Below are 72,089 nucleotides of genomic sequence, written 5' to 3' on the forward strand. Positions count from 1 at the left end.
CACACATTGTTAGTTTCGTCACACTCCTCAGGGGGAGCCTGGCAGCACCTCTTCTCCAGAGAGTCAGAGTCCCGGCTCCCTGCACCCACGTATGTGAGCTGATAACAGCCCTAACGAAGCCATTTGCTGTCATATTTTCATTGTATCATTCCCAATTTTTGATTTGTCGGTCTTCCAGTAATTCTTCAAGCTATTTCTCATACTCAATTTCTCTGTTAACTTCTGGTTTCCCAACTGGATCTGACTGATCCAGGGTAACACTGCAAGCCTTGGAAAACACACCTTTGAATTCTGCCATCAAATAGGCTACGGTATCCTGCTGCTTTCTCGTTCTCGTCCGCGAGCTCAGTCTCCACCATTCTCCCTTTCTTTGTCCTTGTCATTTTTTCTGTGAAGCTTTTTCAGAGTTGATGAGTTAAGGCTAAGGAATTATTTTAGATGGTTATGAAGGAAGGGTATTAGGGTATTTCTTGTGCTTGATCAGCCTAGTAGATTGGCCAGAGGTAGGTAAAAATAAAGTCACTATTCTTTGAGATGTCTCGTGAGCATGTCCCTTACCAAGTTGTTTTGAGCTGCCTTCCAGATCTTAGCAAACTGATCTTGGCTGATCTTAATTTTTCTCCTCTGTGGATTATACAGTTGTATAATACAGGACTTTTTCTATTTTAAGTGACAAAAAATCCAACTTAGCCTCTGTTAATAAAAAGAGGGACTTAATAAACTGAGAAGTTCAGGGCATCTGGTTCAGGCATAGCTGGATCCAACTGCTCAAAATGATGTTCCAAGAGTCTGTCTCTCACGTACATGCCCTGCACTGAGCAGGAAGAAGAATACGCTCGTTGGCTGGACCTTGGCCACGTTATTGAGAGTATAGGAAGGACGGCACATCAGATGGCAGTCAGGCGGTGGTTCTAGAATAAGGAGAAATGAATTCTGGGCAGGCGGTTACAGCGAATGTCACCTACCACAGTCTTAATACCACTGTCCAAAATCCACGTGTCAACACTGAGGCGCGGGAGAGTCTCACCCTTGCTGGTCACAGCTCTGCACACAGCCTCGTGTCGAGGGCAAGCAGCCTCGAGCTGGGCACCAGATGCAAGTCTCTGAGACAGCTCACTTGCCGGTTCTTTGACCCTGTGAGGGACTTTCTTTCCCATTTCCTTCCTCCTTTTGGAAAACAATTTGGTGAACTGGCCGATAGCCTGGGACCTGAAGCTAAATAGCCTGGGTTTGACTCTTGGCACCATTCTTATTAATCCTGTGACATTGGGCAAGTTATTTAACCTCTTCGTGCATCTGGATAACAGGACCTTTCCTCACCCGCATTTTTTTTTTTCACCTACCTTTCTTCTTAGATACTACAATAGTGTCTTTCCCAGGAAGATTTAATGAAATAATAATTGTAAGGGCTCAAACAGTGCCAGACATATGGTAAGCGATCAATAGGTAGTAGTTATTATTATTCTCACCCTGTTGCAGAAACCCCTCCCAGGGAGCTGAACCACTGGTCGGCCAGACCGACTTCATCGATGCTTTGCCAGATCTGTCCTCTCTTCCTTGGCTTCCTCTAGACTTTCTCCCATTGGTCCTCCTTCCTGTTGGGAACAAGAGCATTTTGGTTAAGAGTGTAAGTTTGTGAATCAGGTACCCCCAGGAACAAACCCAGGCATTGCCGGAAGTAAGCCAGATATTAACTATTATGAATGTGGGCCCCAACCATGCGGTAGCCTCCTGGAGACCCTTTGATGTATCAGATGTTATCCTTTGACTTATCGCATCATCGGGAGGGCAAGATGTCCTGGTTTAGGAACCTAGATGGCGAGTCTGCTGGGTTACATGGAGGAAACACTCAGGGGCTTAGGGACAGCTGCTAGTTGTCAACTATGGAAGTATCTATCCCAGGATTCTAACCACCGGTGGGCTCCCTCTGAGCCTGGTAATAAACCTGACTGTACCACCTGTGCATCCTGTGGTCCTGGAGGACACTTACCCATTCCAAGCCTCAGTCTCACAGCATCTAGCATTATGCGGGTTACCAGATAGTAAGTGCCCAATAATAATATTATTACTAATAATATCTATTATTATTATATATTCTTATACCCCCTACCTGCATTTTGTTCCGGGTCAGATTTAAATCCTATGTTTCCATTGACATTTTGGTACGAGGTCTCCTGATCTTTTTGCCTTAAGTAGAGGAAATATTATTCACTAGTTGATGGCAATTGATTCTTTAGAAATAGAAGCTTATGCTCAGTTTATCAAATTTGGGTTCGATTCTTCCTCCAAGATTATGAGCATGCACTGGTATTCAGAGCCTTTATACCCTTCATGGTGCCCTGGCTGAGACTTTGCAAGGTTCAAATCAGGTCTGCTTCCCACTCTCAGATAAGTCTCTGGCTTTGTCACACTGTCGAGCTGCTGATAAAGAGAGCAGGCAAGCATCGTAGCAGGGCTTTCTTTGGCCAGAGAGCTCTAACAGTGTGTCAGGATTATATAATTCACCCTCCAAGAGGAACCAAAAGAGAGATAAATTGTTTGGTTGGGAGAAATTAACCGCAGATTGATCCTATCTGTTTTAATTTAGCGCAGGATGGTTTAGGCTCCTCCAAAGAGCAGATGGGCTATTGATCTGACAATAGGATAATCAGAGCATCAAAGCTTTGGGGGTGGGGGTTGCCGGGGTGGATTCTGGAGTGCTTGGGGCTTTGCCAGGGTCACCTTCTTGAAATGAAAACTATTTCTTAATTGAACAAGAGCCTTTGCCTGCTAACAGGTCTTATTAGAGCAAGTGTCCCCGAGGTCTGGACCTGGCATCAGCATGGAGTTGTCATGTAAAGAGGCCGCATCTTATGCCAGGTTTGCTGGCGGAGAGATGCAGCTTGGCAGTGGAAGGGGAATGAACCGTGGGGGAGGGGATGCGAGGTGTGGATACCGTGCTCTGGGAGGGCACTGGAGAGACATGGAGACAGAAACAGTACCATAGCTGGAATATGAGTCCCCGGTAGAACGTGCCCCTACAGGGTCTCTCTTTTTCTGTCTTCATTTTCTTTTAAAGATGTTTCTGGGCCCCTCCCCCCAGTCCGTCTCATTTCTGCCCTGTCTCTGGCTTGTTTCATTTCTGCCTTTCCTCCCTTCCAGCTGCAATAACCCTGTGATCGGCTTGTAGTGACGGTGGTTTGGGGGAGCCAGGACAAAGGTGTGTGTGCTGAAGCTGTGTGTCCAGCTGGGCCAGGGGCCCCTGCGTGAGTTAGGGTCACATCGCCCCCATTGTCCTGAAGCTCCGTTTGTGGGTGGTATTTCTCCTCTAGCCCACAGAGAATTCGAAGCCTGCCTCTCTGGAAAGCTCCCGGATGGGTCAGGCAGAGTTCTTGGGTTGCCAAAGGGACTGCTATGTCAGGACGCCCTGACACACGAGCCAGCAGAAGACCCAGCCAAAACCTGAGTATCAAAAGGCAGACAAAGACGGAAGGGCCCAGAGAAAGGGCGACGGTTCAGAAATGGACACTTGGAGTAGAGTTTTGCAGGCTCCCCGTGTCTGACTGATAAGACCTGGGGTTCCCTGACTCCAGGGGTCTCTTTCTGGAAGTGGGGATGGCAGCAGGCACTGAGGGCTGTGGTCAGCTCTGGGTGGCCGTCCATCCGACTTCCAGATTCTGGGGAACCAGCAGTGACTCACTGAGCTCATGAAACTTGCATCCCAGGTGGGCGAGAACAGCGACAAAAAAAAAATTTTTTTTTAAGGATTTTAATATATGAGATTTTTGATCTTCATGTGAATGTCAAAATTAATCTTTAAAATCAAGCAGAAGTCACTCACTCTAAGTAATTTATATCACTCTTATTTGGCTCAGTTGAATAGACAGTTTTCTAAATTTGTCTTTTCTGATTTTTAATTCGATTTTATAGGTGGGAAAACAGACAGGACTAAGCCTACATACTCGGTTTGGATTTTTCACATAGCAAAGCCTGCTTTTGCTTCCATTTTTTGTTCATTTGAGGAAAAACAGGATTTTTGATGCCAGAAATGGTAATGATTTCTTTTTTCCATCTAAGAGAAATATGACTAGAGGAACAGTTAGGCTCTTGCCATGGTGGAAAAATAATAAAGTATATTAATAGCTGAACAAATGGATCTTGCTGGGAAATATTTTAGACTTTCAATGGTCTCACGGACATAGAATATTCCTTGAACCTAAAAACTTTTTTTTTCTTTCGAATTTTTTAACAAAAAGCCTAACATGCCTTTCAATTAAAACTGCCGAATCATTTGAACTTAAGTGGCTCAAACCCCAGTGAAACCGAGGCCCTGAACGCATGGGACACTGAAGCCCACACATGGGGGTCCTGTTGCTAAGAACCCTGGTCTGACCTCCCTCTGCTGACTCTCTTTTCAACGATGCCGCACAAGCTGGGGCTCAGGACTCAATTTGTGGCCGTGAAAACTATACAAACGTGGCGAGTGGAAGAATGAAGACAGACTTTGTGTCTCATCCCTCTAAGATGACTTTATTGTGAAGGGAATTTCCTACCTGGCTGCCAACTTATTTAGCCTGAGGGAAAATGCAAATCAAACCCGTTAACTGCCACAGACCTTTGTATAAGGGTTTCCTGTGGGATGGAGCGATCTAGGGATGGATTGGTGCAGGAGAAACACAGATTTTGGATGCAACAAATCTGGTTTGAGTTCTGGCCCATAACCGTGTGCCTTTGAGCTGTCTGACCTTGGGCAGTGTGTTAGTCAGGGTTCTCTAGAGGAATAGAACCAGTAAGATGTATATCCTACTATCTGCCATCTGCAAGCTGGAGGTCCAGGAAGACTGAGTCTGAGGACCCAGCAACCAAGGGAGCCAAAGGTGTAAAACTCAGGGCGAGGGCAGGAGAAGACTAACGCCCCAGCTCTGTAGTCGGGGAGAAAGGGTCAAACTCGTCCTTCCGATGCCTTTTTGTTCTATCGAGACCCTCAGAGGATTGGATGATGCCCATCCAATTAGGGAGGGCAGTCCGCTTCCCTCCGTCTACTGATTTGAGTGCTGGTCTCATCCGGATGCACCTTCACAGACACACCCAAATAGAATGCTTAGCCAAATATCGGGGTGCCCTGTGATCCAGTCAGGGTGACACATGAAGTGAACCATTACAGACAGGCGGCCTAACCTTTCCTGTCTTCAGCTTTTTCATCTTTAATGAGGAAAGTAATAGTAACCTATCTCTTATGATTGTTAAGAAGATTAAGGAGTTCACATATTTAAAACACGTAACAGTGTCTAGCGCATAGTGAACATAAGCGACAGTTGTTGCTAACTTTGGATCTTAGTTTTGTGACTCATGGAAGGAGGTTAACAATGACACCTTATGCAACTCAGTTGTTTAAATGTCATGAAATAGTGCGGTGTTTTGTAAATAGCAGTATATTAAGCAAATGGAAACTATTTAACCTGTGCAATTTTTTTAAGTTTGAACTTTACTATTTAGAAAGTTTGATTTTTTCCCCACTGATTTAATCATTATTTAATTAATTAAAAGAAAAATGACCTCTAAATAAGCCTTGGTCTATTTTAACATTTATTACTGGGGGTTGGCATTGAGAGACTTCAGAAGGATTTTTATTAAAAATGTTGTGCAAAAATCAATACAATGCATTAAAAATTATGAAAATATGACAAATGAGCAAAACAACCCATTTTTTAGTAGCGGACTTGAGAGGTACAGGAGGCCCCTTTGGAACACTTGGAACTAGACTTTGGGAATAATTCAGCGCGATCTAATCTAATCCCATTGAATCATTCACTGAGCATCTACTAAGTATCTATCACGTGCTGCATTGGAACAGGAGGACTTAACATTTGAATTTCTGTGCCCTGGAGGAATTCTTAATTTAAGAAAGAGATGCGTAACTATAAGACAAGGCAGAATATGAGGTGGCCTAAGTTTTCCGTGATTTCAGAGAAGAAAGATGGTAGGGTTCTCCAGCGAAACAGAACCAACAGGGTGTGTGTGTGTTTGTGTGTGTTTCTATAGTTATATAGATATTAAATGGAAAAGCCAGGATTTGATTCTAGGACTTTCTTGCTCAGTTTAAGGTATAACGGGGCCACAAGAAAAATAGCTACTGGATCCAGGCAATTAACTGAAATGAGTGACACAGATGTGTGTAAATAAATGCACATGTACCTGTGTGACAGGTGGGGACTGCAGTGAATTGTAGAGCTCATGACTTACCCCCAAAAGCAGGTGCTACTTGGCCCTAGCCAAATGTTCCCCTTGGGAAAAATAGGCCCTGTGTCGTTAGACCTCCAGTTTTCAAGATAAACTGGAATTCTGTGTTTTTTTTCTTCCAAAATATCAATTCTCCTTAATTTTAAGTGCTGGCCCCAATACATAAAAACACCATGCAGGCCAAATAAAGCACATCTGTGGCTAGATGGTTCCCATCAGTCACCAGTTTTTGACTTTTGATCTGTACTATTATTCCTCCTAATATGTAAATATTTCTAACACATTAGCATCATAGCACCTCAGAGTGTTTAAATATGTAGTAATAATATTTGTGAAGCCAAATGTGGTCTCACATGGCTTGCATCACAGCCAGGCGAGGCAGACAGGGAAACGATCCTTATACCGCTATTGTCCTTGAAGAAACTCTGGCTAAAGGCAATCGGCAGGCACGTCCTGGGACACACACATGATGGAAAAAAGACTCAGCTCCTCCAGCCCGGCGTAGCCTCGTTATCCTACTAACTTTCTTCAACACTCGACAATGGGTATGAATGAAGTTTTAGTTACGTAAGAAGAAAAAGCGGTGGAGGTTGTGCCTGTAGTTCACAATACTGTATTGTGCACTTGAATTTCCAAGTAGGTAGGTCTCATGTTATGGTTCTTACCAGAATAAATTTTTTTTTTTTAAGAATTAAACTAATCAGGTATCTAGAGACAAAGAGAAAAACCTCAGTGGCTTTTCGCAGGCTGGTGTTTGAGATCAGAGAACTAGAAATGCAGAGTTGGTCACAAATCAGAACTAAGCTGGAAGTTGGGTCTTGGTTACTTTCTGAGTCCCTGGAAAGGCGTTGGATGTGGACCACCCAGACACTAGCCCAGAGCCAAAGTGGGCATCGGTCTAGGGGTCTGGGGCATCTCCCTGCTTACAGTGATATTGGAGTTGAAAGGAACCTTAAGGCTATCTGGTGATTCATTCATTGAATACACAATTACCAAGGACTCACCACGTTTCAAGTGGCATGTTCCTTTCCTTCTCTCTTTGCTTCTTCCGTCCCACCCCAGCGTGAGAGCTGTAAGCCACAGCCCTGAAATTTGGTAAGCTGCAGAATGATGGATTTACCTGAAAATACAAACCACTTTTGTTTCGTTTCTTCTAATCCTGCAAGTGGTATCCGTGGGATGGAGTGAGGAATTGGGTTCTGAAAATAATCTCCTCTTCCGCTTTAAGAGACTGTGGCACCTCTAGCAGATTTTACTGACTTCTTTAGGCTACATTAAGTAGATGATTATCCGAAAATCGAAATAATATGTGAAGGAAAAATAACTCAATTTGTAGCAACAATTGACATACACTCTCTTTTCTGCCTTCTGTAGAATATAATACGATATGATAACATATGATGTATTATGATATGATACGATACAGGTTTTGCCACACACACCACACTACACTACACTACGAATAGGACACCACATGACAGGACACTGCACTGCAATTCTGGAGCCTATCGAAGTGAGGGGTTTAGTCAACAAAGTTATCTTAGGTGTCTCCTACTTGGTGGCTACGGTAGTAAGTCTTAGAGATACAGAAAGAAGCAAGACTCCTTTCTGCCATCCGGTAGCCTAGTAGGGTGACAGATCTGTAAGTGGACTTTTCAACACTGCATAGTAAGTGCTAAGAGGGACACCTTGGACTCATGGGAGGGAGTCTGGAGGATCAGGGAAGACCCCTGGAAGAGAGAACTCTGGATCTTGGAAATGGCAGTCGCCATTATTTGAAGCCTTGGGGTAAAATGCAACCCGCGGAGTGCTTCAAGGTAACGTGGAGCCTGTGGACAGTGACACGTTGTGGAAACAGGGCAGGATGCTGGGCCAGGCCAAGGCGGGGCTGTGGAAGCAGGTGTGAAGTAGACAGAGGCGGACAAGAACCACAACCTGGATAACGGGGAGCTGGGTAGGGTGTGGCGTTCAGGTGCACTCAGGTGCTGTAGCTAAAGAACGGAAGATAAGAAAAAGATGTGAGGGCAAAGCAAAGGCTGCCGAGAAACTAGTCAGGGACCGGAGACCGTGAAAATAGAGAGAACGTGTGATGAGAACAGAGCCCAGAGCTGCCATCGAAGAATTCAACGGCTGATTCCAGTGTCGGCATCTCCAGGACTTGATTCTGAGGAAGTGTCCCTCGTAGTCATCTCTTGGCTAAGAGCACAGGAGGCCGGTCAGAACACCTGGCTGACAAGTTATCTAACATTTTGATGGGTGATTCTAGATGCCGTCATCTCAAATTCAAATGAACCTTTTAAAAAAATTCTTTGCCACATGGCATGAACTATTTTATGGACTACAATATTCAACTTCAGATTTACTCAAACATTTTTATGCATTAATGTCCACAAATGGCCTTTATTACTGTGGAAGTTGGTGTCCTGGGATGATGGTGGCTGGGATTTTTCTCTGGTTACAACATATATTTCCACGTTCGAAGCATACTAACGTTTTCTCCCCATGTCTCATTGCAGAGAAAAAAATATAGGAAATATACAGAGAAAATATTTAAAATATTAAAGGGATCCCTGTACGAAATGGCCAGAAGGAGCGGAGACTATGTATACATGCTGCCCTCTCTTCTCCACACGAATTGTAATTTTTCTGATATTCTCGGACATCTTTCTTTGTATTGGCAGTTGGGAGTCATTCAGTTGGGAAGTAATTAAAGCAGTTCCAGGTAGTTGCAAAGTCTCTCCTAGAAAAAAAATATAACTAAGTAACTAACATTAATAACCAGCCACAAGGCTAGTGTTATGTCCATGTTACAGATGGGGAAACTGAGGCTTACATAGGTTAGTAGAAGGTAGAGTACATGGTGGCCAAGTACGGGGGCTCTGACGTTCCATCTGGTTAAATCTCTGCTGTGCTACTCACCAACTGGACGACCTTGAGTAATTATACTCCTAACAGAGCTTCAATTTTCTTTCCTTGCGTCCACTGTCCTCCCTTCTCCCTCCACAAAATACCCTGTTACCTCTCTAGTACATTCTACCTGCATAAATGGAACCGCTAACCACCAGGTGATGGAGTCTGATCCTGGCCATCACTTTGCCTCTTCTTCAGAGCTTTCCATTCCTCACACCCCCGGTCAAGTCCGGTTGCTTATACAACAAATACTTTTCGAGTCTGTCTGCTTCTCTCTGTCCCCACCATTTCAATCCATGGTCTGTCCACCTTCTCACTTCTGGTCCTCGCATTGCCTTCTGCTCACCCTGCTTCAAACCCTTTCTCTATGTGCAGCCAGAGAGTACTTTTTAAATCCCAGATCAATTCCTGTAATTCTCCCATTTACAATCTTGATGGCTTTCTATGGCTCCAGAGATAAAATACAAAATTTTTCATATACTTACCAAAGAAAGCCTTGTACCCACTTCTCCAGTCCCATCTCCTGCCATGTTCCATCTTTTCCATGCTGCTGCAGCCATTCTAGACTTTTTTCTCAGTATCTCAGATGGGTCACATACTCTTTCCTATCACATAACCTTCATACTTTCTTTACCCTTCACCCAGAATGCTCTGCCCCTCCCTCACTCCATTTTTTTTTTTTTTTTTTTGCCTGGATAACTTCTACTCATCTCTTGGGTCTTTCCTGACTGTCAGACTGGCCTGGGTACTTCTATTTAATGGTGCCACAGAATTCTGGACTTGTCACCCCTGATACTTGTTGCAATTGTAATTTTTTGTTCAGTGTGTGTCTTCCAGAATGGACTATAAGTTCCAGGCTCAATGCTATAGGTTCAGCTTTTATAACATAGCAAGTTGCTCAGTAAATGTTTAATGAATGAATACGCACTTAAATGGGGGACATTATGAAATTGACTAGGGAAAGAGTAATATAGATCCTGGACATAGTAAACATTCCATAAAAGTAGCTCTTAGAAAACATACCTTGATCTCAGAGTTTATAATATTGAACTGAAAATGAAACCTTGGTCTCCCCAATTGAAAAGGCCACCCCCTATTATTATTATTTCTGAGAAAAACGACCTTTGTCTGTCTCATGACATAGTATTAGATCACATCTTCCAGAGTTGGTTTTACTCATTTAGAAAAAACAACATGTCCAATCCTGGACCCTGGCTTAAAAGTAAATTTACATCCTATAGTCCCAATATTGTCATCTTTAAATATTTCTGTGTTAACAGATACACCTACTTCATTTAATTCACTATGTAAATTAGTTCAAATAAAATGTAAATTGTGTTGTAATAAAAAAAAAAGACCATGCCCTTCCCCCACGTCATCTCATTTGCAATTCTAACTTAAGGTTCAGAGCTTGTTGTCTTAGTTTTCCAGTAGAGTGTAATCCTCTTCTTGTTGAAGGTTTTCCATGAATTAGACTTGTTTATTGAGAAAAACTAATGACCTACCTTTAAGTAAAATTCAATAAATTGCTTGGCTCAAGTCAAGTTGACCAGACTCTCTACCAGGCATGAGGAATTGCCCTATTGCCCCAAACTGTGGAAGTGAGGGCAATTAACCCAAGGAGGAGTTCAGCCCGTGGGGTTAGGGTCAAGTTCAACAGACAAAGAGTGGTGATACAATCTCTGAAATGGACACACGTATAATTGCACGTAGATACATGTGTCTGGCTCCCATTGCTTCTAGCAAAACATCTTTTCTGACCTGATTTATGATTGCTTAATTGCTCCATGAAGTCTGGTTTCTCTCATACTTGACAAATGTGAAACCCACAGACAAACAATGGATCAGTTAACCCAAACTCCACTAGTATTGTAAAGACTTGTATGTGTCTTAGGAACATGAGACATCTGAAATAAGAACAGTGGGTCAACGAAGTCTTACATTTGTCCAGCACCTTTCAGTTTATAAATATCCTGAACATTTATATATGTATAAATATCCAGCAAATTAGGATTGTATAGTCTAAGAGTGCTTAGTGGGTATTGCTGTACTCTGTACCGTGGGGTGGGGTTTATTCAGTTCCTAAAGGGGATAATGAATACATTTGCTGTTTGAGAAACAACAGTTAAAAAGGAGTCTGAAGGTCTGGCTTCCAGCCCCACTTTATTTTTTTTTAATCTGGGCAGGCCTCAAAGATCATTTCACTTCTCTGAACTCCAATTTTCTCATCTAAAGAGAAGATCATAATAGCTTTCCTGACTACCTGATACAGCTTTTGAGATTTAATTAGTTAATAAATGTGAAACATTTTATAGCTATAAAGTAATATTCTAAAACAAAAGATTGTTTTTGCTATTAATGTTACAGAGGAGATTGAATATAATGACAATTATTATTATTTAATATCTATGATAAGAAATAATATAATCATTAGTATCGACTAATATTATTTATCGATTATTATACAGGAGAGAGTGGAAAAAGCAAAAGCTGGCTTACCTACTCTCTGCTCCCAAGTAAGCGGCTTCTGTAGGCAGGTGGCCCAGGGGGAGCACAGCAGAATGCCTGATAGCTGGGAGCAGGTCATCCTGAAAGAGAGAAGTGAGAAGACTGGAGAATGAGGTCTGTCCGTGAGGCCCAGAGAGACCTTACACTGGGCTCCCTCCTCCCTCTTTCCCTCCCTCCTCCCTCCTTCCCTCCCTCCCTTCCTCCCTCTCTCCTTCCTACCCTCTCACCCTTTCTTCTCCTTCCTCCATCTCCTTCCTTCCTTCCTTCCTTCCTTCCTTCCCTTCCTTCCTTCCTTCCTTCCTTCCTTCCTTCCTTCCTTCCTTCTTCCCTAATTTCCATCTTTTATTTTCAAAGCACATTTTCTTTAGTTTGATCCTGGCAGAGTCCTCAGGAGAGAGACATAGTGGTTGATATCATCCACATTTTATAGGAGCAGAAAATGAGACACAGAGTTGACTGATTTGCCCCAGATCACGGAAAGTGGCCAGGCTGAGTCAGAACAGGAATATAAATCCTGACTCCTAGTCCAGGGCCTGTCCCAGCCATCATGTTATTCCTCAGACCTTAAGAGTGACAGCTCACTGGCAGTAAGACTCTAAGAAGAGCCCTCAGTGGGGAACTTGTGTTTGTGCAGAAAGACCTAGACCACGTGGTGGCTGCGCTGGAGGGTGCTGGACCCCAAGATCACAGTACAAGGGTCTGATTCCCACACACGGGGAGACGAGCTGGGGCTGAGAAAGGCTTAGGGAACCACCTGCCACTGTGAGGGCAAACACTCATGAGCACTTGCGACCTGCTCCAAACCCTTCCTGTGCACGATCTCATTGAACCTTTATAGCCATTATAAAACACATGCACTTGATTGTCTCCAAGATGTGAGAATTAAGGCAGAGGAGGTTAAATGATCTGTCACATGTCATGCAATTAGTTCTCAATGGGGCTGGGATCGGCATCCCAAAAATCCGAATTGGGGTCAATAAGCGTAACCCTATGTCATATGTATGTACACGCATGTTCGAATTGTTCTCTGATATGTTTGAGTTAAACGAATTAATTGTGTTTGTAATATAACTTTACTCTCAATCCTAGTATTCTCTGTTTCAGGCCCTAGGTTTTAGAATTTTTAATCTATCCAAAGATAATTTTTCAGTAACTATTATAGGGCAGAGGCAACCTCTTCTTTATTTTTGTAACCCGTTCCATCTCCCCAGCCCTGTGCCTGTCCCATAGTGTATGTGCATGAGGTATTTGCTGAATGAATTCATGACACTTTTTCTACTATCATTTTTCAATCTTTTCAGAATGCGCATGGATCTACCTCTTAGAAACCTTCTTTGGCTGGAAAAGGCTTGATTAGAACTAAACTTGTCTCTCTTGGAGCAGTTATTTTATTGATTTCTGAAATTATGGTTGGATGGGTATTACTCCATGCACCTGGGTGTTTAGGATTATGGAAGATGATTAATATCTCCAAGGAGAGTATTATTTGATAAATGTTTGATCACTTCACATTTCTTGGTCTCCATTTCTTTTCTTATCTGTGAAATAAGAAAGATTAGATGGCATTTAACTTACCGGCATTAAGATTTCATAATCTTAATCAGATCATTTAGAATATTTCCCCAATCCCTCATATGTGGCATTATAAATCTTAGCTATCTGGATATCAAGTTGACTTTATCAATTTTTATGTATATTATTAATAAAGTTGCTAAGGGGAGTGTACAGGGTGACTTCTGCCTGGATGCTTTTCCCTAGGAAACTAGTAGTCATCCCTCAGGACTGAGGTTTGAGAGCTTGTCTCCTGGAAAGCCTCTTCCAGCTCCCATCAACCCTTCCCAACTCTACCTGAATTCTCCGGGTTGAGTAAGTTCCTTATCACCTCAGTTGCCACTGTACCCTGAGCATGTCTCTGTTATTAGACCTACATCTTTGATTAGTCTCTGATCACCTGGCAAAAGTGTATTTCTTTCTCTTGAGGTTGCTAAGCTTACTGCTTTCACTTCCCAATAATGAAAACTATGCGGAATAACGCGGAGCCGAGAGAGGGCTCTCTCTATACACTAATAGCATCATTTGGACACCTGGATCCAGCTTTTAATGACTAGTCTTGAATTGATTCAAGGTAGGGAAGACAGGGAATTAATGGCTAATCTTATGCCTTCCCCCAGAGAACACTTTGGATGGTGTTTTGATATTATTAAGAGTTACTGCATTTCCCTGAGTCATTCTCACCATCTCCCAAAGATACGGTTTAGCAGAAAACGTCTCTTTTTAAGTTCCTTTATGCACATCTCTTGGAGTCTGTAATAAGATGGAAAAAGATGGGAATTAGATGGGACACTGTGGATAAAACTGTGGATAAAAAAATAAAGCAGGATGATATTACATTAAATTTATGATGTGACAGGGCAGGCTCATTTTTTGTGAATAATGGTTAATCACTGTTTGAATCAGAGATTATTTACTAGCTGCTTCTCATAAATCAGGGACAGGAAGTAGAAATATTTATCATGAGCTTAAGTCATGTGACTTTAACCTAGCCAAATATTTTAATAAGATTGAACATTCTTAGACACAAATGCTTTAAATGATGGCAGATCTCAAGGGACTAAGAGAGGAATCTATAGATATGTAAAGTCAAGCCCTGTCCTTTAAAAAATGAACTTTAATGTCTTTGCTCCCTCTCCAACCAGGTCCCTCCTGCCCCCTCCATCCCTGGCAGTTGAGATGTGGCCAGATTTATGGTACCTGGGTTATTTATTTATTTATTTTGACTACTTTTTCTATTTTATACAAGCTATTAAAATTTATAAGAGTAAGGAATACATTAAAAATGTGAACACTTTTACAACTATCAGGGTGGGTCAAATGAAGGAGGTTGCTTGATGCTGGGGGAAAAAGCATTGGCCGGTGAGGCTGGAGTCTTCAGATTTAATGTCATTCCTAAAATTTGCTGTATGACCTTGAGCAAGTCACTGCATATCTCTGGTCTTCGTGACTAGAATGAAGGGATTGGGCTTTCTAGCTCAGCCTCTGCTCCTGCCCAGACTAGTTCATCTCAAGGACATGACTTAGTGCCCATCACCTATGTACATACAAAATATACACACTTTTTTTTTTTTTTTTAAAGCTTGGTTTTGAAAGAGAAAAGTGATGAGTCCTTACTGAAAGGATACGTGGAGTTGGAATAAGTTTCTTAAAAGATGGGCTATATCAAGTATATTCAGATGCTGACGGGAAAGGATGTGGCTGAATGAGATTTTGTGTAGGGAGAAAGCAAATGTTGATGTTGTAAGATCTTCCAAGAGGAAGAGTGGGGCTGGGATCCCAAGCCTCAGAAGAGGGAGTGGTCTTGTGGAAAAGAAACTGCTTCCCTGGATAGCAGCGGGGAGTGTCGGAGAGAGCAGTGTACTGCTTCATGACTGTGCCGGAAAAAAGACTGTTGAAAGAACTATAAGAGGAAAGATGTCTTCAGAGGAGAGCTATGTTTCTGTTAAGGAAATAAGTTGAGCTAATGATCTGAGAAGAGGGACACGTCATGGAGTTTTCTGATTATGGGGCTGCATTTCCAGAGGGCGGAGCAGAAACACGTGGATGAGAGTAAGGAATAGATATCTGGGCCTGGGGGCAATGGCTAGGGTTGGAGTTCAAAGGCATCGCTTCAGCTTGTACCTTTTATGTATGAAAATTGATACAGGAGGCAAGACGATGTTACTTGTGAAGACGATGGAGTACTTGTGGAGAGTGGGCATTAGACATATCTATTGTGGGTGGAGGACCATTACTGTACTGCCTTCTCTTACAATGCTTGGTTTTTCTTTGCTTTTATTATATATATTGGCTTAGTTTTTTACTGTCTCACCCATCAGGATGTAAGTTCTAGAAAGGTAGGAACTTTGCTATACTTATTTTCTTATCCATAATGCCTGTGGGAGTCCTGAAGTACAGTAAATACTCAATGAATTTATATCGTTTACTGCTAAATCAATGAATGAACAAACTGGAGCTTTTTAATAAGGTATTGAGTTGCTTCCTATGTAGGTATTCAAGCCTTCACTTGATCATCTGTGGGAGGTTTGTCATGACCTTCGCATTGAGTGAGAGGTTCAGTGAGAACATCTCTTAATTTCCTTTCCACTCGAGTTTCCTTGATTATTATTATTTTTTTGTCTATTTATTAAGATTATTTCTTGGACAACCAGAAACAGTTGTATGAATTGAAAGGAATGCTTGAGAAATTGGTAATTTTTTTCTTAAAGAACCAAGAAAGGAAATTAAGAGATGTTCTCATTGAATCTCTTATCTAACACAGACGTCATGGTTTACTTTGGCCAATGGTGCACTATCAAATGCGAGGAGGCTCGTGAAGCGCTTGTGTCTTGTGGCCTCCCTGCTGCCGCTGGGAACACTGTGACTCCTGTCTTGGCCAGTAGTCAGCTCCCTGCTGGACCTGTGATGAGGCCCTCAACCACCAGCAGATCGCCAATGTATTCATGAGCCCAGTCAATACCATGTGAAGCAGAAATGTGCCATCCTAACTGAGCCCAGCTTAAATTCCTGAATCGTAGACTCATAGGCAAAAGATGGTTATTAAATCATTAAAAATTAGGCCACTTTGTTACGCAGCTGAAGCAAATTGATACAAGAATGAGTTATATTTTTCTTAAGAGCAGAGAAAACCCAAGGCAGAAAGGGAGCCCAAGAAAGGATGGGGCCTACAGACATCAACTGTAAACGGTTTGCAATAGAACTGCCCAGTCTTTAAATCAGCAAACTGGGAAACATGCTTTTTGTTTGTTTGCATGTTCTGTTTTAGTCTTTTTTTTTTTAATGAAAAACTCAAGCTACTGGATAGAATAAACTAAAACACTTGAAAATGAACTAGCAAGACTCTGGGTGACTTTGAACTTTGAAAATTACAGGGTCCATATTATAAATGACCACCAAGAGCAAATATAATATAGAAAGTTGTAGGATTATTTGTAAAGGAGAAGATAATTACCACTTATTAAATGCTACTCTGAACCTGCTCAGCAAAATGAGATAGTTTGCCCACGTGTAAACAACTTTTCAAGGTAACAAAACTAGAATTTTATGCCTAGGAATTCTTCCATGTGGATAGTGTTGGATTTTTCCTCCTCATGTTCTTCACTGTACACAAATTTATAATGAGGAAGAATTTCTTTCTCTGTGTCCCACTTTGCCTTTCCAACAGCTGGGCAGATAAATAGACATCTACCTGATTCTGAGTTTGACTTCATTACCTCTACCTGGGAAAGTTATGTAACCCCAGAAAGCCACATTTTATTCAGTTTCAGAACAAAGATTGATATCCATGTCAGAAGGTTTTTACCTGGCTTATATGAAAGGATGCTGTGTGTGTGAAACATACTTTGCAAACTGTGCCCTGAAGCCCAGCAGGCTGACAACTTGCTCAGCAGTTTCACCACAGGCTTCAGCTCCTACTTCCTCCATTACTTCCTCTGTGCCTCAGTTTCCTCATTTGCTAAATGAAGACAATACCATACTTACCTTGTATGGTGGTTGGTTGAGTAAATGAGATAAAGGATATAAAAAGACTATAACAATGCCTGGCATGACATGGGCCCTCAACATGTGTTGGCCTGTTGCTTTGATCATTACATATGGTCACTGTCACTTTAGATTAAAATGTATGTCGATGAGCATATATATTCACAGAATGTTTAAGCTTCATGGGACTTGAGAAATAATATAATAATATCTCTGAGGGAAAACCAAAAATTAACTTGCCTAAGGTCACACAACCGGTCTATGGCAAGCCCAATCTAGACTCTGAGGTTATGAATGCTATATTATATTTCAACCATATATATATCAACCATATATATATGAGATAATTATATATATGAGACTATATATATGATTAAAATTTTATATATGTGTGTGTGTATATATAATTCATATATATATATATATGTGTATATATATATGTATAAAATTCATTGGAAAGTCAGGTTTTGAAATATACTCAGCACATGAGATTTTGTTCATGACTGGTTGGCAGTGCAAATGACAAGTACCACAATGGTTACATGCCCCTGTTGAAACTAGAACATAGGCTACTAAGATTAGAAAGGCCACATGTCAACAACTTCCTATTTTTCTCCATTCCAAGATAAAGTTGTTCAAGTTATTCATCACCCTGGAAAGGCCATCTGTCTAAAATTGCTTAGGCTTAGGAAAGAGGTTTTAGGTCAGATGTGTACTCTTATTCCATTTGAACTTTATTTTTTCCCTCTCCTCTTGAGATCTGAAACTCAATGATCTTTGTCACAATTCATGATCCCAAGAAAATTTGGAAAATAGGATATAATAACCAAGAAGCAGAACTTCTAATTGAAGGATTTTTTTTTTTTTATATTTGTAGCTCTGGAAAATGTACAAAAGAGAGAGCTGAGTAATCCTCAGTAGAGATGGGGACAAAGAGGATGTTTTTGGGGGTGACCTTCTAGGCTTCCTTGCCCTGCTCTGAGAACTGCCCATCCCCCAGCCCCTATAAAAGGGTGTCCTGTGATGGCCCCTTATGAACTGTAAGGCCATTCTGGGAGCTAGCTAATTGGATCAATGATAGATGCTTGTCTTGGGATGGTCTGCCATGCTTTCTCCCTTGGGAACTTAAACTCCCTTGGGAATCGAAATGACAGTCAATTCATGCTGGCCATGAGACATAAGTTGCTGAGAGGCTGCCATTGTTTTCTTTGAGAACCGAGAAATAGAAAAAGGAGATGAGCAGACAGAGAAGAATAAGCATATTTAATGTTAAGTCACTATAATTCTGGGGTTGTTTCTTACTGCGCTTAGTATGTTCTTACTGATACAGAGAGAAGGAAAATGTACTGTCAAGCAAATTGAAGATATTTATACCTTGTAATCCAACAATTCTATTTCTAGATACATACCTAAGGGAAAACCTTATATACTTACAAAAGGAATATGAATGAGATAAAAGAATAAAACAATATTCATCAATGGAAGAATACATAAATTATGATACAAACAGATCACTAGGCAGTAATTAAAATAGATGAAATAGAGGTATACCTATCAACATGGATAAGTATCAAAAATATAATACTGAGTGAAACAAAGTCATAGAAGGATACACCTAAAATTTAAATCTATTTTAAAATGAGGAACAAATACTTCATAATGTTGAAACTAATAAAAATCAAAAGATGAGTCTATGGTGCCATTTGAAATATTTTACACCTTAAAAATAAACAAAATAAATTCATCCTGCTCATATATTCAGTATTTAAAGACACCTTTGCTAAGTTTGGGTCAATTCTTACCTACTCTTTTTCTTGTGTCATAGATTTAAACAGTTTTCAGTAGTGGAGAGAGTTTGGCTATAAAGTCGCACAGGCTTAGGCTCGCCCTTATAGTTTGTCTGGAGAATTTCTTATTTTCTGAGTTTTATTCCTTTATCACTTTCTCACAGACTGGATTGAAAATTACATATTTCTAGACATAAATACATAATTAAACATTATACATTTTCTATAAAATGGCATGGCTTGTATACATGTTCAATATAATATAAATATAATTTGTGTCAATTTTTCTCCTGCATTTGTAATAGAAGTAGTCTCTCATGTTATTAAAAACTCAGTAGTAATGTTTTAAAGACAGTGAGGTTTTATTAAATAAATACTACCCAATTTACTTAACTATTTTGAGCACTTTATTTTCAGACATTTTTGTATATAAATAACCCTCAGTAAAAAATTTTGTGCAAGTAATATTTCCCACAGTTTATATTATGTCTGTACAAAATAATTATTAAAATTAAAATTAATGGGTTAAATGACTCTTATAAAGCTTCTGACACATATTTTCAAATTGTTACATAATAGTGTTGAACATCTTACAAGTCATGTGACTCTAAGTAAATTATAGAATAGCCTCAGTCCTCAGATGTTTTTTTCCACCTTTATCTTAACATGAAGTTTAAAGTAGTAGCTATCTTACTGGATTTGCATCAGATTAAAATGAGAATGTATATGCAAAGCCCTTGTGACAGCTCCAAAATATAGTTAGTACTCAATAAGTATTAGCTACTTTATTAGAACTTTTCACTGAATACACGTATCTGTCTGCTATTAATACTTTACTCTTCATGGCAGTATGTGTTTACCTCCTAGCTAATTTAATAGACCAAAAAGTATCATCATCTCCTATTTTAACTTATAGCTCTCTGACAAGAGAATTTAAATGCTTTTCTCGCATTGTCATTTACATCGATCTATATTATGAGGGGCTATGATTGTCCTTATTATCAACTGGAATACATAGGCTAAGTATATTTCTAAGGTCACATAGGTAGCAAATGGGAGAATAGGATTCAGACTTTACTGAGCTAACTCTTGGGCCACCGTTTGCTTATCTACAATGTAAATATATGACAACTTACTGATCCAGGACTCAATTATTAGACATTTAGCTAGTTTACAATTATACACTACTACAAATGACTGAATAGTTTTGTGAAATGGGCTCACCTCTGCCTTGATCACTGTCCCTCTTCCACAATGCCTTCTTCACGTTTCTCAAACACATCAAGCTTGGTTCCTGTCTCAGGAGCTTTGCACTTAATATCCCTTATACTGGAACCGTCTGTCGCCATATAGGGCATAGTTTGTTCCCTCATTTCATTCATTTCCTTGTTAAATATCACTTCCTTTGAGAGACCTGCGCTGGTCTCCCCGCTTCATGGTTTATCTCTTTCCTCTAACTCATTTTCATTCCAGCTGTTATCAGTCATTAGTACTATTATACATTCAACTATGCATTTCCCACTAGAAATTAATTTCCATGAGCGCAGTCTGGTCTCCCTTGCTCAGCTCTGCTTCTCTAGGACTCTAGAATATTTTTGCTTCAATAAAAGATGCACAACTGATATTTGCCGAGTGAGTGGGTGATGGAAGTTTTCCCCACGATGATTAGATGTTGATGGGTGTGGACAACACAAGGTACACAGCACATTCTGCACAATTGCATTCCAAAAGAGTTTGTACTGGTTTAAAATTATACCAACAATATAGGAAACTGCCTTTTTCTCCATTCCTTTGATTGGATCAGACTCAACCCTGATAGTTGAGATTCTAATGTCCCGAATAAGGAAACCCAGCCGTGTACCTGTCCCCCAGAGCTCGGGCCTGAGGAGGCTCTCCATTTTGCTTTGTCAGAGGATGCTCTGAGTTACACCCACTGCTTTTTATTTACACTTTTCCTTCTCACTTCCTGCCTTCAGGAAGGAAATGCTGGCATTATAATCCATCTTGGAGAAAAGTTTGGAGTGAAATTGAGAACATAGAATAAACTGCACTGGTTTAAAGCAGGCACTTTGGAGTCAGGGGGTGGAGGGAGGAGGGCTGGGATTCAATCCTGTCCCTCCCTGCCTTGGGACTCTCTGGGCTTTGAGTTCTGCAAATAGGGGACCATAACCCAGTGTCCACTCTACAGAGTGCTGCGAGGAACAAACGCACCGATGTGTGTCATTTGCGGCGCAATGGCAGGTTCATGGCAAGCCTACCATTTACCTAAAAATAGGGAAGCAAACGTTCGCTCTGAAGAAGCTCCGAAATAATTTCTTTGGGCCCAGCCAGTTCTCTGACAGGAAGATGCCTTAGCCTTTCTCTTTTGCAAAGCTGGCAGGAAGGGCAAGAGGCCAGTCATGTAACTGTCCCGGTCAGTCTTTGTAATGGGGAAAAACCACTGGAACAGTGACAGATGAGAAACGAGAAGTCCGTGAGGCCTGACATCTAAAAAAAGGCCTCAAGAATGGACGGAGAGGGGAAATGGGGTGGCAGCAGTTGTGCTGACTAGGTTGTCTTTTAATAGAGCTGTATTCCAAGAAAGAGCTTCTGCAAGACAGAAAACCCTGAACCCCGCCCCAAAACACTTCAGCAGCCGCGTTTGAAAGCAGCTTTGTCTGGCTGGTTGGGACAGCTCATGTAGTATCTTTTTTGTCAGTTTTATAAGGCAGAATTTCCCCGAAAAACAACAGGTGGAGCATGGGGGTGTGAGATAAAATCCCTATTATCACAAGGACTGCTTCCCAGAGCACCCAACCTGCAACAGGTACAAATCTGAAAATAACATAATAATACTTATATAATCATAAAACTCTTTCCATATTAGGATATATAGATAAAAAATGTGTTGTGTGAAGCCACTTAGAATTCCACTGTGTCTGAGTATCGCAATTTATTTAAATAGTCCCTGTTGTTGAAAAAACGGTTTCTTTTTAGTCTCTTGTTACCACTAAGAATATTTCAGTCAACATCCTTGAAGAAAATTTCTTTGCGCATCACTTTTGGATATTTGCATAACAAATCAACCTTCCTTTTCTGTAAGAAATGGCCTCTGTTTGCTGTGGAGTAGTTTTCTCAAGGTTGCTCTGTTCCCATAGAAATTTCCAGACTTCTCTTTTCGTTTTGAACTATCTCTGTCTCATTCGGTCCAGGTGGAACAACTCCTTCATAAATGTGACTTTATTTTATTTTTTTAGACAAAGACCACACCCACTCATCTATCTCTGAGACAGGCCCTTTCTACCTTGGGTTCTGTGGGAAAATGATCTGATTCTTAAAGTCCCTTTCTCTTGCTAAGAGTGTCTATGAGGTACCCCTTTAAACCTTTGGTCCCATCGAAGCTTTTGAAATATAAATATTGACATTCCTTGTTGATTTATTTGTAATGTATCTAAATGAGATTCTCTTAGATTATATTTTGTAACTGGTGGTGTTTGTACATATGAAGCTTTTCCGTGATCTTACTGTGTTTTTCTGGTAATTCAGTTGATACTTTTGGGTTTTCCAGATACATAGTCATAATATATATGAATAATGGAAATCCTGCTTCTTTCTTTAACTTGAGCTTTTAATGTCCTCTTTCCCAGGTCAACCCTGTGCAGTGACATCGAGGCAGAGCAGAGCTGGCAGCAGTGGGGTTGAGTGGCAACAAATGTATCTAGCTGTGGGGAGAGGTGTGATGGCAGCTGGAATTCATGTAAAACTGGAGGACACGGGGTTTCCACCAAGATCCCAAAACCTGGAAATAAATCGTTACATGGTTTGGGGAAGGTGAGAAGCCTTGAAAATGTTCCTGTACACAGAAGGTGACTTTGGCAAGTCGCCGAGCCGGGGCTCTTTCATTTGTGGCCCCTGCGACACATTTTGCGTAATTCTATCAGCAGATTTCCACACTCTACCGCAATCATTTGTTCAGTCATTTATCTTTAGCAGTCATCGTCTGCTCAAATGTACAGTGAGATCTTCGAGGGTAGAAATTGTGTTTTCTGCCTCTCCATATCCCCAGTTGCTCACAGAATGCCCGGGAAAATGTAAGCTCTTGTAAATGCTTGCTAATGAATTACTAAATTGCTAAATGTGTGGATATACGTATAGACAAAGCCATGCATTTTCATTGGATGCTGAATGAATGAACAGACAGTCATGAGTCCACTGAGTTTCTCATGCCTCAAAATGAAAGGACTAAATAAGGCTGAAACCTTACTTCTCCTTCCCTGGGTTTAGAGTTGAGGCAGCCAGTGGGTCAGATGAGCTGGCTCACTTCCTCTGTTAGACTTCCTCTCTTTTTTCGGGATTGATGGTATGGTAGAGACATGATTTGGCAATGATGTCTCCTTTACATTTTGCTCAGGAACTATTATTATTCTGGAGGATAACCCTCCAGCCCCCCCCCTCTTTTTTTTTAAAGAACTATACAAGTTTTTTGCAGATCTTATTTACTGACAGGACTATCCAAAGCTGCTGGTCCTTTTTAGGGAATAATGTCAGCTTTTTCTAGAGGTGGAGCATCGGGGTGTGAGTGGTGAGCCTGCCATTTGCAAAGATCATCACATAATGAGTTTGCAATTACTTGACTATCTGTGGATAGTTTACATGCATGCGCGCGCGCGCGCACACACACACAGAGCTTAATGCTTAAATTTGGTTCTCATAAATTTCATCAAATGATAGGTTTACCTGATTCCATTCTATTTGTCATTTTTTTTTTCCCACCAGAGAGACCAAACCATTGAAATCCTTTAGTGCCTTGTAGATTTAGCCTCTAACTCTGTAATGGTGACTATAGATTCTATCTTGTTTGCCAAATGTGACTGATCCCTAATGGCTGTGTTATGCTGTGGATTGCTGTGTTTTGAAAGATAGGAGGTCATCTCTAGGCTTAATGCAAAAATGTTCTGCTGTGGTTCTGGGAAGAAGGAAGTATGGCTCATACACTTTGTATTTATTTATCTTTTATGTTCTAACACTGAGGACAGGAAGTGTTTCCCAGCTCAATATCACCTCCTTCCCAATCTTTTGACCAGCTCGGTCCATAGTGATGTTCTCAGAATGGCAGCATGTACTGTCTGATTCATCCGGGCACAGCTTCCTAAAGTTTCTTAGTGATCTGGTCAAACACGCATGTTTCACCTCCCCAAGTGGCTGGTGTCAGAAGTGCACTTCCAATGGAAGTCATGAATGGACTTCAAATGGCTCAGACAGAATCCTCCTCACTTTGCCAACTCATGCTGTATTCACTTGAGTGAGCCATTCTCTCTAAGGCCTCATTTCTTCCTCTGCAAAAATAACTCATATGACTGTGAGGATTAAATGAGATAATGCAAGTACTTAGTCCACAGTAGGATCTCCAAGAATGTTGTCACGGTCACCTTGAAATGTAATGACCTCCAGACTTGACAGACATGATTGAATTTGTTTAAATGACAATCGGAAACAAAGAGGAAATACTGCCCAGGAGAGAGCAGGTTAGCTAATAGTCTTCGATTGTTCTGGTTCTTTGTATGAAGCCGTGGGTAACGTGGCAAAGAATTTTTGTTGTGTCTTCTGGGTCACTGGTACAGCTGTGCTGATGGAGAGGAGACTATCAGGTTATCTTAACCAAGTTCCACCGAACATGCAGTACCTTAACTCTCACTGGGCTGTCTGCTGATTATGATTTCTGCTCTCATGTGAGGATAAAATAGTCTTATGTTGGGGACATGAATGTTCTGGTCACCGTGACAACTACTTGTCACTAATTTACTAAATCAGCAAAGGTAGAACAGGCTGGTCAGAAAAATGCGAATATTACAGTCTCTGTGATAATAACTTCTCATTATGAGTCAATTGTCATTCTGGCAGTTTCGTAAACTTTGAGTGATGGTGTCTTTTTTTTTTTTTTTTTAATAAACCTACAACGATGTGGACCAGCCCCTGAGCTGTGGTGAATGTACTCAGGTACTAAATGTGACAACATGAGGAATGGCGCAGGTGGACTGTCACTTTTCCCCCTAAATGAGCCAACATAGCCACTGGCAGAGGTTACTGAGACTCTTTTCTTGGAATGTCTGTACGTCAAAACTCAGTGAGCTTGTAGACAGGGAATTTGTTGTCTCTGTGCATTTATTTCCTTTCTCTGGACTTCATTTCTTCTTCCTTCTCCCCAAAGTGTGGGAGAATGTGAGAGTCAAAATCAGTGATGGAGTTGGTGTTCCACGGATAGGTTAGAAACGCAGTGGTGAGTAAGATGGACAAGTTTTGCTTTTTATGAAGCTTACATTTTAAGAGGATGGATCTGGAAGTGCTTCATATTTTCAAGGATGTTCTACAAATGTAACTATTTTTAGAACTCAACTTAGATGATCAGTTCAGATGTTGAATCTCCGATACTATCTCTGACACCCCAGGGAAACTGGGATCCTTTCTGTGCTTCCCCCAAACCTCATACTCCCTTTGAATAGGATGGGCAGACTCCATATTTTGATTATCTATTTACATGTCTGTCTTCTCTATTACTTTCTAATTTTATTAAAGGCAAGAACTCTGCCTGGTTCTTATTAAATCACTGGCATCCAGCACAGTCCCTGGAAACATAGCAGATGCTATCATATATTTGCAGTACAATAGAAAGGTGAGATTTCAGTCCTATTGTGGTCGATGACCCAACTTTCCAAATTACGCCAACCAGTCACCATTTCACCTATGGGATTCTACATTAGGAACAGATGGGCATTGACATATTACTGAATAAAGCTGAATAAGAACCCGATTGCCCATAGTAGAGATTTCTTCTGGCCAAAGCTGGAATGAAACAAATGACTTAGAATTGAGACTAATGCAGAACCTCTTACTGCTACAGTTACCCACATTCTACCTACCACTCAGACACCAAATTCAAGCATGAAGACTAGGACAGTCATTTGTATCTACAGCGAAAGGGAAAAGGCCAGGCCCCAAGAAGATAAGTAAGTCCAAATACCTACCCGGCCAGATGGAATGGACCAAGAGAATGAAAGAATAACGACTTAACCGCGTGACACAGGACGCCAGAATGCAGCAGCCTGAGTGCTGTGATTTTACGTCATCCCACATAACTACAATCGCACACCTATCCACGGCTCCAGCATTCACTGGTTAGATTAGCTGAACTTCCTTATCAGCCTGATTCCTCTGAATGAACCACCGGAGATTCTCTTGGCTTTGTCTGTTTCAGGATATTTGGTCACCAGTTTTAACCCCACAGTAATGGCAACCAGTTCTGTGTGGGCTCCAACCAGCTTCACATGGCCTAAACCAGCAGCCCCCAACCTTGTGCCAGACCCACATTCCTCTCGCCTCCTGCTCCTGGGCTCCTTTTGAACCCGAGGCTCCATGGAACGCAAAGCCAGAGGATAAATTCTTTCTCCACCCTCTCACCGTGCTAGGATGCAATTGTTCATACAGCCTCTCTTAGCACGGTCCCAAAAGATCGACCCATTGGTTTGTGCTTGACATCAGATGGTGGCCAGCTCAGAAATGGTTTACTGATTCTCTCTGTTAGCTTTGGGGACCTAAGAAAGAAGCAAACTAAGCCTGAGAAGAGAAGGCTAGCTTACTCTCCCCAGAAAGTTGGTTAATTAATTAATGATCGGACCAATATTTAATGGTGTTCCTGAATTTGTCTGCAGATTAGCGTCACCTGGGGATCTTTAAAAAATTTAAAAGCCCAGGCCACCCCCAGACTATTTAAATCACAATCTGTGGGGGTGAGATACACCCAGGTAGTGATACTTTCTGAAACTCTGCAGTGATTTCCAGTGTGCGGCGGACAAGCTGGGGACCACTCAGCCAAATGACAGCAGAAGTAAACCAAAATAAACATTCTCGCTGCAAGTTTTAACTGGAACATTATTGTTCAGAAATTGAGGAGAGAATATAAGTTCGCCATCTTTGCATATGATGTTGGGAGGAATATACTAACCAGTGTCTTAGGCAAACTCGGCAGAAAAGAGAAATGGAACATATGTGTCTGCAGAAAGCCTTGAGCCACTGCAAAACAATGTCTGTCATTGGGTGCCTTCTGAGGGTGACCTTCGGCATGGGCAAAGGAAGGGCGGATTGAGAAATCTCAGTGCCTTTGGGTACCTGTGGCTTTCTTTAACTTTTGGAAATGCCCATTTTTAACTCACCATCTGTGCTTGGCATTCAGGAAAGAAACTTTCATTAAAATCAGTGGATAAGATCTCTTGGCTAGGTCATCTGCTTTCCAGTCTCCATGGTAGCTGGCTGTGCTAAAGAAGACTTTTTAAAAGCTGTGTTCTTCTGAGAGAGAAGAGAGAGAGAGAGAGAGAGAGAGAGAGAGAGAGAGAGAGAGAGAGAGAGAGAGAGAGAGAAGAAGAATAGTTTGAAAATGACATTTTATATTTGTGGACAGGTAGCCTAGGAGGAAGAAAGGTCATTTTATTCACTCTACTGCCTTTATGGAACTCCAACCATAATTATAATCTGTCTCATGATTAATGCTTCAGATGCAAAGAACCCACAGTATTCAGGGGTCTCTGACTTCTGTTACTGAGCTTAGAAATCAACATGGGAGTGAAAAAAATTTGAGCTTGAAAGTCAGTAAAGCAGGGGGTCAAGTGTAGAGTATTTTCCTACTTATTAGACTTGTCACTTTGCAAAAGTTAAATCAAAATTTAGATTTTTTTGAGCTGGCTCGATCATTAAAAAATGGCTAAGTGTGAACATCCAATAGGATTGTTTGGAAGACTACTTGAAGCAGTGAGGATAAATCGGCCCAGTATAACACCATTAAACAATAGTTTGTTCCTTTCAACCTTTTTGTCACTCTTTTGCTCACTCCCATGCCTCGGAAGAGCGACTTGATGAACTTGCAAGTTGTCACTTGGCAACACGAACCTTGCACAACTAAATATGAAATCATGTCTGTTTCTTATGTTGCTCAAAATAACTTATCGGCTTTGTAATCGTTACATGCAGTAGGATGCAGTAAAAAGAGCACAGTGCCTAGCACAAGTAGTTTTGAATAAAAGAGTGAAAGAATGTTATATTGGGACTTGAGAGACGGAGGACCAAGTTCAATGGCTACTCAGCTGTGAGACACTGAGCAAGTCACTGCCTTTGTCCAGGCCTCATTTTCCTGATTTGAAAGACGAGAGAGTTGAAGAAAAGGATTTTAGCCATTTCGTTCAGCTCTAAAATTCTGAGATTTTGTTAATATGCAAGCACTGTTTCCTCCGACTGTACCTGGTTCTTCTCTCAGATAGATGTTGGCTCCCGGATTGGGCATGTCCCAGCTTCTTTGTGGGAGGCGGTGGGAGTAGGGGTTCACAGCTCAGGCTTTGCGGCCAGCCTGCCTCAGTGCAATATCGGGTCCTGCATTTCCTGCTGGTGGGACCTTCCGCAAGTCACTCAACCTTTCTGTGCCTTAGTGTTCGCAACTCTTCAGTGGGGTTAATGGTGATATTAGTCTTTGCCTTAAATGGTTGTTAAGATAATTAGCTAGGTTAATCCTTATGAAGCGCATGGCATGCTCAATATATGTTACCTCTCAGTCCTAAGTTTTATCTTTCAGCCTCTACCACTTAGCCCAATGTCTGGTGAATACGAAAAGTAAATATTTGTTGAGCATATGAATGAATCATTTAAAAATATGCCTGCAGAGCGTATGCCCTATGCAAAGTATGTGGTTTCCAATATGAAATAATTGATCAAATAACTAGGACTCAGGAATTCCTGGCAATCCTGAAAACTCATGTGTTCAGAAGCTGTGTTAAAGGCCAAGAACGTTTCCTCTGACAGCTGGTTTGGAAAGAGTTAGTATGTAAGGAAAAGGCTTGGAGTTCTGACTCCTGGTGTTACACACATGCTTGTTTGTTATCTTCACGAGGCTCGAAGTGGAAAGGAGTGTGAGTTTGGGAGGGAAAGAGCATGTCTCCGTCAGTCTGGGGGCATCTCTTTTCTTGTATGGGACACAGGGTTCCTCTCATTCTCGACCCTTTTGTCTCAGTTCACTTAGTTACCAGCTGCTCCGCAATTTATTCGCATGACAGATGTCAGTTTCCGGTCTAAGTATGAGTGTTCATGAAGATGTGACTTTGGGAGGGGTTAAACAAGTCTCTTAAAAATAATCTTATAGAGATATAATTCACATACCATATAGTTCACGTATTTACAGTATACAACTCAATGATGTTTAGTATAGTCACAGAATCGTGAATCACCACAGCCACCTTTAGAATGTTTTCAACCAAGGAACCGCTGTGCCCATTAGCAGTTGCTCCCCATCTTATGCAACAGCTCTGTAGCATCTCTAACCTTTCTGTAAAGTGCTCCAGGGATGTAAACCCTCAGTAAGTCATCCAATATTTACTGGAACTTCTCCAAATGAGACTCTCTTCCAGGCTCTAGTGATAGAGAGACAACCAGGAGAGACAAACTGGGAATTTCAGCACTCAGGGACCCTACGTTCTGTACTGGGGTCTGCAGATGGGCCCCCAGTGAAAACCAAAGCAGAATAAAGCCTATGTTGGTACCATAAGGGAGCAGGAAGACATGTTTGTGATATTTCTACTTTGTGCCAGGCTCTCTGCCAGTTAGGGGTGGACTGGTGTCTGGCCGACTTTAAAGCCTGTATTCTTTAAAGGAGAGCGTGACGGATAAAAACCCAGTTGAATAAGACTACTAGATGTTTCGCTTTAGCCAGCTGTGCAAAACCCTGGATTTTCTGTCTCCCAGGCCAGCTGCCTCCTAAAACATTACTTCCTGTTGTTTTGAACAAAAATATAAAGTAAACAACCTCAAGACCTTTGGTCATCAGTCGTCAATGTGAAAGCTTTTCTGCCCCGATACAGTCAGGTTAACCAACGGGCATCTTTGTTAGTGGAGTTATGGGGGTGGGATTGGGGAGAGGAGAGTCAATGGATAATTAAAGTGACTCGCATTTCTCTTTTTTCCCTGCCATAATCCTGAGGATTTAAATTCTCCAACGAATCGAATTCAGTACGAGTTTGAACCTTCTTACATGAAAAGCCAGGTTTAAAAATAGCTCTGCATGCTTGGATGATTGTAAACAAACATTGGAGTGTGGAGTCGAATGTGGGCAACAGACATTACGTATCCCCCGCAGGAATGTGGAATTTAATATCAACGGAGCAACGTCCGCGCATCCGTGCGACGTCTTCGCTCTGCGTTGCCCGTGGAGTTCTTGGGGGAAGAAGCATCATAAAACGTAAGAGCTGCAGAGGGCTGTGGACATCATGCAGACTCGCTGCTTCCTTTTAGAAACGGGAGAACTGAGACCGAGAGAAGAACAGTAGTGAGTGGCAGAGACCGGGGGCGGGAATCTGGTTCTCCAGTATCTTTGGTGATATGAACGGACGTGAAAAAGGCGTTGACACACCTGTGAGCTCCTTTCCTGGTTAATTGAGATGCCACATAGGACGGATCAGGCCAATGGGTTTGGGATCCGAGGACCTGAACTTAAATCTCAGTTCTGCCACTTACCACGTGGTGAATTTGAGCAAATTAATAACCTTCTCTGAGGTGTAACTTACTTTTCGGGGAGAGAAATCGTAGTTGTGGGCATGGTTAAATGGGACATGTAAGTAAATTTTTTAGTTCACATTTGATGTTTGATAAAAGTCCTCTTTATTCTCTTCTCGCTCTCGCTTTCTCTTCATTCGACATGTTTTACATGCCTTTTCACATTTTTTTTGAGTCATGAAGTGGATTTATTGCTGCTTTCTGAGAAAAATAATGTCACCTTTTATAGTGTGGACCAGGAGTGATCTTAAATTATAACTGTTAGTTGCTCCCAATTGTTAATGTGTTTAAAACTACATTGCAGGCACTTTAGGTATGTTATTTCTGACTTTCATAATATCATTGAAAACTAGTTATTAATTTTTCTACCTTATGGACCACGACAACGATGTTCAGAGAGGGTAATTAACAAACTCAGGATCACACAGCTTGAAATCAAGTTCTCCAAGCCCGTGCTCATCTCTGTTCCAATGCTGTCTCACCAAGGCTATGATGACAAACCTGTTTATCTTTTTAAGAATTACCAAAAGATCCTGGAAAAAGTTTAAAGCTAGAATAAAAGTACTAATTTTGGAATCTGAGTGCAGGATTCAAACCACAGATCTGCCGTATATGAGCTATGTATATGTCAGAATGTTGCTTTAATTGCCTTTGCTCCCTATTCTTCGCTTGCAATGGATTGGTGATAATAATTACATCAACAACGAAGATAAAATATATTTATTAAATATTATAAATTAACAACGAAGACAATGTGGTGGTGAGTGAATGAAAGATAATGTGTGCAGAATTCTTAACACAGTGCTGGAAGAAAGTGTCACTCACGATATCATCGCCTTGGCCGCTGCACACTTGACCTATGCGGATTAGGTCATTGTTCTTACAGTGACTGCATGGATGTGCTTAAACGCTTCCCCTGATACCAGTCTTGATTTCACTGCCAACTACTCCTGGTATAAACACAGCTAAGATGCTGACATTGGAGGAGGAAATATTGAGGGAGCGATTTATGCTTCTTTCCTTAAAATTTCCTTTCTTTCTTTCTGTCTCCCTTTCTCTCTCTCTCCCCACTCCCTCCCTCCCTAATTTCCTCCCTCCGTCCTTCCTTTTTTTCCTTCTTTCATCCAGGTCGCTCATTTCATTCTTTCTTTCATCCAGGTCACCTGCTTCATGTCCCTCACACTCCTAGTAGATTGATTTGACAGAGCAATAGGAGAGCTGTAACATGGACACTGAGAGAATGGACACTTTTTGTGGAACAGTGCAGGGGTTGCAGTGGAGGACAGCATTTGCTATGTCACCCCAAACCTCTTCTATGAAGGCTGCCCCCTTTGATAAATGAATTGTAGCATTTAGGACCATAAAAAAAAAAACAAAAGAGATTTTTTTCCCCAAATGAATTATATGAGTATTATTTCTGGACAATGAGTCATATGAATCATCATTTTTTGTGTGTGTGTTTTCATTGGCTTCTAGAAATATTAGGACTAAGTATTGCACACAGCTATTGTGTCTTCCTTAACTAACTCTCTGATACAAAATTTTCTATTCTTTTTCTCTATATTATGTGTGTGTGTGTGTGTGTGTGTGTGCATGTGTGTGTTTGTATATAGCCTTCTTTGAAAGTTTTTAGTCTGACTACTTTTACTGTAAGCTACTTCAGACAACTCCTTGCCAGAACTATAGAAATAAATATGAAATTAATAGACAGATGGATAGATAGATAGCCATGTTATGATTTTGAAATGAAAGCCTGAGATAACTAATTTGAGGAGAAAAGAGGTAAAAATGTGAAGATAGACAAAGTAATGATCATGAAAGAAGCACCGATATAATTAAAACAAGAAGTAAAAAGTGTCACGGACTTTTATGTAAGTGCTTAAAGGGAAGGTGTTATAATTATTATGACAACTATTAACAGTATTAACACACACATACTTCACTCTGTTAGTTTACTTGGTATGAGACCCACTCATAAAGTATCAGCCCCTTGCTTTTCACTTGTCTAGCATCTCTGAGAGGCAGGAATGGGATGAGAGCCAGGTCCAGGTGAGGCCTGTGAGGTCAGAGATGGGGCCTCTTCTAGTCCTTCTCAGGACACAACACCTAAGGCAGTGCCTGATGCGTAGTAGATGCTCAAAAATATTTGTTGAATAAATTAATAATAATGATGGCTTATCTTGTGGGGTCATTATATAGCAGACATTATACACATGGCTTTACGTAGACTATCATATTTAACCTTCACAATAACCTTGTGAGTAAAGCATTCATAAGATTATCACTGCCTTTTACAGATGAGGAAATTGCAGCAAGACAGGCTTAAGTAATCCGATGATAGGACGTGGCAAAGTCCATACTCTCAGCCCAGGATAGAATGAGGGAATAAAGGAATAAATGAATAGAGGAATAAAGACGCTTTCCCCAACATGGCACCACGTATAGATTGAGAATATAAAGGGGTCTGGGTCAACTGGACCAATACCAGTTTAAAGAGTTACTTAATACATGTGATGGTCAGTGGATAGCAAGGAGACTTAGTGATGAAAATTCCTGTAAGTAGAGGTGTTCTTGGGTATGTCAGAAATAAAAACTGAATTGTCAAAAAAACGATGTGTCAAATTTTCTTCAACATCTTCCTTATCAGCCTGAGTTTTTACAGACCTGCTACAAAGGCAGCGATTTTTACCTCTAGCGTCCTTCAGTGCAAGACCAACAGACAGGCTTTTCAAGTTCAGTCTTTTATTCTGTTGTCCATGGCACCATCTTTGTGAAAGTAGGGAATTTTGGAGAACGCTGAAATTCATCTCAACGGTTATGAATCTGAGATAATTCTTTTATTCAGGGGCCCATAAAAAGCATTAAAAATTTAAGAGGCTGAGATAAAAATGAGTGTAATTGCAACTGGTTTGCGATTTCTTTCCATTGTAGCTCCATTTTAATTTTACTGCCACTTAGCTCTGCAGTATTTAATTAGAGCACAGCATACCGACCACTGTGGCAGGGGCCTTACAGGGGCACAGCCCCGTCGTAAATACCAGGCAGCCTCAAGGCATCCTCTCGTGCTATTCAGGGAGCAAAGTGCCGTTTAGAGAAGGAAGAGGGATTTAGATCCTCACGGACCTCACGGTGGTTTGGGGAACAGCGTTTACAGCGGACAAATGGAATTCATAGCAACCCTGCAAGTACCCTCATCTCATTCACACTGCCTTAGTGCCTTTGTTGCCAGTAACCCAGCAGAACATGTTGTGTAAAAACATTTCCTACTCACTCAGATCCCCAAGCCGTCTGGCAAATCAAATGGTGGCCTGGCTCACGTCATAGGGGAAAGAAATTGACAACGCAGAGGGTCCCTAGATCGTCGCTCTGTTAGATGAGATTACACATGTCAGAGGAGCTAACACAGCGGCTGGCACGGAGCAGGGAGTGGAGTTCACGGTGGCGTGGCTGGGGAGGCATCTAAGAATCTTCGTAACATTAAGCACAGAGATGAACAGTTTCTCACTGAACTGTGCGGACCTTTCCTGTAATAGTACATGTTCAAAGTTCCGTGACAATTTCCATTTGTAGCAAGGCGACAGGGTTAAAACCTCAGCTCTACTGACTTTTAATTTATAAGGAGTCCAAATGCTACTCTCTGATGCTAGAAAAAGAATCATATGTGAAATTAGAGGGTTTCCTTAACATCAAGAGGTGAAATGGATTTGTTTCTTTATAACATTTTCTTAAAGCGAGCCTGGAGTCCTTCAGGTACCTAACCTGTACGCAAGGAGACGCGATCTTTTCGCCATTTCTCGGGGAAAGACACTCGGGTACAAATGAGGTGCTCATAGCAGGTGAGCCTGGTGGAGCGTTTCTCACCCAGGTGCCTCAGGCAAGCTGTCCACTCTCCCATTCCTCTCCTGGTGACAAATGAAGGTAACCGCAGCTGCCATGGGGCGGAAACCAAACTTCTCCAGTTAATAAGAGCCTACGTCATGTGTAGTAGATGCTGCGATGCTTTACTTTATGGGGAGGGCGGGCTCCCATCCTTCAGCTCTTGTGACTTTTTGCTGCTAACAGTTCACAACTACATCTCTTTGCACTCTGTTGATGGGAACTGCCTTGTCTGGAAATTTCTCGGAGGCTATTCTCTCTTCCTGGGTCTGGAGAAGGCTGACAGTAGACTTCAGCTAATGGCTAACTGATTTGGGAGTTCAGAATGCCTCTTGCTTTAAGGCAGGACAGCTCTATGATGTCACTCATATTTCAAAGCATTGCATGGGATCAAGCAGAGGCTGTACCTCTGCCGAACTCACATCTTTGCCTGACTTTCCCCCCGCTTATCCTGAGAGCACTCTCTCAATTAATATCTTCAGAATGCTCTTCTCACGATCTCTTTGAGGGAACCTGGCTGAGATAGCTCGTAAGGATCTGCCATAAGCAGGTACTCAAAGATTGCTAGGTCCTTTCTTCCCAGCAGCTGTTTCTGGGTACTAGATTTGTTTTGCCTGGGAGAAATTACTATAAAATAATAGAAATTTAAAAAAATTCTAAGTAAATAAGAGTCCGAAAAACTAAAAAGGCAAGTAACGAACTCATTTATTTATAATTCAAATAATAGATGGGTGCCCCATATGAAGAACTACAAGAAAAAGAAAAACCAATAAAAAAAATAGTGGAGAATATAGTCCATTGATTTACGGAAGAGGAAACTAAAATGGCCAATACATACATGAAAAAAAATTTAATCTCCATCAGGAAAAATGAGATTTTGAACCCATTCCATAGGCAAAATTAAAATGTCTGATAATATGAGTGTTGGCATAAATACGAAGCAAACTTAAACTCATACTCACTGGTGGGAACACTCACTATTAGCATCACCATTTTGGACTGCAGTTTCTCAGTATCTAGTAAGTTTGGGGATAAGCATATTTCATAATTCATCAGTTTCACTTTCAAGAATTTGCCACTCATAGCTGTCACACATGCATATACAAGAATGTTCCTGGCAACATTACTTGTTAATGCAAAAGCAAACAAACTAACAAAACTTGGAAGCAACCATAATATTTGTTATCAGGAGAATGAATAAAGCATTTGTAACATTTATGGAATGAATACCAGAAAGCTTTAAAAATGGATGAATTAGAATGACATATATTGATATGGAAAATTTGGGAAACATAATATTGAGCAAAGAACACAGCCGCAGAAAGACATAATTTTTAATTTTTAACTCAAAAAAGTTCTATACATTTTTTTAATGAATACTTACAAATGTTATAAGTTCCCCACCTACCTATGGCCTCTTCAGATCTTATAAACCGTACCCTAGGGCCCACCTCTTCCATGCAACTCTCTTTAATTTTTAACTCAAAAAAGTTCTATACTTAACTTCCTGCTTAAATCATCACGCCTATCCCTGGCTATGTCTGATGGTCTTGAAACCAGAATGATCCTCTATAATTCAGTTATAAACCCCTAGTCTTCGTTGGTATAGGAGGGGGGTCCTGTAGATCCCACCACCCTCTATTCAGTATTTCCACACCGGTCTTGCTGTTTTTAGACCGGCACCCAGCTGCCCAGGCCTTCCATCGTTCCTGATCCTTCTAGATGCCGAGACCCAGGGATTCCGCAGACCAGATTCACTCACTTCTTGGGGGGTATTGTCATCTATAGACTCTTAGGTCGTAATTTTCTCTAATCTGCTGAGTCAGTTGCTAACTCTCTACCCACTTTCACTTTTTTGGAATGTAGCCGAAATTGCTGAAATGCTGTTGTTTCATCTTTTGGTTGATTTATCTTATATTCCTTGTCATTCTTTTGCTTTCATTCTGGCTGGATTTTTTTGTAGAATAAGTGAAACACGTCTGTGGTCTATTCATCATTTTTCACCTGAGGCCTCCCTTAGGAAAGTAACTGCTTTGATTTAATTTGTAATGTAAAGGAGATCATAGAAGAGGATTTTCGATGGGTAGGGTATGCTTTAGATTCTTAAAGGCCTCCACAATTGCTGAATTTTCCTTCTTAACCTTTAGGAGACAAGTGGCTGTCCAGATCATCTTGAGTAGACCAGACTCTCATGCTGAGGACTCTGAAGCAAGGCTGGCTTCGTGGGGGCGTGAACTGTGCCAGCTCTTTGAGGGTCCTGTGCTTGGTTTAATGTTGATATCCTGTCTTGAAACTCCTCTTCTTTTTGGAACAAGGACCCACATTTTTTATTTTTCTCCGAACCCTGCAAATTATGAAACCGATCCTTCTCTAACGTGTTAATACCCCGATGTCTAAATATAATTTGAGGATCACATTGTCTCGGGGCTATCAGCTCAAACTTTCCTTTTATAAGTTTACTGCCAATAGCCATGTAGCCACTGTTGGCTCATTCCCGACGTTGCCTTTCTGAGCCGTTTCTTTTCTCTTTGGCCTCTCGGACAGAAAGTTTATTCTTACCCCGAGATGAAATGCACATTCTTCATCTTCTCTGTGCTCAGTCCGTGTTTACATGTATAATTTCATAATTTATACATGTTACAAAACAAATACATATTTATGTTTTTATTATAAAAAACATGCGCAACATGAAAATATTCAAAAATGCTGAAAAGCATAAAAAATAATTACCACTATTTCCTCTATTGAAAAATAACTATTAGAACTTATTGCCATGCATATTTCTTTTCAATTTTTTTTGCATATATAGTCATAATAACAATGAAAAGGATGATAACTGATTGATTTCGTGCTTATAATGTGCTAGGAACTGCTCTGTTTTAAATGAATTATTGCTCTCAGTAGGTAAACATATATAATTAGAGATGTATGGCTATATAGTGTATGCATAAATGTTAAGGTTATAATGTATATCCAGTTTTTTGCCTTGTTCCACTTACTATTATATCATGAGCACTTGCCCTTATAAAAATAAGAAAAATTAAAACAAAACATTGTTACTTCATGAATAGATAATAAAGAAGGGTCATTTCATTCTTTTTGCAGACTGCTAGGACATATGACCTTGGGTGAGTGACTTTTCCTCTTGAAGCCTCGGTTTCTTCTTTTGTAAAATGATATCTGCCTACTTTACAGGATTATGAGGGTCAAAAACAACAGCAATAATAAATTGCTGCCACCAAAACTATACTGTGTTCCAGACTCATATGTACTTTGTCATTTATCATGGTTATTTTGACAATCCAGTAAAGTGGGTGAAGCCTTGTTTTCCAGATGGCTTTATGTCACCTGCTGCAATAACTCTGGAGCTCCATTTAAGCAGCATTTATAGAGAGACGGACACACTAAAATGTATCTGTAACCAACAGGATTTCCAACTTTCAAAAGGCTGAGGAAGAGAAAGAATACATTTTCACTTTTTGCCTGAGCTTTACTTATTTATTTCTTGCCACAGCCTCAATTTCCTTGATATCACCCTCAAAAGCCATCATAAAACGTGACTTGAGTGACTACTCTTCGTGAGGCTATGATGGATGCAGAGAAGTTTATTCCTCAATCTTACCCTCTGCTTTTGCATTCAAAAGTGGAGAGATTCTTTTCACTAAAAACCAGAACTTACTTTCAGTCCTTTTACTTTGTCAAGTCACTATTATTAGTAACTTTGATGTTCAAAGTTTTCCTGTGAGAGTATTGGACTGTCTCACTCCCTGGGTTGGACCTAGCCTTACTTTGGCCAGTGAAATATGAGACATCATATAGACTAGCCCTTAGCAAGAAGCTTTAAGAACCATTGCAAGGTTCTTTTATATTCCATTCTCTCCACCCCTGGATCATCAAGTCCCAAGTAAGGGATGCCCTTTAGCCTTTGCCCTGAAATGAAGAAGACAAGGATCAGAGCCAGAGTTCACGTTTCAGCATGGGTAGGAAATCTTTATTGTTGCAAGCCACTGAGATGTTTTGGGGCTTACTTGTTACTGTTGCATGGCTTACACATTGCTGACTGACACAGTAGGTTATGCCTCTGACTTTTCTTTCACACAATCATTTGTTATTATTAAAGTCCTTAGAATACTTGTGACTGTGCACTGTGGGACCTTCTATGCTGTAGTCATGGTTCTTAACCTCGGCTACCCATTAGAATAGTCTGAGCAAGTTCTGTCTGTTTGGTTTAAAGTAGATCCCCAGACTTCATTCTGCTTCAATTGAATTAGAATCCCAAGTGTTGGTATTTTCCCAAGTGTTGGTATTTTCAGAGGTTCTTTAGGAGTTTGTAAAGTGCAGCCAGGAGTGAGGACCTTTGCTTTTGAGGGAAATAAGTCTGGATTCTTCAGGAATAATAGTGGTCACTGAGATAGACCATCGACTTGACAAAGAAGTGGTAGAGCAGGAAGCTTCCAGGGAAAAGGAAAATGAAGGATTACCTTCAGAGCTGAAGAAGGGAGAGGAAGTCCCTGTCTCTAAGTTCGTTTTACAATAAAGAGAGTCTCAGTTCAGCTGAGGCCACTGGTATGCAGTAAGGGAGGCAGAGTTCAGGTAAGTGGGAAGCAGAGTCACTCAGAAATCCATCCTTATCTGGGTACCAGGGAGCTCGTGACCTCAAGAAAGACCAAAAGGCAAGACGTTCTATATGTTTAACCACTATAGTGTAGCTAGGTTGTACTCACAAGAGGTTCCAGCACAGAGGAGAAAAGTTCCAGCACATATGACATTAGCTTCATATGTCAGCCATTGTGTTAGTATAGTTTTATGTTGAAGATTAATTATATAATTTTGGATAAAATACATGCTGTGCATTTCCACTATTTCCAGGAGTGTTGGGGAAGTGGTTAACAGAGTATTCCAACTTACAATTTTATATGAATATTATTATTTGGAGAAATGAAGATAAAAATGCACTATCATTAGCATTACCAATTTATTGAGACCGAGGCACTGTGACATATATACTGGCTATAAAATTCAACCTATCTTTACAAAGAAGATAGATTGGGGAGATAAGATAGTCCAAGTAGGTCAAGCTGATTAGCCTTTTTCTCTTCAGTAAATTATATCTCATCCACCCATCTACCCATCCATCCATCCATCCATCCATCCATCCATCCATCCATCCATCCATCTATCCATCAATTTCTTCATGCATTCATCATCACCCCAACATTTACTGAGTATTTTATATTCATTCATTTAATTCATTCAGTCAACATTTATTGAGGGCATGCAACATGCCAGGCAGCAATGCCAGGTTAAAAAAAGCCCTAATATGCTTATTCTAGGAAATGGTGTGAAAATCAAATAAGCTAATGTAGATAGAAAGGTTATATGTATACTTTGACATGCTATTAAGACATGAAGGATTATTATGATCCAATCTTTAATATCACTGCTTTGTAATCCAATGCTCTGTTATTTTTCAGCCCATTGACAGGCACAAATATTTCCCCTGACTCCACAAGCCTGCAATTAAGATACTGGAAATATTCATAAATACACAAGTTGACTAATTAGTCCCTAATTAGTTAGCAGATTGGGTATTGTAATCACCCTAAGATATATTGGTTAATGCCACGGAATAGAAAGAAGAGTTTTGCTACATTATATTATGTCAAAATTTGCATAAAGATTTCATTAAAATGTTTAATGGGACCTGCCATTCCTGAGCCATGGCCAGCCAGCCAGTCAATGGCATTTATGAGATCTTACTGGTCTTTGGAAGTTCGAGCATGGAATTAACAGATGATCTTTAAATTCAGTTAAAAAAAAAAAAAACTGGAACAGTTTCGATGCCTATAATATTTCAAGATTTTTATTGACCACCTGATAATGAAATATAAGCATTATTAGTTTTTCTTACTGGAGTGATGCTTGGCTTTAAAATCATTCATTTCTAGACCTCTGTTCCCAACAATTGCCTGAAAAGTCCCAAGAATTAGATGGTAGTTCTGCTGTCATTTTCACTTTTGCTGTGTCGTAATAGATTCGGGTATTCTTACATTTGTTTGTTTTTAAACCAGAGTCTCTGTGGCTTCCCAGAAAATACCAGACAAAGTCTAAAAGAGAAGTTAATGATTTCCTCATAAATTCTTCTTCAACTTCTTGAGAAACACTTGGCTATTCTTCCTTTTGCACTTGCATATTTCTTGGTTCATTCATCTGCGATAGTACTTCAAGATATCAAAAAGAAACATTGATATCTTGAGTAAGTTAAAGCCCAATGATGCCTTGTTTTTAGCTTCTATTGTTAAATGAAGCTTGAGAAATCACTAATTTGACACGACTCCCCCGAAAGGCAAATCTTGTCCATGTAAATTTATTGCGAAAGATCGATATTGCTGTTGCCTGTGGACCCTGCCTGCCAAGGTGGTCATATCATTGTGTTGCTCATTTCTTTGTTCCAAGATCTGGTCCTTGGGTTTTTACATTTGGGAATTTTTTGATTTATTTGTGACCTACACACCTGTGCTAGAGAAAACCAGCCAGAGCACCTAACTCGGAGCACATGCTCAGCCAATACTTGCTGCATGTGATAAAGAATGAGTGAGTTTCTTGAGTAATTTTCTAATTCTCAGCAAAGCCGCAGATCTGACATTGAATGAATAGCCTGAATGGCTGCTTTTTTTCTCTTTTCTTTTTTTTTTTAATATTCTTTTATTTGGAGAATATTTTTAGAAAACAGAAATCTATAAAGAATAATAAAAATCTAATATCATGCACCCAATACCCCAGACTGAACCATTGGTAACTTTTTTTTTCATACTTGGTTCAAATTTTTAATGAATGAAAGAAAACATTCTAGATAAATATGGCCCTTTGTCTTGCATCCCAATCCTATTCTGCTCCATCTCTTCTCAGAGGTAAGCACTATTACGAATCTATTGTGAATACATTTTATTTGTTCTTATACATTTACTTACAAATATATGCATCAACTGATAATACACCGGGAGTTAAATTGTGGCCCATAGAGTAAATCCAGCCCATGGCCTGTTTCTCTAAAGACTATCAGCTAGCTATTTATTTATCTATTTGTTTGTTTATTTATTTATTTAAGGCTAGGCAACCCTTGGTTGACCTCACAGATTTCAAGGACCTTGTCAGCTTACAATCCCTTATCTTATTTTTTTAAAATTTTTTACACCTACAGCACCTGGTCTTCCTAGGTGGTCTCCCATCCAAGTACTAAGCAGGCCCGACCCTGCTTAGCTTCCAAGAGCAGACGGGATCAGGCTTGTTCAGGATGGCATGGCCGTAGACTGGTTTTATATTTTAAAGAGTTGTGAAAAAGAATAGACAACAACAAAAAAGAGTAATATGTGACAGGTATCACATGTAGCCTGCAAACCCTAAAATATTTACTACTTGTCTTATACATAAAAAATTTGTCAACCCCTGATATATAATATCAGCTTTGTTTTAAGCTATACAGGTATCCTATCCTACAATTATTCAGAAACTTGCTTTAAATTTCAGCCCTATATTTCTTGAGTTCTGAGCTCATAGACATGTATATCTGCTTTGGTATTTTTAATGGCTACATAGTATTCCATCATATTCATATAGCACACGTTTTACTTAATTTCCCTGCTAGATGGGCAGTAATATGGTTTCTACCCATTTTACTATTAAAAGGGGCAAGAAACATTCTTGTCTCTTGTGCACATGAGAGTTTCTTGTGGGATGCATTCCTGGAAGTGTAGTCATTGACTTATATGGAATGTGTATTATCAAGAATTGGACAGAACCAAACTGTTCTTGGCAGTAGTTGTAAATATTTCAACACTCACCTTCATTGTGAGATAAAGTCTTACTCCCTGCAAACTCTTGTTCTCCTATTGTCCCAGTAAACGGAAAAGACAGCCTTTGCCTTAATGGCCTTCAGAGTTCCATTGTCTCCATGTCACAGGCCAAACGTTGGAAGCAAAAGCCCTCTCAAGAGCTCCACAGGGCTAGGCAAATAGGAGTGCTACACCTTTAAAGAGAGCGTCGAGAAACGCTCTTGGCTGTCTGGATCGAAACGACAGGGGCAGAAGGCCCTTCTGAGAGACGCTTGCCGAGAGAATGCTGACAGGCATTCCACTTCAAACTGTGGTGGCGGCAGGTGTTCTGCTCTGTGGCAACTTCGTCCGCTGCACGGCTTCCCCAGGTGTCGTCAGTGAGTGCTGTGGTCAGGGACCCTTTCCCTCCAGATCCAAAGCTCCAGGAACAGAGACTGACAAGACAGGACCCCTCCGAGGCCAACTGCGATTGCACTGAAGATACACGTGTTGAGCACTTACTGTGTGACTCAGCTTGAGCCACGGGCTGGGGCCAAGGCAGGGCAAGGGAGCACCTAAGAAAGATCAACAAATGATAGAGGCTCTTTGTTTTAAGTTACCAGTGGTGTAGTACTGAAAGCCTTGGAAACCAATAGGTACTTAACTCTGTTGGGAATTTCTTTGATCCGTGCGATGTCACATGTGACACCTGGCTTTGGAGATATGCAGCACTGAATGAAGCCCAATTCAGAAATCACCTCAACAGCCAACAGCTGTTGAAAAACCAAATAACAACACAACAGAAAACCAACAACCAGCCAACCAACCAAAGAAGTAAAGCCAAAACCACCAAAAATGCAGAGCTCGTTTCTTCTACAAGTAATCCTGGGCTAAAAGCTTGCCATTTTATCTGGAACCAATACATGAGAGGAAAAGACACCTTGTAGACTTTAACAGTATTAATGCAAAGTAACCAGGTTGCTCACTATAATTTTATTTCTCTTTGGGGCTCTGCATCTATATACCTTATCCTCTACTGCCGGAAAGGTTTATGCAGCAGAGACCAGGATGATATTCTAATGTAGACTCTGGCTTCCCAGGATAGTGATGCTTCCCAAGAGAGCACTAGACATTTTTCTATCACTTCCACAAATAATGGACCCCGTTAACAGCCTGCCTAAGGAGGCAGAGTGAAGAGTTTGTGTTCCTGTCAGGAAAAAACAGTTCTCCATTCATTCAGGAATGTCGTTGAGGACTCAGCTATGTGCTGGGCTCTGGGAACGGACAGATGAACTGGACAAAAGTCCAGGGGCCGTAGTCGGTAGAGAAAAGGAGAGTTGGAATTCAGTTGGCTCGCCCTGGTGTGACTGCATTGCTTGCTTTCAGGCCACATCGGTTAGGACTAGTTAAAATTCCTGCCCTACCAGCTATTAAGCCTTTTCAGCATCCCACCCGCAGACAGGCAGCTCTATCTAGTTGCCAAACCAAGCAACGAGAACTGCCAGGTAAGGGCAGCGCGTTCTGAGAGCAAGATGCTCGATTCTGGGAAGATTTCCAGAGAACACGAGGCAGAGTGTAATTATGGAGAATGGGAAGGGATTTGTCAGCTCGTCAAGGAGGAAAGGACATTCTGAGAAAGGAAAATAGGATGCGCAAAGTCTGTAGGTAGGATCTCCTGGCACCTGTGGTGAACTCATAGAGTTCACCTATGCAGCAGTTATCCGTGCAGGTAGCAGAACAGTATACAGTACAGGCATAATTTTTTGTGTGAGCGAGTAATTGCCGTGAGAGAGGGACCCTGCCCCGTCAGTCGTGCAGCCACTTCAGATCATGCCTTAAATGTAGATGTCGGCAGCTAAATCTTTGTCTAACAGAGGGTTGAATGAATGAGGAGGCGGTAGGAGATTCAGCCAGGGAAGATCGGGGGAGACCCATTTGCCATTTTAAAAAACTTTATTTTTGCACTTTATCCTGCAGATAACAGAGAGCACTTGAAAGTTATTGGTGAGTTAGTGAAACCGGGGGCGGCGAATAATAAGGCCATGAGTGCAGGGATTCATTAGCTTATCAGTTCTCAAACATGACAGTAGGATGTACAGCTGGCAGTGACAGTGACATAGCCTCAAGCGCCCACTACCCCTTCACACCCCGGCTTCTGCCTTAGCTTGGTTTAAATTTCGAGGCGTGCCTGGCTGGGTCACTTCTCTCTTCTGTACCCATTCACTTCCCTCTCACTGAAATGCTCTTCCTGTCCTGCCTTCTCCTCCACATGGGGAACTTCCGACTCCTCTCTCACGACTCAGGTCAAGCGTCCTGTCCCCTCGTGAAGATATTTATGAACTGTCGCCTCATTTTCCAACCCAACACTCCCGGTAGAACTGGAATTTCCTTGAGTTCTCATGGTACCCAGTACAGATTTCTTCCCTGGCATCAACTCAAAGCTATTATTCAATTTTCTGGATTCTTCATTGTGTGACAAGCCTCAGAAGCTCGATGCTATGTCATATCCAAGTTTGTAACCAATCTCAGTACAAAGCGCAGTGCTTGACCATAGCAAGTACTCAGGAATGAGTTAAAAAATTTAGAGAACCAACAGATTGGTAAATGGGACACGTTTGTGGGAGGTTGCCTGTGAAAGTGCTCTTCAGCTGCAATGGTGAAGCCAGGGGGTACAGATGGCTGCAATCTGACTTAGTTAAAATTTATAATAAACTGAGTAGCTTAGGAAAGGACACCTCTTCCTTGCGCTTTATCCTAAACTATTAGCCTGTTTAGAACGTCCCATCGAAAGAGGCTTCTTTTGGATCAAGAGCATCTTTTGAAAAGAAACACTAAACCTGAGGATTTTGTAAATATTAGGAAAGACCCAGCATAGGTTTTTATTGCTTAGTTCTGAAGACGTTTGTCTGGGCCATCTTGTGATAATTCAGAATAATTTTTCATGCTATCTATATAGGAAGCAGTGACTCGAAAGGACTAAGAAAGGAGGCTGCATGCATCTTGATTGTCTCTTATGTCACAGCCCTTCTCAGCAACACATCCATTCTCCTCCACATGTCCCTTCCCCCTCAAAGATCTGCTAGGACATTCTGTAATATTCTTCTCTTTCGAAAAAGGATGGAAATGCAAGGCATGAGATATGCCTTTCTTCTTGGCACTGTGTAGATAGTACTAATTGATCATAGAAATCTTTCCTTTTGAATCTGGATGAGATATAAAAAAAACCTTTCCAGACAACCATAACCAGAGGTGGCATCAAAACCATTTTCACTGTGTGTTCTATAGCCTTAATTAGAGGGTATTCCTGGCTAAATATTAGGTTGAATCATGTGAAGTTATCATTTTTGTAATGGTTAAAAATGGTCAAATATTGAAGATTTTATATAGTTCTCCTAAAGATATTTGATAGCTTGACCTCATATCCCAGAGTTCTCTGGGTAGATAGGCAGATCAGATCTCATACCATGAATCTTTGACATACGGTATGTGAATGCAGTACTTAAATTAGCTTAAGTACTTAAATTAGCTTTAGTACTTAAATAGCTTCAAAAGCTGTTCTGAATTCCCGCCCCACCTCTTTCTTTATAATGCATGTAACCCCATACACCAATGTTTCTGAGAGCCTGGTCTGCCATAAAGAGTTTTGCAAAAAGTACCGAGTTGAATTTTACTTTTCGGGGATCAGGCAGATAGCTCTGTAATATTCCAAGGAATCCAGCTACGGAAATTCATCCCTTCATGCTTTGTGTCTCCAAAGAAGTCCTCACTACCAAGCAAATATCTCTAGATATTTGTCTTCTTCTTCCTCTTCTGACTTGAAAACTCCTCACTGGTAGAGACTAGGTCTCATTTAGCTTGATAGGTCCAGAGACAAGGCCGGGACTGGGATGCGAAAGTACCTACTAAGTGCTTCTTGGGAGAATGACTTAGTGGCAAATATGACAATGTATGATCATCCCTTTAATTTTCTTCTAGAAAAGCAGCAGTGGTCTCTTTCAACTCTTGAGCCAGAATGGCAAATGTGAGCATGCATCAAGAGAAATATCCCAGAGAACAGCGAAAAATATTTCCGAGGCCTGTTATCACTATCTCTTATGAATGACTTGGTTCCATATGTAATTAAAATGCCTTCCGTTGTTTCTTTCCATACATGAGAAATATAGATAAGTTAACTAAATTAAAGCAGAAGAGACCATTCAACTTATAAGAGCTGGCAGTCATCTAAACATCTGCTAGTGCTATCTTCCTCACCATCCAGCCACAGAAAAATATCGTAATCCTTTGAGATGGGTTCATCTTAAAGTTTTTGTGCATTTTTATCTGTACATATATATGTGATGTATGTACATGCTATATCTCATTGATTTTTTTACTTTAGAAAATTTCGTGAGCCTTTATTTAAAAATTAGAATATTTGGGTGCTGTCTAGGTGTTACAGGAGATCCAGTGATGGTGAAGCCATAGACCCTGCTTCCCCAGAAGCCTCAGTGACAAGGTAAAAGAAGTACTAATCAGATAGGAAATGTTACTAGGATCTCCTGAAGTGTGTTTCATTCACAGTTTTGTTCCGTATCAGCTCACAGAAGATAGCTCTCCTAAGACCATCAAGGAAATTCATCCGTTTTCTCTGGCAAACAGAGAAATGACGTCATGCATTCAAGTTTTGGACCAACTACTTAAAATCTGTACAATCCAGGGCAACGTGTGTAACTTTGCCCTGCCTTCCTCCACTCACTGGCAACCTGTAATAAAAACTTCCTTCATAAGGCTGATAGAAGGATTCGATGAGAAAATATGTAAAAAGTGCCCAGAATAGTGACTGAACCAGAATTACACGTGCAACAAAGTTCTGTCCTTATCTCTTACAGAGGTTTTGATAAGTTTGCAATACTTTGTACAACTTAGAGTGCTCTACAAATATTGGTTATTATTTATACCTCTCTGATATAGAGGAACAGCATTGGCTACTCAGATATACTTTAATGAAACCAAACACATGAATGGATCCTTAGGGAGTTGCCACTCAATTTAATAAGGGGGAATGCAAAATAGGTCCCTGGAAACCTTCTCCTTGTTTTTGCCCAGTTGCAATGCCGTGCCTGATGGCTCTGTTCATTTTAAGAGCTAACCAGACTTGCTGCCAACATTGAAACATAAAGAGGAAGAAACTGCAAAATGTTACCTTAAAGTGTTAGGAATTTAATTAGGAGTGATTTGGTGCTTGAAAATGGCACACATTAGTTAGGGTAAATAAACACATGAATAAGGAGCCAAATCCAAGCAGGTAACTGTTTTGATGACAACGTGGATTAGGTAACATTTGAAATGCAGAATTCTAATTCTAAAATATAAGTGTAAAAACATGTTGGCTGATGTAACAGGCAGGAAACAGTTTTAGATTCTGTCATGTGTTATGGTGGGTTCTCTCTCCTTACCTCATTTAATCTTCACAGCGGTCCTATGAGGTAGGTGTTAGTATCTCAATTTGTAGAACGTTAGGAAAACGAATTGCTTTCTAAAATCCAAGTGGTTGGTAAGGGACAAAATAAGATGTACCTTTGGGTCCTCTGTCTTTCTGGGAGACTTAAACTGAGATGTCACTGAATGTGTCTATGCAGTGAGAGGTCGGCCCCCAGCAGAAGTCCCCTTCTCAAGCCGGTCCAGATAAAGCTTAGAATACAAGGCATCCCAGAGTCAAATCTTGGCAAAAAAAGGGTTTTCATATCCAAAACTTCCTGTCCATTTCTTTTATGATGAACAGTCAAGTTTGAAATAGGAAAGCTAGTTTAAATCTATTTTCACTTGACTCTCTCATCTGAAACTCTGAAGCAGCAGAGTGCGTGTCACGGGGAGAAAAAAGAATTTGGTATGTGTGTGTGTGTTCATGCATGCACACGTGTGTAGGGGGTGTGTTGGGGTGATGTTGGAGTCGTGTGTGTGTGTGTGTGTGTGTGTGTGTGTGTGTGTGTGTGTTTCTGGGGCATGAGGTTGCGATTGGAGGACTAGGGGCTGGGGCAGAGGGGTTTGTGCTCCTGGGGCTGGTAGTACCCTGCTCCTGATGTGGGAACTCCAAGATGCTGTCTGCGTCCTACCCACCCCTACTCCACCACCTGTTCAAAAAATCTTAATGACCACTCATTTCAGGAGCTGTAACTGAGAACCTTTAAGTCTGAGAAATTTTAGTAAACTTATGGGGCTTCTGAGAGGTAAAATGAGTAAACATGATGTCATGCTTTGATCCCCAAGACTGAGATGTAAGACTCAGGAAACCGAGCCATAGAAAATCTGAAACGGGGGGAGGGGCATTCTATTGGTTGGGTCCCATTTGACATGCATTCAAAAGGATGCAGAGATGGCATCTCTCGATCTAAGTGGCCCCCTTCACTGAAAATTATGTACTCTCAGAGACAACCAAATTGCTAAGACCAGTTGCCTTAATTTTTTGCGATGTGTAACAAATTACTGCAAATCTGTAGGCTTACAACAGCACCCCTTTATTCTCTTCCATTTCTGGGGGTTCCGGCATCACTTAATTAGGTCCTCTGTGCAGTGTCTCACAAGGCTGCGGTCCAAGTGTTGTCTGGAATGCATTCTCATCTGGATCTTGCTGTTCTCTTCCAAGCTCATTCAAGTTGTTGACAGAATTCAGTTCCTTGCGGTTATAGGAATGAAGTCCTCAACCCTTAGACACCAGGTGTCCCCATAGGCAGTTCACAGCATGGCTGGCTGCTTCTCCAAGGCCAGTGGAGAGTGTTTCTCCTGCTTCAAGTTTGTTCTTCCAGGGAAGAAAACGTCTTTCTTTTAAGGAGCTCACCTGATATCCTGGTAAGTTCTGCTAAGATCATCACCTTTTTTGAATAATGCAAAACCAGCTGATTAGGGACCTTAATCACATCTGAAAATCCCATTTCCTTTACCACATTCTGTTGATTAGAGGCAATCTATAGATTCTTCCATCATTCAAAGGGAGAAAATTGAATATAAGTGTGGGTACCAGGAGATGAGGATCTTAGAATTCTGCCTGCCATACTAGTGGATTCAAAAACAAGAAGTATATTCAAGTTGCACATGACCCATCAAGCTGGACATGATGTATTGAGTAATAGGCCTTCAGCGTGAGGTTTTGGGTTGAGATGGCTAGGAGCTGAGCTGTGTTTAATGTTTCCTGTAGCTGCAGGTGTTGGAGACTTCCAAGTCCTTTAGTGTCCTCGTTTATTCTCCTTTGTTGTCATTGGGCATCTTACAGCTGGTTCAGCTATGATTTGCAGTCATTATTCTGGTGTGGTGGTAAGACGTGGAAAAGCAGAGTGTTATATAGCCTTGTTTTTAAATATGAGTCTTGCGGTTTGGCCTGTGCCCCCAGGCTGTGAACTAGCTTCCCACTCCTTCCCATGTAGGTGAGATAGGAAATCTAGAGGAAGCTGGAGTCAGAGAAATGCCTTGCCACCAAGAGGACGAAGGCTCTGGTCCTTTCGCTTGGAGAGTGGGCTTTTGTTATAGTGAAGGTTCTGAGCATGTTTCACAATATTTACTTTTCGTTCTGTCAGAGCCACGAGAGGTCTTTGTTAATTTGTTATCATGAGAACCTGGTTTGGGTCTTAGAGATAAAACCTATAAAAGTGTAGGCCTTCCTGAGACTTTGTCCCCAGGGATTTCTCACTGTTAAAAAAGTGTACCCTCAGCCTCCAACAACTCATCAGAACTACCATTTAAATGGTCCTAACCGTTTATAGTTCTAAGGGCTTCTACTCCAGGTAAGATCCTGTTTGTGACTCTCAATTTGCCTGTCTCTCCAGATTTCAGGAGTGGTGGATTGTCCTGCGACCCCAATTCTCTCATTGGTCCAAAAAAAGTCATTGATTTTCGGTTTGTTCTGCTTTTTCTTACCATAAAGATGAGAGTGCTGTAGTGTAAACCATTAATCCTATTTCCTTTCATTTAAGCTTTTTAAAATTTAATATGGAAACAAATCTGGATTCAGATCTAGTTTGACTTTCATCTCTACCACTTATTTACTCTGTGACCTTGGGTGATATCATTTTTAGGATTGTATGAGGAGTATATACAGGTGTGTAAGTAAGCATGTGGCCTAAGACCTGGCACAGAGTGCTTTCCCAAAGACTGCTGGAAGTCACCTCAAGGTTTGTCTACTCCAGATCTCTACCCTATGCTTGAATCGAATCTCCTCTGTATTACCCTAATGAAGTGGCTATTTAGCCTCTGCTTGAAAATCTCCACTGAGATGAGACTCACTAGCTTTCAAGAACCTCTGGGTAGTGCGTGAGACACTGCACAAAACTGTACATCATAGTGCAATGAGCGAGCTCTAGACAATATTCCCAGGGCTGGGGGTGGGCACGATGGGAAGTAAGATGCTTTTTACTGGGCGGGTCAAGGGAAGGGATCAAGATAAATGTGAGCTCTATTTTGATGGAGATATAATCTCCTAGCAATTGCTCATGAGGCTGAAAGGCATTTTGAGAAGAGTGGCAGAATGATAGAAAAAGATGTAGAAGTGAAACCAGAGTGGAGAGGGAGGAAGGAGGAGGGCTAACTGCTGAGTGAGGCATGACAGCGGTGTTCTGTGTGTTCCAAGATGAGAAGACCTCAAGAGACATTGCTTTGAGACCCTGTCCCAGGAGTTAGAGGTCAGGAGTACTTATCCTTGGTCTGGCCTCAAAATATTCTGGGTTGCCCCCACATCCCTTGTGGTGGACAGTTAGCTGTCTGCTCTGTACCTGTAATCTCCTTCTTGTTAATGAAAATGTGGTTTTTTTTATGGATTGCTTTTGGCCCAAGCCATGCAACCGATCATAACTGGTCTAAAGCTAAGCTAGCTGTAAAGATCTCATTCCCCTCTCTCAATGTCCTTCGCAGTTAGAGAGTCCACGTGAAGCGGTCTGGCATGAGGTGTAAGGGAAAGTTGTCTGAAAGGTGCCTGAGAAAGCATCTGATTCCCTGGTAAAGAGTTCACATGCTTCTGTCCCCATTCTTCCTCAGCTTCTATCTGCCTGGAAAAGAATGTGATGCCTGGAGCAATAGTGACCACCTTACAAATGACTGCGTCCTGAATGCTTGTTAAGCAAGAAAATGAAACTAATTAAAGTCACTCTTACTAAGACATTTTATGTATAGCTTAGAGCATTTCTAATAATATCTCACCTTTTCATAATTTATATTTTCCTCCTTGCCTTATTCTACACTATCTTCAATTTTTTTCCTGACACTTTGCCCATTTAGACATCTGACCTGGGCTACTCTGATGCGGAGAGCAATTACAGGAGGGAGCGGATCTCATGGTTTGCATTTCCATATATTGGTCATGATACACATGTTATCTCAGAGGCACAGTAAAAGCAGATACAGTAAAAGCAGTAACTTTCCTTCTGTAATATCCTAAGTGGTGTATGAATACACTACTGATGCTCATTGGGAAGCAAGACTTAAAAAACAACAACTTAACTAAAGACTCCAATGCAATGTAGAGTCAGTCCATAGCTAGAGAGATGCCTACTTATAATATTTTTAAATGATCATAATATAAGACTTTTGAAATAATCGTGATAAGACTCTGCAACTCAGAAATTAGCGGAAGCCACCCTGTTTCTTGCATTGTAGGTAAGATAGCACAATGCCTCTTACATCACTTCTTAGATTCCAAAGAATCGTAAGTTCTCCAGGAAGTCATCTCTGGCTCTAAATTCTTACTTCTGAAGTTGTTTATTTTATGAATTATCTGGTCTTCATGGAGCCACTGCCTCTTTATCCATTGGCTAATAGTTGTAGAAATAAGCCCTGTCCATGAGTTGCAGAAATGAAAACAACAAGAAAAAAATAATAGCACTTATCCAAAGCATTCGAGTATCTGACATTACTGGAGAGTTTGGGGAGCCTGAGGGTTTCACCTCAGGAGCATAAACAACAGCAAACTAAATTAAATGTTCTATTTGGGGACAAGTGTTAGGTGATAAGGGAAGACTGGGATTTCAGACTTCTAGTGGGAGCCAAGAACAATGGGAATAATACTTAGACATCTAAAGGCATGAATGCAAAGATTATAAATAGTGTACCTGGAATATCTGTATATCTCACACGATAAACAATGGCCTTAGACCTTCCTTCCTTTCAACAGTAAGCCAATATTTAATCATCAGCTTACTCACTAGCCAAAGTCAGTTGGTGTTCAGACAAGTTGAATTGTGGCTCCTTGTGAAGCATGAAGGGACATGTCATGTGTTTAGAACTACGTCCATTAAGGACAAGACTTTGAAATTGAAAGCTATAGCCCTTAAAAGAAGTGTAAAACTTGACCATCTGAACTGGTTCATTTTCCCTATTGGGTCCTAAAAGCAAACATTCTTTTGTTGTTGTGTGGGGTGGGGAGGGATTGAGGGTGCATAGATTAAAAACAAGGGAAAGAGACAACACCTTTCAGAACATAACTGATACCCAGTTTCCACCTAAGTGAATCTGATTATTTAAGTAAAACTCTATTATTTTGTATTGAGTCATCTTTTGTCAGACGATATTTCAAATATGCTTATTTGTAATTTGTGACTATTTTTTTCCTTAATTTCTCCCCTAATTGTGCTATGCAACTCTAGTAAGCACCTGCATCCTCCCTCTAGAGTTTGATTCTTTTGAAAAAAAAAAAATGACTACTAAATAAGAGATTTAGCTAAAACAAACAGACACTCACCAGAAAGTTGATTTGATGTTATCTAGTTCGGTAGTCCAACTCTTAGTGCACCTTCTGATGGAAACGTGACAGTGTCCTTTGATGGTAAGTTCAACGAGACTCCTGCGCGTATGGAATGAAAAGCACTCGAACCCAAAAAAGCTGAGCCTGATGGGTTTGTTGGCCTCTCTCATGTAACTCCTCAGAATATAGTCAAAGAGGTGTCTGATCATTAACAGAAAATTAAGGGTGGAGGAACCCAAACCAGATGAAATATGCAGAGCTTCTCTGTGTGTGTGTGTGTGTGTCTGTGTGTGTGTGTGGTCTTGCACCTGTGAGGTAAGCAACCACCTACCACAGCCAGATGGAGCCGCCTGTTAACAGACTTCTTTGGCCACAGAGAAGTACTTGGGGTCTCCCTTGAGTTTGCTCTAGCTCTCTGTCCTCATTCTCAAACACTTGTGAAATATTGGGCTATTTTTGGTCTGCGAGACACCTGCTACAATTGCATAAATGAGCAGTTATGGAACGTTTAATGGAAGGTAGATGCTCAAAGTGAGTTTACTTAATGCTGGAGCACAAACCTCCAAGTCATTTTGGTTTCTGTTGTTTCAGCAAGACCCGAGGTGAAGAGACATAGGGTCACACAGACTGAACCAGACAATTGGAGATTCCAAATGAATCCCCCATCAAGTCGTAAATGTATTTATTTACTTTGCAAATGTTTCTCCAACTTTCTGAATTAGGACTAACTATCTTGTAGCTCAGGCCCAAATTCACTTCAATTTAAATGAATGTCTCAAAAAGAAGAAAGAGGAGGAGGAGGGATAGAATCTAGTTTCTCATTTGACGACCCTAGTAATTATTGCCTGTTGTCACGGTAACTTTCCTTTCCTATTAGAAATAAAGGATACAACCTAGAGCCAATCTTAACTCCATGTCAAGGAGATGATGTCTGTGGCAGCAGAGAACCCCCCAGCACTTCCTGGCCCAGTGTTATTGGGCCAGGCCCTTCCCCTTCCGGGGGCTCGGTTTGCTGATCAGTAAGGTCTGCCATGGAGGCTTACACAAAGGTTCTGGAGGGCAGCCTGAGAAAATGCATTGAGCAGCAGAGTCTTGAACAGCATCTTGGGAGAATGCTCCATGAAGCAGTGCACCTAAGTGCTATCTCATTGCAAAATTAGGGTGCTCACGGCATTACAGAACAGAATCGTGGGTTTTAGTTTCTATCGTATGTTTTAAAGCTCGTTTCCTACCCGTTCCCTCTGGAGAGTGTGATGACACTTTGGTTTGTTAAGGTATCTGAGAGAGACACCAATGTCCCCCTCTCTGCCCACTGCTGATTTTTTTCTTTTTCTCCCTCGTTCTTCACACTATGGGAACATAAAGGAGCCACAAGTCGTACCCCTGGACTCCCTGGAGGAATCCACTAAAGGAGGCTACATTTTACTCTTGGAGAATTTGACTCGGGCCTTTTCAAGTGAGGACTTAATAAGGATCGAGCCTTGTCCATTCAAATAGTATCTTCTGCCTTAATCCTGCCTTAATCAGTCTCATTTTGGTCTCTTCTATTCTTGCTTGGAGCTCCCTTTAAAGCAAACTAAGGATGTAAAGACTGTTGGATTTTTTTCTTCTTGGGGAATACACTTAGGATATCTTATATTTCTCCTCTAATAATCTCTCCTCTAATTCTCCTATGTAAAAATTAGAGAGTCTTTGAATGATGTAACTTGCTATGCTTTATGTTGGCATCTTATGCTTGCTTTATGCAACCACCTACCCTGTTTCTATGAGGCAGGACCTGGATTTTGCAAGAAGCGAGTTGTATTCAAACCAGTCAACAGCAAAGTCAGGTACCGTGGTGATGAAATCAGAGACCCAAGAACTGAAATGTCAGAGTCGAGACACTTTTCCAGTCACACCCCACTTGGAGTCTTCGTGTCTTCACTTGTAACTTAAGCGGATTGTGTCACATACTCTGTCACTGTCCATCCAGTTCTAACCTTTTGCAGATCTATTTTTAAAAGAAAGGTACATTAAGAAAAGCAATGTGATTTAAGATCTATTTAATTTGTTATCTTTTAAAGGATCAGTTTGAAATATACCTCTAAATATTATAAATCTCTAAAGACATTGCTTCAAAGTATTATATTTTTCTCTACTTCACCAAGACTAGGTAGGGTGTCTACTTGGAGCGTTCAGGACACCAAGAAGTCACAGAATGATCATCAAAGGTGTTTGATGTATATTTAGGGTGTCCTTACTTACTCCTGTGTTTCTAGCTTCTGACTGGCAGAGCATGCATAGTCCCACAAAGCCAAATGGGAATGAAACAGTCTGTGGGATGAAAGCGTCTTCATCATTTTGAATGTTCAAGCCTTTTCAAGTAAAGCTTATGGCTGACAACCAAGTCCAAGGCTGGGTTTCCAACTATTTTCCTCTAAATATAAACTTCAGCATCTGACTTGAGAATACTTGGATCTGCAGATAGAGTCTGTGTGTTACCCCGTGGCCTTTGTGAAGGGCCTATAGGTTCGTATTCCGTCTTCAGTAGCATGAATTATACAAGAGAAAGGGCACTTTGGTCTTTCCAGCAAAGCGGCCCTACCTTCTGTTTAAAATAAATGGTTCCGTGGGTTTTGAATTTTTTCTATGTAAATTAGCTGCTCCTTTTTCTATAATAAATAACAAGTAGCGGGCAGAGGGAAAGACTAGCATGAGGCAGGAAAGAAGTTCTGTCCTTTGTGGCAATGGGACAGTGAGGAATGAGTGTCACAGGCTTGGAATGCGACAGACCTGGGCTCGAGTCCCTGTCCCACCATTTATTAATTGTGCAAAATGGAACGATATTTTCTTTGTATTAGTTTAATGATTTTACCTCTCAGAGTTTAATTTTTCCATATCAGTAATCTAAAGAAAATATTACCTATCTTGCAAGGTTCTCGTCAGAATTCAAAAGGATCATGCGTTTAAACTACTTACATAAATAACAGGCATATGTTAAGTTCTCAACACATGACAGCTGTGTGTTGAGACATATCACTGTCCAAGGTTTCAGTAATCTCACCTGAAAATGAGGTGATTCGGTGTTTACTCAGGTCCCTCCTAAATCTAAAACAATTTTGATAGAACTTCCCAAACTTATTTCTCAACAAAAAATTTTTTTAATGATAAAGTACTAATAGAACCCAAAGTCATTCTTGAATTTAAAAGTGATGAATAATAAACACTGAATTACGTTCAAACATGTCGAAAAGATACATTGTCCAACCTGTGATTATAATATCAATGGCATACGATAATGCACTGCTCATTGCTCCCAGCCGGTCCCCATTTCACACACCCAGGGGTCCTGGCAATGTCCTTTCATTCTCTGGTAAAGCACACCATTTCCTATGTATAATGCCAGTTATAATTATACGCATTCACATTTAGATGTTTATGTTCTCAAAAATATAATTAAGTTATATTTTAAAAGAATAACTTTTTTTTTGTATTCCTATTGTTTCATTTAGTCACATTTCCAGCACATGCGTATGTGCTCAATAATGGTCATTCAGACTGAGGGATTAAATAAAAGGAAAACCAATAGGTCCTCGCACTTGAAAAACACAATACTTGGCTCATGTAATTAATGTAAATTATGATATTAAAAAGGGGTTTATAGTTAATCCTTCATGTGTGGCTAGCGTCAATTTTATTTTCTGAAACATCTGTTAACATAGTGTTCCACAGAAAAAAATTGGCTAAACCTCACAGGCTGGTTCAGCGAAAGCGGGGTTTTTCAAACTTTTCTGACAGAGACTCACAGCAAGGAGTTCATTTTGCATTGCAAGTCACTGCCCACACATACAAATGTATGTAATTGAAATAGAGTATTTCATGATATAATACCCTCTCCTAAAGCTAAGCACTCTGTATGCTATGCTATTCTATTCTATTCTATTCTATTCTATTCTATTCTATTCTATTCTATTCTATTCTATTCTATTCTTCTATTTTATTCTATTCTTCTATCCTATTCTATCCTGTTCTATCCTAGTCATTATCTTATTTAGTGTACTGCTGATCAAAGCCCACTACTTTGATTTCCAGACCCACTAATGGGCAGTTCTCTCGGTTAGAAAAAGACCTAGGGATTAAGCTAGGAAATGCATGGTGTTTCTGCTGCTCTTTTTCCCAGGTGGGGTCCTTCTTATATTACACTTCAAGTGTATTTGAAATGGAACCTTCTATAACCTCCAAAAAGCCTGTGGAGGGGGCATTACCGAGGAAGGGTCATGTTGCCTGGCCAGACGAGAGGCAGCTGCAGACAGCCAGGCTCAGAGGAGGGAGGAATATAAGAAAGCCCAAGGCCCCTTTGGAGAAAGGCCCGAGGGTAGTAGGAAGGGGGTTTGGAGGCTGTGCTCCCCGCCAGGGCTGAGGAGAGCTGCGGGGGCCCATCCCGTCCACAGGACTCAGGAGTTTTTCCAGTCTGGCCATCCCCACCCCCGTCCCATCCCACAACCCTCTCCTGTCAACCAGCCTGTACCTCTCTTTTGTCCAAACCTTTTCCCGTGCTTATGTCTCAGCTTGAAAACACTCCTCTCTCTATTCCCTTCCCTTCTAATATCAAAAACCCGACTTTTATTGATCTGTTGTATCTTCCCTTGAAACTTTCCTTACCGACCCCCGACACCAGCCTCAGCGCTCATACCCGGGGCTCTGTACTAATGCTTCATCACCGCCTGTGGCCCTTTGTACTTTTCCCATTTCGCATTCAATTGTCTTCTTTCCTCCCAGAGGGCAGAGACCTCTCTCTTTGTTATTGTTCTATTTCTACTTCCTAGCACAGGCCTTCACCTAGTATCATGTCGAAATAAGTGAAGTCATGCACAGAACAGACTTATTTTATAAACCACTTACTTTGGGCCGATATCGCTTGCTATGAGCCATCCGCTTTCAAGTATACCACGTCTTTCGATGATTACAATGAAACCGTGAGGTGGCAAGGGAAGATATAATTATTTGGTACTTTCAGATAAAGAAACTGAGGTTCAGAGATGCAAGGAGGCTCTTCTGAGGTCGCACAGCTGGCTGGTAGAAAAGGTCAAGCATCAAGGCTATGTATTCTAAACTTGGCACGATTCATACCCACGGGGCCTCCCAGCGAGTCCCATTCTCACTCATGTCCTTCAGAGTCTCAAACGAAAGTCTCACTGTCATGGGTCCTCACTGTCGGAGGTTCCTGTTAGGTGTGTGGGTGAAACGGTGGACACAGATACAAAAGTTTGGGTTTAAGACTGGGTCTACGTGAACAGTCATGGAAACTACACCCCCTGAGAATTCTAGAAGACATCGAACATAGCAGAGGGATATCAGAAATTGAATTTTCTCCTTCAAATCTGGCAAACCCTGACATCTGATTGCATAGAATTTGGAGCAAAAGTTACTTGCAAACATTAAGGAGATGAAGTGTGTTTGTGTTGACGCGCATCCTGCATCAGAAAAGTTCAGATCCATAAAGAGATGCTTTTGTATAATTCATGTTATTTACTAGAATGATTTTAGTGGCCCTCCAAACATCATTGTGCTTTCTACTATAAATATGCATTCAGACTCTTTCCAAACCACTAGTCATTTGCCCAGCGGGCCATAAAAGCAATGTATCATGTAACCATGTATTGGGATGAAATTTCAAAAGCTCTCCATTTAGGCAGTAGGCCTTAGTGGGTTTGAGGAGCTGTAACATTATCCATTTAATTATACATTTGGACACACTGAAAAAAAAAATCTGTATTATTTACACAATTGCCTATAATATTCTCTCCAAGCTGTTAGACCTGAGTCAGAAACCATTAGAATGCTAATCAAGAGAAGAATATGAAATCTATTTCCTCGGTGCAACTTCAGCAAGTTTTCTAGACACTTTTATTTCAGGCACATGTTTTTTTCCCCCCAACTTCTGTCTGAGGGGCCTCCCTTTGCCCTGGTGGGGGTACTAAACCACTGATTTGGGAACACAGCGCAATCTGCTCTATTTCTTAAAGACAATGTCTGTACAAGGCACGACACCTTATATTTGAGGACGGCCAAATTGTTAGAATGGAAAAGTTATTACGTTTAGGGGGAAAAGTTGCTCACGGAGATGATTCTGCCAGGAATAGACATTGCATTAAATATTATCACTTAGATTAACTACATGAGAGACACAGAGAATGTCCTTTTGGAGTCCAGACAGTCTAGAGTGTGGCAGAGGAGAGGCAGGTGGGTGGAAGAACAGCCAAAGGCCTGTGTTTCTCCCCCGTCTTTATGAGCAGTTCCACAGTTCCGTGCACTCTGTGTGCTGGCTCCACAGAGTTGAATAAAAAATAGATCTTGTGTAGGAGCATGGCCTTTACAGGGGAGGCAGACAACGCAGCAGGAATTAATGCAGGCCGATCAACGCTCTGGCAGAAGAAAGAAGATGCGAGTGGCATTGCCCGAGCCCAGAGGTTTTCAGACGATGCCTTGCTGCCCCCGAAGCTGTTCGGGACCTCACAGACAAGTGTCCTTTCTCTCTTGCCTGCATCCTGCCCACCTCTGCAAGTCGTTATCTTGCATTTGCACTACAGACTCTGGTGACGAGCCACCCCTTTGCTGAAATGTTCGTGCATCTTTTCTGGGCTCTGCACACGGCTTTGGTCTATCCCTGACTCATTTTCCCCTCTGAAGCTTCAGCTTTGTCATTCCTATACTTTCGTTGAAAAGGATTCTTATTAGGTTAAGCTCGCAGGGGCTTGATGCTACTGGAAACCTGGGAACGTAGTCTAATATCAAGTGAGACCAGAGAACCCAGACAACTTCCGCTTCTAGGATCTGATTTTCGCCTCTAAGCAATAATAACTTTGATGACCTTGAGTGGCCAGGCATTTGCATAATAGATAGACTATCCCTTTGTTTTTTATTTTGTTGCCACTGTTCACTGCTTTATATTGTTACATAATGCAGCTAATATTTCTTATATTCTCTCAATACAAAACAGTTCCACTGGATATGTAATATTTAGGTGACTTGACTTAGCAAAGCACAAGTTGCTTCTGTGGGAATCCTTGGAATACCAGTGGAGATCTGACCGTGGATATGATAACTTTGAAAACCCATTTCTAATACTACATGAATTGTCAGAGTGCCGAGGGACATAGCAATAGTGCTCTCAGCAAGATGCACTGAACTTAGAGACGTGGTGAGTGTTGACTCATGATGGGTTACAAAGAGGTACTAGGATTTTGGGGGGGAACACTGTACGTTTTACACAATTTAGCATTAATGACGAGAGATTTGCTATTTCATGTCAAACATAACCCTTGAGGAATCTTGGTAAACTGTGAATCTGTCCTTCCTGGAAACTTCTTGAATTTAAGTCATTTCTTACCAACATTGAAATTTGTTTTTATGGGTATTTTAGGGATTTGAAAAAAATCAATTAATGGATCGTTAAATGGATCCTTCATTCCTACTAGTCAATGGATCCTACCATTCCATAACCACATGATATAGTGGAAATAATTTAAGAACTTCTCTAAGATTGTTTTCCCTTCTATATCGTAGAAATAGTAATAAGCACTTCGTAAGGTAGAATTAAATGAGATGACGTCAGTAAAGTTCCAAGTCTAGTTCTTGTATCTGTAGGCATTAAATATATAGCGTTGTCATACTTACGCTTTGCTCATCAAATAGAGGCCGAGATTCACACAATTCCATTGCCAACTGTAGGAAATGATGGTGCTATCTGACATTTTTCTCCTAACTCCGCTCAAAAGAAAGGAAGGAAGGGAAAAGAAGGTGTTAGACAATAATAAGAACAGCGAGAGAATTTCAAAGTGTGTGAAAGGTCACATCTCTTTGTACAGAAATCTGTTCTGCCTATCTCTTGGGCTGTCAGGCCCGGCTGGCTGTGCTGTGGGGATCAGAAGTCCTGTGTTTATTTGCATAGTCCTCATTTCAGCTAGCAGCTGCTCCAGTTCAGAAATTTTATGGCAGGAAATATAAAGTGCTGCTGGATCCAGGACCTTTAGAGTCCTGGATGGAATTGTTCTTTCTTAAAAAAAAAAAAAAAAAAGAAAAGAAAAAAGAAAGAAAAAAGAAAAAGTTAGCGGGTGGCAATCAGCTAAGGACTATTAAGCTTCATGGCCAAGATCTTATATTGCATCTACTCTTACCAGTTCTTAATCACGACAATGTAATAACATCTTTAAAATTTATTGAGACAATTACAAGCAAACAGTTCTTTTGACCCTCAGCTCTTTCAAAGGCACACGATGCTACCAGGGGAAAAATGGAGCCATGAGACTGAAGTTCTTTGCAAAGTATGTTTAGTCCATTTTAGATCCCAATGTGCCATGAGAAAAAGGGATTGTAGGACCAAGAAACTAACCTTCTGTCCCCAGCTTTCCCTTTACATTGCGAGGTGGTCTTGGGGCTGAAGTTTGTCTTCCCCGAGTCTTAATTTGCTCATTTGTAAAATGGGAGTAGATCTGAGGTTTCCTCCATCTCCAAAATACTTTTCTGGAAAGAAAAAAAGGTCTCTCTTAAGTTACTAAAAACAAATGCTTTACTTTACTGCCTATACCATTGGCCTCACTCTTTATAGGATATTGCTGTGTCCACAGTACTACTTAGGTGGGCAATGGAACATGTGACTTCTTTCCTATGTCCAAAGTTGGGCGGGATGGAATGACATAGTGTGTTGAGGGATCTCTAAGTATTGCTAACACTGGAGCTTAGGATATGTGTTGAAGACATGGGGGAAGCAGATACAGGAAAGATGAAGCAGGATCAAATCTAGACAGGCTTTGGTCGCCAAATTTTTCAAGTCACATCTGTTGCTTCTGCTTATTTGCTAAACCAGGAGCCATTTCCAGCATTCAAGATCTCAGCTGCCCCTGTCTTGCTATTCAATGCTCCATGGGTCACTTGAAATCTCTGAGGCTTAGTCCACTCAACAGTAACACGTTCTGTTTCTTTATAGGGTTGTTGACCCCAGAACTGCATGTTAAGATCATGTGCAGATTGTAAGGGCTTTGCAAGTACAAATACTTCTAATTAAATGTTGCTTCATGACATCAAATATTATATTAAAAACAAAATTTGCATCTCATCTAAATATTTTATCCATATAATAGATGCAGATATTTGAAATGATACTAATACTAATACTAATACTGTAATAGTAACGATCTTTTGAGTGTTAACCATGTTCCACTGAAATAAACACTTTATATATATGGTCTCACTTAATTTTCACAAGTCTATGAGATAAATATTACTCTTATTCCTTCTTTACAGATAAGATAACTGAGCTTCAGAATGGTTAAAAAAACTGCCTATAGTCACAAAATTTACAAATAATGAAGTTAGGATTTGGATCTGGGTCAGTCCGAGTCTTTTGGTTTGGACATGCCGAGGATGCAGTAAGATTGAGGAGCCTTGATGGACTGAAAAAATATGCAGAATATATCTCTGAAAATAGAGGGAGAGGCACAATGCCAGAGGGGGCACATTCAGTTAGAAAACCAGACATTTGTAAAATGACTGATTAATAACAGCTAACTTGATTAAATTCTGCCCTGTGTATTTTTCTCTTATCCTTCTTCCCTTCATAACCTTGATGCTGGCTTTAGCATACAAGTGTAGCAATAACGAAAGAGAGAGGTCCTGTTATACTTACAACAACCCTTCAAGGCAGGCGCATACTTTCTATGGCCTGGAGAAGATGGAAACAGACTAGGAACTTCTCAAGGTCATGTGGTTGGCCAGTGAGGGACCCAGGATGTGAACCCTGACTCACAGCTCTCTCCGCTATGGTGTGCTGCTTCCTCAAAAGTCATCCTTATTGCAAACAGCCTCAGTCTCACAACCCAGCACCTCTGTTTCTCCAGTTCTTAAATTTTCGTTTGAAAATAATACCGTACCCGCTATCCTGAAAGCTGAAACCACCATTTCCCAAATGGGAGAATTAAATTCATAATTAATGCTTAAAACTCAATTCAGGTATGCTTCGCTACCCAGCCAGCACTGAAGTGAGACACCTATAATCATCTCTTTATTGTTTGCTCACTTTATGGGGCCCTACGCCCCCCCTCCCCCTCCCTGCCAGCCATCAGGAATTCACATCGCGGAGGCTCCTTTGTGGCAGCCTGGGCGAGCATCTCAATTTCCAAACATCTGGCCAGTTTCAATCAGGGAGGCTCTAAACACACCGCTCCTGGGGCTACGGTGGCTGGGATGGCTGGATCCAGGATGCAGATCTAGTAATAAGCAACCAGAGGGCCTCTGCTTTCTTTTGTTTGTGAAAACCTAGATTTATGCTACCAAGTCCAGGCCAGAGGGCAACATAAGACAAAGCCGACAAGCGAGCTTAATAAAAGGGGCAGGGCTGTCTGCTAGTTCCCTCAAAACCAAAATTCTGGTTAGATTGCAGGAGGACAAAAGGCAAACAGATCTGCAGAGCAATTAAGGCAAGAATTGGATGTCCAAAGTGGGGGAACCACGTCTGTTCTCGAAGAGCGGATAATAATAAGAAATTTTGTTATTTGAATAGTGCTTTCTAATGAATAAAATGTTATACACGCGGAGATGGTGACGAGCAGAGACTCTGTGGCCAAACTACTGTTATAAGCCGAGCACACTTGGGCAAGTCGCTTAACCTTCTGGTGTCTCATCTTCCTGGGAATGATAAATACTACTACTCCTTTCCTAGGGACTGTGAGGATTAAATAAGATCACGCCTGTGACTTTTTTAGAGCATGCCTGCTACGTAGAAATGCTACGTGTTTGCTATGATTAGTTCATTTGTTCTTTACAAACGTCCTGCGAAGAAGGTAGAGTAGATATTATCTCCATTGGAAATACAGACAAATAAGTGGAAACTCTAAGTCGTTAACAAGTTTATCTAACATTATAGTATCAGGAATACGTCGTAGAAGTAGGTTAAAGCATAGCTTTAGTGTTTTTCTTTAGTGATTCATTCTCCACTCATTTATTCCTTCACTCAATGTGAATTGAGCCCTTGCTATGTGCAAGACACATTGTTAGGGACATAGAGATAACTCTTGACATAAGTGTTTCCTAAAAAATAACAGAGGGTAATGATTCTTGCAAGATACCTGATAAAGATGTTGGCTTGGGTGGGAAGCTGGAAGTGATTTTGGTGGTATAGATGGTGGTTTTCAAATAATATTAGGCTTTTCCTACAAAGCCACATGTTGTCAAATGTGTTTAAGTGATAAAACGGCTGAAAGTCATTAAGTTTTGCTTTCTTTGGGGGGGAAAACACTATGAATTATTGATATAGTCAATTGATGAAGGAGACATGATGAAATTCATACTATTCTTGGAAAGTTTAGTGGTCAAAATTTCAGTAAGAAGTTGAACTCTCTGGATTCAAAGCCCATTCCATCTCTTACTGGCTGTGTGACATTGAGTCGACTAATAAACCTCTCTGAGTCAGTGGATGTCAGACCTCCCACTGTGTATTAAATGAGATGATGTAGCATTTCCCAATCTCATTTGAGCATCACGTTTTTTTCTGAGAATTCTGATGGACATCTTGCAGACAACCTGCAAGGCACCAACATGGAAAATGGAGCATTTTTTATTTTTTTTAAATTTTAAAAGTTTCGTTTCAATTTTTTTTATTGTGTCTATGCCCGAGGAAGGGAAGTAGGCAGTGGTATACTGGGGCTGCAAGGCCACCCTGACCAGTCACAGGTAAAAACTACTTGGTGTTTGTAAATCTCTGAGGCCTGTGAACTCTGTATTCTAACACCCTCTATCTGACGAATTATGTAACAGTGTTTCTTTAATGTTTATTATGTGTTAAATACTGTCCAAGATACGGCAGGAACAAGTGATCGATCTGGACAAAGCCCACCTTTTCATAGAACTTATGTTTTAGTAGAGTGACAGATAATAAACAAATAGCCATAATAATTTAACACGGTAACATATGCTATAAAGGTTGGGAAATAATGATACTTCTATTCCTACTAAAATGGTAATAATAGTGATAGTTGTAGCCAACAGGAGAGGAATAACTAAATAATAGGCAACAATGTGATCTATATTTATTCACTTATCACAAGTCTTTTTTTGTGAGGTGCCTATTAATAGCTCCTAGACTGGTTTTATGGTTTGGAAAACACCGATTTTCATTTCAAACAGTCTCCAAGTAGAGATCTCAGCATGCCTGCCCCTAAAGTTTGCAGAGCTCAGGATGGGAGTACAAATGGAGGCCCACCCACCATGTGTCTAAATATTTAAATGTTACACATCAAGCTAATAAACTTTTAAATATCTCCTCCTACCTTGACAAATATAATGTCATAACAATCTAGAAGGCCAGTTTCGGATTTAGAATTCTCCGACTTTTGGATTTTTGTGCTGGAAGAAGTTGGCCCAGGGACAACTGGCTCTTGAGAACCACCTTTTTCTTGTCTCACCCCCACAAACAGTAAGAGGCTTCTCTCAAAAGTTGGAGACCCCATTCCACCCCCACAAACTGCTTTCCCTTGGGTACCCTTTGACGTGGGTCCTAAAAGGTATGGACCAGAAATTTCAGAGTTCTGAATATTCATCAAATAAAGACACATAAAGCACAGACATAATGACTCAGTTGGCCTTGGAGTCATTCCAACCCTGGCATTGCATGATTCGGTTTCCAAGTGCTGGAATTTGGATGATCTGAAACCTGCAAAATATTGATATTATGCTCTGCATGTACTAATGTTTTGTCTAGAAAGAAGTGTGCCTTGTGGGAAATTCTAAACAATGGCATAGGAGGAGAACACAGCATCAGGAAAGCTTATACAGACTTGTCTTGACAATAACGTCAGTAATTGATCACATAAGGCTCCAGAATCCAAACAGATGTCAAACCTCAGAGCAGGTAAGAGTAATCAAGTTCAGAATTATGGACTAAACATTTCCCTTCCTTGGACTTCAGTTTCCTGTGTGAAAATTACCAGTTTGGATTCTAAGTTCCTTTGTAGCACATTCTTCTATGATTTTATGATGTGATCTTCAAAAGAGTTTTTCTTCAATAAAAAGCAGGGATATTTATTAAGCCAATGGTCTGAATAATGAGATGTTTACCAAGGGCAATAATTACATATTATGTTCCCGTCCTTTACAGCTTATGTAAGAGGGTTTTGAATGCATGGCCTCATTGAATTTTCAGCCCCAGCCTATGTCACTGGTTTCTTTTTCACAATTTGCCACTGAAGCAAATGAAGCCGAGAGAAGATAAATAAATTACCCATAATCTCTCAGCCTCTGAGTGACAGATCCAGGTCTCACATCCGCATCCCGGCCTTTAATTTTGGAAGTGAATTTGTGCAGGTTTTAAAGCATTGCTTTTGGGAAAGATGGTCTTGCAGGTGTGAAATCCATTCTTTCTGTAGGAAGAGAGGGATTAAAAGCAGCAAGCAGAGGCACATCTCTTAGGACTCATCAGTCAACTTGAGGAGGACCTTTCCTGCAGATGGGAAAGCATCATTGCAGCTGCCACCAGGCCGACAAACGTGGATGTATGTACTCTCGCTGCAGCATTGTCTCGCTTTGCCCTAGACACCCAGGCTGTGGAATAACGCAGCCAGTGGGACACTCTCCCGGCACATATGTTGTAAAATGCATAGAAGCCGAGAGCGTGTCTCTGAGCACTGCTCCTGTTTGCATCCCTTAAACAGATTGTGTTGCAGCCTGGCCTGTTGCCAACAGCATTCTACCTGCTGCACTGGGAGAGGCTGAGCCTAGATGGAGAAGAAAAGGAAGCTTCGTTTTTCCAGAATACTGCTCTGTACACACGCTCTGAGAGATTCGGGCCATGCAGGGAACACAAAATATTCCAATAAATAAGTATCCAAGGCGAGAGGTGAAAATGAAGGAGAGAGAGGTGTTGTATGAAAAACGAAACATGCAAAACATTAGAGGCAAACCAAAATGTAGATTCACTGGGAATGAGTCAAATGAAAGACAGTAAGTCAAAACAAGTGGAGAGTGATAAGTTAATCCAATGAAAACACACAGTTTAGGGGTAAGATCATGCTTGTGTTTGCTCACAGATGATGGGCAGCAGTGATGGATCAGTGCCTCTACCACATTGCTTCAGGGTGGTCAACCCACATGGACCAGGGCTTTAATCTCTGCTCCTTCCCTTAATATCTGTATGACCCCAGGTCGGTTAATTAAACTCTTAAGCCTTAATTTCTTTGTCTGAAAAATGGGGACGATTATACTGACTGTGCAGGTTTTTTTGTGTGATGAATGTGTTATATATTATATGCAAACTGGCTTACATCAGTGTTTGGAACATAGTAGTGGCCATAATCAGAATTAACATCATTAATTTATATTTTCATTTTCAATGCTTACCACAGGCTCTTCAGTCGATTTTGAATGCACTTGTTAAAGAATTTTAAAGCACATTTAACGGGGCAGAATTTTCTTACAATAAAACACTCGTCTTGAGTGTAAGGTTCAAAGAGTTTTGATAATTCTATACAGTCATAGAGTCACCACTACAATCAAAATAGAGACAAATTCTCATAAAATGTTTTCTTCTGTCACTTTGTTCTCAATATCCTTCAACTCTTGGTCTAAGCAACTATTGCTCTGCTTTCTGTCACTACATGTGTGGTACATTTTTATTTTCTTCCTTTTCACTTACTCTGAGTTTAACTTACTCTTCTTTAGCTCATTAAAGTGTGAATTCAGGTAATTGACTTTAGTGCATTCTTTTGTTTTTCTAATACTGTCATTTAAAACCAATGTTTTCCCTTTAAGCAATGCTTTAGTTGTATCTCGAAAATTCGATATGCAATAATTTTCATCCAGTTTAAAATATTTTATACTTCCTTTTCTTATTTCTCCCTTGAAGCGTGGCTTATCTAGTACTGTACTGTTTATTTCCCAGACGTGCGTGGATTTTCAAGCTCTTTCTGTTAATTCCTGTTTTAATGCTGTTGTGGTCAGAAAGTGTGCTCTATATGATTCAGTTTTTAAAATTTATTAAAACTTATTTTATGGCTGAGAATATGGTAAAAAGGTGGATATTCTTTCAAAAAATTTGTAATCTCACATTAAGTGTTCTTACCATAATAAAGTAAAATAAAAAGTAAATAAATTAGAAAATATTTATATTTACTCATATACTTGCCAGTTTTAGCACCTTTTATTTTTTTGTGTAGATCCAACTTTTCTTTTAGTATTTAATTCTTCTGGAAGAAATTTCTTTAATTTTTTTTTTCTAGGCCATTTGTTTTTCTGATGGTGTCTTTATATTTCCCTAAGTTTTCAGAAGTATTTTTGATGGATATAAAATTATTGGTTGCCTCGTATGTATTTTTCTTTCAGCACTATAAAGGCTATAAGCCATTTTCTCTGGCTTACATAGTATTTGATGAGAAGGCTTCACTCATTCTTTGTTCCTCTGTAAATGTCTTTTCTTCTATGGAAGATTTTGAAATTCTGTCATTGGATTTTGGCAGTTCGATTATGGTTTGTTATGGCATGGTTTTCGTTTTGTTTGTCCTTCTTGGCAATCGCAGAACTTCTTAAATCTGTGGTTTTTTTACTCTTTAACAAATTTGAAAATTCTCAGCCATTATTTTCTCAGATACCTTATCCATCCCATCCTCTCACTTTTGGGATTTTGTGTACATGTATATTATGTTATGGTGCTTTATATTATCCCACAGATCACTGAAGCCCTGTTCATTTTTTTAAATTACTTTTTTTTCTCTCTGTATTACATTGCGAAGCTGTATCTTCAAGTAACTGACATTCTGTTCTCCATTATCTAATCTGCCATCTCATTCAGTGAAATTTCCATTCCAAGTGTATTTTTCATTTTTCAGAGTTTTGCAGGGTTTCTTTTTATGTCTTCTATTTCTTTCTTCATTTTGTCCATATTTTTCTTTAACTCCTTGAGCATATTGGATGTATTTATAATGGTTACGTAAAGTCCTTTTCTGCTAATTCTGTTATCTCTATCTTTTCTGGGTTTTTCTCTACTACTGATTGATTTTTCTCTTAATTACAGATCTATTTTCCTGCTTCTTAGCATGTCTGACAATTTTGAATGGATATTGCATATTTTGTGTTATTGAGTATTGATTCTTTTGCTGTCTTCCTTTAGAGGGTTTGAGTTTGTTCTGCCAGGTGGTTAAGTTACTTGTGGATCAACTTGATCCTTTTATGAGTTGTTTTTAAGTTTTATTATAAAATACTCTTTATTCTGGCTATTTTAGTGCTACTATTAAGTCATGATACTTTTGTGTTTATTTCCAAATGCTTCTGGTTTTCTTTGTGGACCCTCCATTACTATTGGTTAGAACTCGAACATATCCTAGACCTGTGTAATATTAGCCTATAGTTTCCTAGTCATTCTTTGCTTGGCTTACTGAACCTTACTAAACACACATACGTTTTTGTGTTTAGTAATAGACTCAAGAGAGCCTTTATGGACATACCTGATTCTTAAAAAGCACTCTACCTCCTTGCTAGTTATTTATTTTGCTAATTCAAGCCACCCTAACCTCTTTGCACTCCAACATTGGTCTCTTCAACTCAGTGAGAATACTATGTTCTCCTCAGGTAATTTTCCTTATCTTGCAGTCTGCAAAAGTACATCCAAGTAGAAATTTGGGGCAATCATAGGGATTATATATTTTATTTTCCTCCTCACAGAGAATCATGGTCCCATGCTGCTTATTGTAAAATTCTGAAAAATATTTGTTTCATATATTTTCTGATTTTCTCATTATTTGGGGGCAGAGAAAAGGTCTGGTCCCAGTAATCCATCATGGCTGGATGAGGAAGATGATCTATTCCCTGTTAAAGGAATTGATGGTGTTATCAGAATGATTCACTTAGGACCTCAGAGAAGAGCACAGGCTAATGGTCAAGAAATTTCTATTTCTGCCTCTGTCATGAGTCAAAGTTTCATTCCACACTAGGGCTTTGTAATGGTGTCTGTCCTCTTTTAGCTATTGTATTCAGGTCAAGCCCATGGACAGTCTCTAATTGAATTGCTATTCCTGGTCTTTTAAGATTGTTTAAATTTAAGTTCTTTTGTCCTTTACACTCATGCTTATATACTTCCTTCATCAAATTTAAGTAAAGAAAGAAAGATCTGCTCAAACATCCTGTTACCACTCCCTTAAATTAGAATTGTCTGCCAGTTTTGTTATTTCCTCTACTAAATGATGATTTAATTGAGAAAATTGGTCCAAATATAATGTTCTTTGTATTTATAGATTTAGTGTAGTAGCTGACTCACAGTATGTCTTCTCTCATCTATTACTCGAATAAACAAATGGATCTTTAAAAGCATTTTGGTGTATAGTTTCCAGAATAATTCAAGTTAATCTCAAGCCATCTCTAGCCATTTCCCTTCACCTTTACTTTTTTCTGCCAACTCATTGTATAAAATTCAAATAGTTTTAACTATCTGCATATGCATCTACATGTTTTTCCATGCTATCCTCCCAATTGTATAATTACAATTCAAATTTTAGGTATTTGATAATCAAATTTCATTCTATGCACTATCTTTGGGAGCTTTTATTCAAACCCATACTGCCCATTGAATTCTAAATAGCCTATCGCCAACTTCTATCTTTCTGTTCAGCTCCAAACTGGACATTTTCACTTGAATATGCCACAGGTGTCTCAATCTTAATTATGTCCAAAATGGAACTCATCATTTCTTTCTTAATTCTGTTCTCTCTCCTGTGTTTTTTCTCTTCATGTCTTTTAAATGAAGTTCAAAAACCTCAGCATAGCATACGAAATTCTTCAACATATAACCAGTCCTGACTTTAACTTCATTGCTCATTACCCCTCTGCCCAGAACTGAAATGCTCTCACACCTTCGGATGCTCCATAACATTTTACAACTTCATTTAGTCTATTAATTCATTTATTTCTTTACTTATTTATTTTTTCAACCTACTAAAGTGAATGTCTGCTGGCTTGTCCAGATATAGTCTTCACCTTTTTCTCCTGCTCTGGGCTCTGGACACTGCTCTGTATGGGTCACATTAATGTGTCTCTTTGCCTCTGATATCTGGTTAAGTTTGGCTCATGAAGGGTCCTGGAAAGAAATCAAGAGTAGGAGGTACTATGGACTGAATGAGTCTCCCTAAAATGTGTACATTGATGCCTGAACCCTCAATGTGACTGTATTTGAAGGTAGATCTTTTCAAAGGTATTTAAGGTAAAATGAAGTCATAAGGGTGGGATCCTAATCGGACACAAGTGGTGGCCTTATAAGAAGAAGAAGAGAGAGACCTCTTCTCTCTCCATGTGCATGCATAAAAAAAAAAAGACTACATGAGGACATAATGAGAAGGTGACCATCTGCAAGCCAGAGAGGATGTTCTCACCAGACACAGACCCTGCTGACGCCTTGACCTTGGACTTCCAGAACTGTGAGAAAATAAATTTCAGTTGTTTAAGTCATCCAGTCTATGATGTTTTGTTAAGGCAGCCTGAGCAGACTAATACAGGAGCAGACTAATAATAATATGAAATTAATAATAATAATATTCTTGAAAAGAATTAAGAATCTGAAGAATCAAAGAATCTGAATCAAGCTCTATAATTGAAGAAATGCGTGTGTGTGTGTGTGTGTATGTGTGTGTGTGTGTGTGTAGTTATTATAGTATATTATTATATAATACCAGACACTATGCTTGGCACTAGAAAATATGGTTAACAAGACAGATGTGTTTCTGACCTCATATAATTCATGGATCAGTGGACAGTACAGTCAGATATTTATGAATTTTTCTCACTTGGTTCACCCTGTATGTATTTATAAGAATCAGTAAAGAGGAGTTAGAAGGCTATTACATCAGAAATATCTGGGTTTAACCAATAGTTCTGCCATGTACTATACAATTTCCTCGCTTATAAAGTAGATTAAAGGAGATCACATATACTCACTGAACAAATAATTATTAAGTGCTTACAAATGCCAGAATAAACAATATAGAACACTGAACAGAAACCGACATAGCATCATCACTCACAGAGCTTATAATATAGTCAGATAGTGTAGTGACTGAAATATATTAAGAACTCAAAATATTTTACTCCTTATTATATTATCTTTATAAATGTTATTTATCATATGATTTACATGTTTGTCTCCCTCTGTTATAATTTGTGGCTTTTATT

At 40.4% G+C, this 72,089-nt stretch overlaps 1 pseudogene; it reads right to left on the reverse strand.

The window, feature by feature from the left end:
• Window positions 1-41,589: 41,589 nt before the first annotated feature.
• Window positions 41,590-41,708, reverse strand: LOC120595741 (uncharacterized; annotated as a pseudogene).
• Window positions 41,709-72,089: the final 30,381 nt, after the last annotated feature.

This window comes from Pteropus medius, unplaced genomic scaffold (assembly GCF_902729225.1).
Source record: "Pteropus medius unplaced genomic scaffold, Ma_sr-lr_union100, whole genome shotgun sequence".
NCBI classification, from domain to species: Eukaryota; Metazoa; Chordata; class Mammalia; order Chiroptera; family Pteropodidae; genus Pteropus; species Pteropus medius.